The 71,162-nt window shown below is 51.9% G+C and overlaps 2 protein-coding genes across 2 annotated transcripts; one reads left to right on the plus strand and one right to left on the minus strand.

Moving 5' to 3' along the window:
- Positions 1-13,054: 13,054 nt before the first annotated feature.
- On the plus strand, positions 13,055-13,856 carry LOC114828369 (stress response protein nst1-like). The gene is made up of 3 exons (XM_029112220.1): positions 13,055-13,250; positions 13,375-13,607; positions 13,680-13,856. The coding sequence occupies exons 1-3, from the start codon at positions 13,055-13,057 to the stop codon at positions 13,854-13,856; spliced, it is 606 nt and encodes a 201-aa protein (XP_028968053.1).
- A 19,048-nt stretch (positions 13,857-32,904) lies between these two features.
- Ephrin (ephrin) lies at positions 32,905-56,169 on the minus strand. The gene is made up of 4 exons (XM_003745944.2): positions 56,131-56,169; positions 48,867-48,958; positions 33,642-34,039; positions 32,905-33,389 (listed from the first exon to the last, which is right to left on the minus strand). Exons 1-4 carry the CDS (start codon positions 56,167-56,169, stop codon positions 32,905-32,907), a joined length of 1,014 nt encoding a protein of 337 aa, XP_003745992.2.
- Between the last annotated feature and the right edge of the window lie 14,993 nt (positions 56,170-71,162).

Raw genomic sequence — 71,162 nt, forward strand, 5'->3', positions numbered from 1 at the left:
CTTCGCGCTCAGGGTGTCGGAGTCTTGTCTGGGATGAAACGAAAAAAAACCGAGAGAGAGAGATTTGAGACCGAGGGTGCGGGGAACCCCGAGCCGAGGGTTAGGCAAAAGGCACCGGGTGGGTAAGTTCGACCGGGCTTGGGTTCGGGGAGCTTCAGTGACGGATGTGGAGACCCGGGAAATGCGTCGACGAGTGCTTCACATGGTTTCAGTTCCTTTCCTTTCATCCGTAACGTTTGCACCTCGGCGAAGTTTCTTTTCACTCGTGACCCCATCCCCTTCGTCTAGTTTCTCGACACACGGAGCTCTCTCTCGGAGCTTCCAGGCTGTTCCAGTCAGCCGGTAATTTCCGCGCGAATAAGTCGAGATTTGTTGCTCATTTGCTGTTCCGATCTATTCTGGTTGTGGTTAAATAACCGTGTCGCAAACGCCTTCCGCGGGTGGCCCCGGACGATTCGTTGATCGTTGACAGTTTTTGACAGTCGATTCGACGATGGTGGGTCGCCTGAATGATCGATAATCTTTGAAATTTCTACGCGCACCCGATAACAATCTGCGATTTTTCTTCTCGGTCCATCTTCCTCTTTTATTCTGGTTGTCTCGATATTGCTAAAGATCGTTCGCTCATTGCTCGCGTTGTATCAGTGATGTAATCTCCTACGGCAGAGCACAATGTACCGGGCTCAGAAGACTGTATAAGAAGCTATGAAAATTTTTCAAATTTATTATTATCATCATCATCGTCGTCGTCATCATCACTGTCCGTCGTGATCACGTAACGCTGTGCAGTTCGGTCTTTATCGTCCGGCCACCCTGAAGAAGAGAAAAGACTGCTGCGACAGCGTCCGCAGAAAACGAGGAGAAATCGAGGAAAAGGAGCGAGAAGGGAATATGATTACAGAAATTCCCTGACGGATGACGCGAGCGACTTTTGACGCGCCCGTCTACAGCCACCGACACCAAGAGCCACCGGTACAGCTTGCCGATACTTATCGAGCCTGTGAGATTCTCAGACGGAACGCCGAACCATTAGTCCGACACGTGAGCTCTCGGTGTCCAAATCGCTCTGCCTTGCACGCCATGTGCACCGGAAAAACTCTCAGCTTTTGAAGTTGTGATGTATTGAGATCTATCGAATGTAATAATAATATAATAATCCCCATCAGAACCCTCTGAGCGAGTCCTTCAAGGCTATTCCAAGTCCGTATCGATCCGTTTGACGACGACATTTGATTCTATTCTTAAACTGTATGATGATTCCTGAGTATCCCCTACGAAGATCGCTTCCCATTCCTTTAATCTACGTCGAAGGAGATGTTCCCGGAGCTCGTCCCCATATTCGTCCGCGGGCTTGTGTAGAGCGCGGCGAAAACTCGGTCCGATTGCAGTCAGATAGTAGCGTCCCGACGGCTACTATCTATCCGTAGCGCGAAGAAGCGTCAGAGCGGGGTATGGATCGGAATGAATTAGGTAGGCTAGCTCCCGAGAGAGACCGGCTACCGTCTGGCTGCGAGACGGTCCCCTAAATTGTTCTCGCCGTCTCTCCTACTTCGCCTCCTGAACCCCCGTTTCATGCCCTTTTCACTGTGTCGTTATCAGTCGAGGGATGAGGTGGGGTGGGGTGTGGTGGATAAATGAGACGAGAGATAAGCTCAGAGACACAATCAATATTTGCCTGCCAGGCTGGCTAACTGCCAGACTCCCCACTAGTCGATTTCTCGGTCGACCGCTGCGGTTACAGCCACCGAAGTCACTCCGAAGATTGACTAGTTCGATAGGTCATAAAGCGGATTGTAGGTCCGCCGACTCGAGTCGAGCTGGATATGAAAGATGGAGAATGTGACTCCGATATCCCCGCAAGTTTTCGTCTCGCAGATCCCCTAACAGGTCGCGACGGTGTTCATAACCGAGGGAGTCTCGCCTTGGTCTGGAAAGAAAATTCAGCCCGACAGCTCTTCCCCTCGCTGCTCGTTCGCGGCACATATTCGGAATCCGGGATGACCAAAGGACTAATGGACTCGATCGCTGCCACTAAGCATCCTTCGACGTTTCCCCAGTCGGCGTCAATTGCATGCATCCTCGTGACGACACGAGTACCGAGCCGGGTCCCGAGCCGTGATGGGAAAGTCATGATTCCCGAGTTTATTCTGGGTTGATTTTTTCATGATGATAAGACTGATATTGGTATCCGGGGTAGTGGTGATCGTTCAGTCGCACTGAGACCGGTGAGGGGAAATCAGTGTGGCGTGTTTAGACGATTTTATTCATATTGAATGGCTATCTGTGTCTCCCGCAGGTCGTTCGGGGTTTGTTTCGGAGGAATCATTGATGGCTGCTGCTGCTGCGGCGGCTGTCGAACAGAGTCGTTGGTCCGGTGTGGTCCGGTCGTCCGCAATCGTCCGTCTGTCAATGTCGTCTAGACAGGTCGCGTGTCGACGAAGCATTTTTTGGACGAAGAGGATAACGACTTCGACCTGAACATCGATATGCTTTCGCGGAGAGCTGTTCCGATGCGGATCTTGAGAGAGTTCCAGGTTGGGTAATCTCTGTTCGATAGAGATTGCTCGATCTCTGCAAATAGCTTTCGCGGTCTACTGCCTAATTGGAGCCCATTCCCGCGATTTCCTCGAGGGAGGCGGGGCTCGTCAGAACTTTCGGAAACGTCGATGTTCTTGCTCACAAGGAGATGGTCGCTAATTTTTCTTCTTAATTCATCGAAGTGAGCCGACGAACGGAGGAGCTCCGAAAGCGGGAATGTTTCTCCTTCCCGCTTTATTCTCGAGCCCGAGCTCGAAGTGTTCGCGTTATCTCAGGAAAAGTTTTTGAAAAATATCGAATCTCCCCGAACGTCGTCCTCGAGAAAGTGTTATAGAGGGAAAAACGAGATATATGGAAAAAGTCAGTGGGTGAGCGCGACACCCAGCGAACGAGGTAGAGCGTAAGCGAGCAACGCATGCGGGAGCGAGAGCTCGAATCTGCTGCTTTTGAGTCAGGGCTGTTGTTATCTTTTATGGGAAGTGTCTCCAGTCTTTAATGAGGTCCCGGAGAGTTCTGAGCGCGAGGCAATCTGTATATTGGAGAGGCAGCCAGAGCTCGGTTCCGTCGGTGCCGGAGTCGATCGAGAGCGGCCCAGGGCAAGCTTTGTTACCGCTGTAGCGTCTCGCGGGGTTCAACGTGGTGTTTCCGGGGAAAATCGTTCAAAGAACACTTAATTTCTCTATTTAGTCGTTTCATGGAGCCTGCCGTCGGATACTTCGCCTCGAGTGATTCTGGGCGGCAGTGTCCGCATACAACAAGGATCCTGGTCGACTGAGATAACGGCGAGAAACTCTGAGGACATTGGCTGAGATTTAAGCACAGAACGCGTTTGCTGCTGCCGCCAGGTTGGTCTTTGTATTCGCAAAAATGTACTCGCTCGGTGAACAATCTCTCTCCTTGAAAGTTTTTCCGGCGGGATGAGAATCTAGAATCCGAGGACTGAACCCTCGGAAGTCAGCCGAGCGAGCTGTTCGTAGGGAAGCTTGATCGAAGGAGACTACTCCATCGAACGTATACTGCGCTGACTCGAACTCCTGGAGACACCGTCACCCCTCGGCAGAAAGATCCTCACTTCAAGATATCACCTCTCATGGGTATGCGATACTGTTCTGGATACAACTCGCTCTGTCATAAGGGATGGATTCGCTTTTATTCCGCCCGGAGCCAATCATGGAGGTCATGATGGAGTCCCCGATGCCTGAACTTTAGATTCTTCATCATTCTCATCGGGGCTTTCGCGGTCATCGTCGATAGATCTGATGAGAAATGCGTCACTTCAAACGAATTCCGGTGGAATTCTACGACCGACGCGACGTTCTAATCTGTTTTCGGAGAGGTGACAGATGGGAACGCCGCGCCGTCACCCCTATCGTCGGAAACGATGGCACTTTTTGTTTTCCCGGTTTCCCCGTGGAACAGCTCTTTACGGGTCCGCGCCGAACGGTCGTCCCGAAGTGTCGTACCTAATGATGTACCTCGGTCTGTTCCAGTATCCACGATGTCGCCTTGCCGACTGCACCTGCTCGGTTTGTTGCCTGCCTGCCTGCCTCGGATTATTAATGATGTATTAAGAATTAAGAGAGATTGCTTTTTCTTCGTAGCTTTGAACTCCCGTCTCATTCTGTGTATGTATGTTTCGGAAAGTCACACCGTGCGCCCTGCAACGAACCATGAAGCCAGTCAGAGGGCCATCCGAGGGGCAATGCGGCGGGAACGAGAGAAACGCCAACCGACCGCGAGCCCATTTAACACAACATGCTTTGCCGATTTGAGTTCGGCGCGGGAAAAACCGATACGACACGCGAGCTCTGAGTGGCTCCACGAATATTCTCGCTCTGGACTTGTACAAAAAAGACCCCGCAATGGCTTCCGCTCCCGTTCACTCATCCCTTCATCTCCCGGTCGCAATAGCGGATCTTGTTCTCCTACTCAGGCCATATGCGCATTTCGATCCGCTGCCGCCGCCTTCGAATACGTTCTGGGTATGAATCTGGGAACCCGCGAGCTGGGGGGAAGTGATTCGTTTTTTCGTTGAAAAGCAGATTCCAGTCAGAGCGAAATCTCTCGGATATTCGAGGGGTCACGTCGCGATCTGGGAAACTTTTTCTCCCGGCTCGGAGACGGTGAGAGTTGCGTGTCGCTAACGAGAGCGAAGTACATCGCAAGCGAATTCCGATTCCTGAAACTAGATATCCGACCCCAAAAACTAATCGAAGTGCGCTATAATTATTCCACTATATGAGAAGGAAATATTTCTGACCGCTCTTCTCACTCTCTGAGGTATCGCTCCTCTATCTTCTGTCGGGGAGGTGCGAACTGCGTCCGATGTCCACGGGGTCGGCGATTCACTCAAAATTGAGTTTTCATAAATGATGATTTTTTTTCTCAAAGCGCCGATCCTTTCACACTGATCCGATTGTGTTTGCTCGCCCGCGAAGCGCTCGGTGATGAAGATGGAAGCGGGCGACAATCGCCTCGGACACCGACATTGAAAGCGGTTTGACCAAACAATAAAGTCAACACTTCGGTACCTCACGGCATCGTCTTCACGGTTTTTGCGCCAGGCACTTGAATTCGGCGACGAGTCCTTTCCTCGGTCTTCCCTTGGTTGGGTGGTTTTTCGTTTTTCTTTCTCCTTCTCTTTTTCATCTCTTTGACTCTTCAATCGTACGCGACCGCGAGCAGTCTGTTATTTCGTGGCGTTTTACCGCCCCAGCGAAGACGCTCCGAGCGGCGCGGAAGTAGTCGAGGTGTCACGGGAAGCGATTTTCGTTCAATTCGCTCCTCGAAACGGCGCGGCCGCTACGGCTGCCGGTGTTGGCGACATTGAAGAACCACTAAGGGAACTGGAGGAGAAATTGAAGGGGGAGGAGACGAGAGGCCACCGTCGCCAGTCGGTACAACAACAAGAGCCGCGGCAACAGCAACAACGAGAACTACAAGAACCTCCAGGGGAGCGAACGAAGCGATGAAAGAAAATGAAGGCGAGAGAAAAAATACTTCGAAGTATCTCTTGAAAAGACTTTCGACGTTCGTGCGCTGAACGATTTTAATTGCGGCCGCCCAGATGTTGCCGCCTCTCGCCTCAAATACCTCTGGGTGCTCGGGGATATTCCTGCTTGACACCTCGATTCTCAAGGTACATAGTTCGTAGCGAGCTTAAGCTCCCTGGAAGTGTTGACAGATGAACTGAAGATGAATTACGCGCAAGATATTCATGGACAGGACGGAAAGAATAGCGGAGAAAGTTCCCGCACAAAGGGGTGCTGTCGCAAAGATGAAGCAATGTCAGAGGCCGCGATGGATGAGCGTGAAATATCCGTCGCTTCAGCCGGAGCTCGCTGAAAAACTCGCTGTGGGGCGGGCGATCGATCGCCTGATCGTAGATCTCTAGCAGGACGGAATTGAAAGCGATAAGTCTGATTGCGAGCTACTCACAAGAGTTGACTGCTGATGAGCTTATCGATCGTGAGTACGGGGGAGTCTCGAGCGACGAAGTCCTTACATTCCGACCTCACCTGGATTCTCATACGCGGTCTCTGTTGATCTTGGCCCAGATTAGAGCAAAAATCGATCTCGAATGGAGTAACTGTTCGTTGCCGTATACGATGAGCGCTCTTTGTGATATCGAGTCGACGGAAATCTCCAATCGACCGAGTTTTATTCGAACACTCAATTCGAATGACAAATATTGGAAGTACCTGAGGAAATTATAGCTGAACGTTCCGCATGTATCAAAACCGAGGCTTATAATGATCGTTCGGAGCTAATCCACTCATGGCTAGGCGTGAAAGGTACGAGCTCTCTCATTCTGGGCGATCACTTGTTGATTCTCCACTCAATAGGTCTACGTGATGTAGTGCGGGACGACATTTACGTGAATGAAATTGACGATTTATGACGATTTAAGTGCTGTTCCTGCCGCCACAATCACCCACGGGATGCGAAGAGGCGGTATTGCTTTTTTTTTGCATTGGGACCTAGTCGGAATACCAATCAAACGACAGAGCAACTAAACAGGCTGAGCGCTCCGTACGGACTGGGCGGCGGTGGACTGCTCCGTCCTCCCGCCTTTGACCCCCGGAGCCGCGAGCGTCTCCATTCCTACCGCAATTACGTTTCCCCCATCGGAGCCGTCATGATCATGAGCTGCATAAACTCTGCTGCCATCAGAGCAGCAGAACGACTGCGCCAGTTCACTGTTATTGCTGTCGAGGATTGTGTACTACGGAGGCTCGTTGCCTTTTTTCGACTCTCTGAACGAACGGCGGAAACGGGGACAGCATGCCGTGATGCGTTCGTGGTACCTGCGTGGTACCTGGGGTCGCCCACCATGGTCCTGGGATTCGGTTTCGTCCCTCGGCGAACCCGGGACTAGAACACGATGTTTAATAGGATGACAATTATAACTGCTATCACCAACAGCAGCGGCGGTAGCGGTACAGCGGAGCTGAAGATTTTATGACGGTGTTTTGCTTGCGCCTAGCCAACCTTGGCATCGTCACTCACTCTCGCGGAGTGCGCGGCTGATGGCCAGCTCGGAGGGACCGGATGGATGGCTGACCAAGTCGTACGACCGACGACTAAAAGCGCTCTCCATTGTACGAAATGCGTACGCTTTAATTAAGGCCGTACCGGCCGTAAAATATTTGCCTTTACGCCGCCGCCACCACCGCCGTTTAATCATTCGCTATCACCCTCAATAATGCTCTGCATGACGCGGCCTAGAAGACCAGAACCCTTTCGTACACCGATCACGGAAAACTGAAAGACAGAGCTCGCGCTCTGCCCGCCGTCTCTGCTGCGACCCATTTCATTCGATGATGCAGACCCGATCGATGCCACCTCGCTTCGGAGTGCCCTACAATCGGCCTGAGCATCTCGCATAGCGTCCGAAATCGAGACTAGATTGTGAGCCACGAGAGCCCTGCGCATCGAAAGGTGGCTTTCGAAGAACTAGGGCTTCAGATTTTCTCGCTCGGAGTTTCGATCGCTTCAGGAAAAAATCCGCTCGAAGCCGTACGATATTTCGATGGAGTAGAAGAGAATCCCGGCTGCCGTGCTCGAGTTTCCAATGTTCGGCACCATATTGCGATGCGATCAAAGTTCAAACTCCGCATAACCATTAGTCGAAAAAGTTCAACAATGACCTCCAGAGAGCCTTGATCTCGGAATCCGAAGCGGTTTGATTATTCATGCATCTGGAACATCAAGCTCGTCATAAATCATTAATCTCACGTGAGAATAAGATATCGTAGGTCGATCCTGGATAACCAGCATCATGGATTCATATCGCTCAATTTTTTAATTGTCCCTACACTATCATATAGATGCTGGGTGGGGAAAACGAAAAATTCAGCAAAAACTAGAATGGGACATTGCGACGGTTTCAGCGAGGTAACACTAGCGCTCGGCGCTAAGTTGGCGGCAGCCTTTCCATGATTGGTGAACTACGTGTCCTCGATGTCGATTCGGGCCTGTACGCCTCTCCTTCTCTATGCAGATGCGCTAATTCCTCGCAAAGCTCATGGTTTCATCAAAATGCAATTCACTTCAAACCCCTCTCTCGTGAGTACGTTAGGCTGACCGAGGCCTGTTCGAGGTGGAGTCGAGGCTTGTTCTTTGCATGCCACGCACGGGTAAGCCACTAAAGGTGTCCATTGAGACAGTTGATGATCAGCAATGGCCACCCGAGCATGCTTCAAATGGACTGTACACAGCTCAGCTGCTGTTTCTGCTCGCACTCCATCCGAAGCTAAGCGGGTCGCCATGTAGCGAATTCCTCCTCCGACGGGCGAGTCGACGCGAGTTTCTGTCCTTCTGATTCTCGTCGCGAATCCAAGAATAGAAAATATCACGGCGAAAATAATTCGGAAGTCTCGTTGGATGACGAAACCACGATGCCTATCCCGTGGCGAGCCGATCGCTCCGTCAGCTGCTCCTCGACTCCACCGCAGACCGCCCTGCGAAGAAGATGGGGGCATAGGAGAAAAACCAGTCGTGTGAAAGCGTGAAATTGCAGCAATTATATACCTGAAATTACCCCCGGCTCACAACGGCTCTAAATTTGAACTTGACAGGGGGCCGTGCTCGGAAGTTCATCCGAAGAAAGGGTTTCACTTTAGTTTCGGTCAGAGATTTATGCTACGCGGCACCGCCACCGTCCACTCTCGGGGAGTAAGTTAATTGATATATTTACCACATTAGCATCCACCGAAGCACTGCCGGGGTTCGCCGCCGTCGTTGTAGCCGTCGGTCGCTCCCGTCACTGCGCCACCGCACCCACCATTTGTTAGCGGAGGAGAACGAGATGGTACCACGTCCACGGTCATCTCTTATTCTCAGTCAGATAGGAAACTTTCACAGCTGAATAGAACGAAGTCGACATCTACTATTATCCGACTCGACCGAATTACGCCGCCAGCCGAGTGCAACAACTACAATATGCCGACGCCGCACCGCGTCGATGGAGTCCATCACCGACACTCCTGCGTGGCCAGTCAATACCGACACAGATCCACCACCACCGCTGCTACACGAGATGGTATGAGTCTTCCCGACGCGTGCGATTTATCATCAAACTCCCCTGCAAATCCCTCCACAGGTACCTACATGCATGCGATGGTCTTCAACATCAGGTTCAATCCCTGTCATTTCGGCAATCGAGCTGGGGAATAAAAGAAGGGCTGGATCAGCAGCTGAGGGCGATGAAATAACAGCTGATAAAGAGCCGAGGACAGAAACCTCTAATAATCGAATAAGGCCAAATCCGTGTACGGGACAGCAAATTCGTGCGCTCATTTTTTCCCCAAAAAAATGCGAGAGGAAAAATATCACCGAGCCGAAACGGGGAAACCAGCCATAAGATTAGGTGGGAAATCATCGCCACCGCCCCAAATTCATGAAACATGGAGTCCAAGATTCCGCGCGGGCTGACATGTCGCTCGACCGAGACCCACCCCGGGAAACGGGAGAGACGTTGTCGAGTCGGCTGGGGACCGACAAGTGGACCAGTGGAATTAGCGAGATTAACTCATCGTGGTTCAGCCGACATACGGGGACATGCACCCGGCGTCACCCGGCATGATGAATTCGCTACGTGCTAGTTAACCTTTCTACTATGGACATTTCGGTGGGGTGGGTTCTGCGCACAGGCCCGCAGGCAGCAGAGCCCTGATGAGGGAAAAAAAATTCCCTGTCTACGTCGGTTTCAGGCTCATGCAGGAGACAATGCGGCTCGCTAGATATAAATGACTACCGGGAGGACTATCCGAGCCCTTAATTGTCACGGCCTGAGCGGGGAGAAGATCCGTTCGACACGTATCGGCTCTTGTACATAAGTGAAGGCTCACTGACCAGTCCGCTCCGACAGTGAGTACTGTTGCTCTGCCTGACCACGGTAGCGCGTCGCGATTCGGGGGACGTGAGTAGACGTCGGGTATCTCGGTTTTAATCAGAGCGATGATTTGATATGCCTTCAATTATGATTCTGAAATGTACGAACGACCTCAATGCGACCCACAGGTCAATCCACTGCTTGACTGATCTCCTTGTTCCCCAACAGCTGTTCATGATCCGTCAGGGCTCACGAGGTCGAGAAGTTTCCACATGAGTGAGCTGCAAGTTCCCGAAAACTATGTGAGCTCGCAGTGCGGCACCTAATTTGTATTTGACTTTTGACTCAGTCAGATGCGAGTCGTGATGCATGCGTTCATGAGTTTCGAGCCGAGCTTTTAGGGCAACTCACTCAGAGCGGAATTCAGAGAGAACTCAAACACAAAAAAGAGGGGAGGTAGTAGTGGGGAACAAAGTGCTAGAGCGACAGAGGTTACAAAAAGTAAGCGAGGAACGAGTTCCTTTCGGCTACATCTTGCTCTTCGGAGGGGGGCTCTCACGGCCTGACATACCTACATTCGGGCCTAGGGGCAAGCTGAGCTTTGAATCCCCCTCTGATCCCCGGGCTGCTCCATTTGAAATGTAGAGGTGGGGAGGGGGCCGAAACCGGGCTCGAAAGCAACCGTATCGCTGGGATCAAATGGCTGCGCTGTCGTGAGGGAAGAAAATGTGGGAAGATAGCGGGAATTCTCCAGGACTACAACTCCACAGGACGGCGAGATATATCAAGAGACAGTTGTTGCCACGACGGAGCCGTGTGAGGAGAATTCTTCAAAATACGCCCGGGTTCTGCTCGATCCCTCAAGGTGGACTCCTGTGCAGTCTGTTTTCACAATGCGCGGTCGAGGGGTAAGATAGGTATTTCCTTTTGTGCCCGGAACACATATAAACGAAGATGACGCTCGCTCGCCCGCCCGCACGCTCGGTCGTTAGCGAACAGTGGGCACAGGCCATCGGAGGGCTTCAAACGCACGCTTCGAATGCACGGTGCGTGTCTCTTTCTGAATTGCGTGGTCTCTCATGCATACTACCTCTCGTGGAGTCCTTATTCTCCTCCTCATATACACTCCTTCCCGTTCTATAGACCCTCCCCTCGTGCTTCGGAAAGGTATCATTGCCCACCTCCGGAAGCTGGGGGTCAAATTGCATCAAAAGGAGACTGATGGGGTTGCCGGTCGTTCGGTCTGTCTGCCTGCCAAGAGGATCAGTCTGCTCGCTTTCCTGCGGACCAGCAGGAAGTAGGAAGACCTGCCTCTCAAAATTGCTTCAGAGACGACTCGGCCGAAGATAATGGACAGACTTAGGCCGAAATTCTCTCTCGCTCCTTTTCTAAGATGCACTTCCGGTCACTTTGTAGTCAAAATACACCTCAGCGTTGCTCTGGTTCCCCTTTTTGGGAAGCCTTTCGACGCACGAGTATTTTTCGATCACTTAAAAACCGAGAGTTCATCGATGAAGTGGTAGGTTCTCACTCTGTTTACCGATGGTGTCTGGGGCGGGCAGTTCCGTGCCCGTGGAGCACTTTCGATACTCCAAGCTCACTTGAATCAATGAGGACAGTCTTCGAGGAAGAACTCATCCCAATGATGTGCCCTCCTGATGATATACGTACTGAGGAACGGTGGTCTGAATCTCTAAATAGATGAAAGATGACCTTTGCGACCTTTCGCGTATTTTCGTCTCTCTGGTAGGTGTTTCCTCGAGCCGATATTGTCGGGGGTCTCGTTCCGTTCGGAGAGTTCATTCAGCTTCGCCTGAGACCTGCGCGGATCGCTTCCTCCCTCCTTTTCCAATCAGACTCCGCTTCCTGAAGGGCTTCGCCGGCCCACAGCGCGAATCTCCTTAGGCACCCTCGCTGGGAAACCTTCGAAACCTGTAGTCGAACTGCGTGTTCCAGACACCGAAGATGAATTGGATCGTCGATCGGGCAGATGAATGGAAGAATGAATACAGTTTTCTTCTGTCTGAGTGAGATGAGAAGCGATCGTCAAAGCGATCTCGTTTTCTCTGACGAAACCCCAGGGAGTCTTCATCAAGATCTCTCTTGCGAAAGGGTGGCAGCTAGTATTGGATCATCCCAATTCCGTTACTTTGTCGGCCGATATCGGAGCACGAATCCTTCCCCGCCGCAATTTTTCGTTTCCATCCGCTCAGATTGGGATCTGCAGTAGGTTCAAGGAATCACGAGGAACGCAGCGTGGCTTCCAGCATTTCCCTGATTCCTCGAGACTTCGCAAAAAAAAGAAACACGACTACGAATCAGGCAAGCGTAATCAGAAAACTCGGAGAGCAGCGCGGATCTCTTGCAAAAGCGAGTTTTGTCGAAATGATGTCTCGACTCTTTGCGGGTCTGAACAGCTTTCTTTCCGGAGTAGGTACAAATGAGATCGCGAGCCGGAGTTATTTAGGTACGAATGCTCCTTCGTTCCCCCGCTCCAATCCCTCCCTTCTGTATCGTTCTCGGTGCTCAATTCCTCGCTTCGGGAACGTCTCGAGGGAGTTCCATACGATCGGTGGCTTCGAGAGGCCCGAGAAGGTTGGGATCGCTGCGGAAAACACGAAAAATTCTTTCGTTCACTCTCTACCGCCTGTCTCGGGGCGAGACGAGTGAAAACTGTTCCACAAAATACCGCTTCCCCTTCGCTACAAATCGGAGTAGGACCATTTGTCTAAATCGAAGCGGAATGCCCCACGCTCAGTCCGTTCTGCTTAAGGAAATATTCACGTGTGCAATAGCGAGACGGTCGACCTCGACGTAACGTGGGGCAGGAATCTTCGCGGTGCTCTTCTATATTCCCACACGCTTGCTTCGTCCTTCCGTGAAATCACGTATATTCTGAGGTCTACTCGTCGCGGTCGCCCAATCGAATCTTCAGCATCATTTGCTTCTGTTTGGAGGAACGACTGCGTTTGATTCTCGAAAGAATTCCTCCGATCGCACAAATCGATTCCGTAAAAACAGACCGCTTGGTGTCATCCTCCATGCTCATGAATATAAGAAGGCGGCATAGGTATTTTTCTCGCAGGAAGTGACTTTATTCGAGCGCGACAACGAAGGTTCTCCCTCGGCGAGTCTCGTGATTCGTGATTTCGAGTAGTCTTCATTTTCCGGACATCAATCATGGCAAGTGTTAGAGCCAAGGAAGTTAAATCCGAGGGTGATCGACTAGCGGAAGAGCTTGAGAGCCTTACGCTGGAGGACGATGAGGGCATTCAACAAACGAAGGATGGCGTGTCGATGAAAAACATGCATTTCACAAACGGAGACTGGTTTCCGAAAGAAAAGCCGAAGCCCGCGAAAATTCCTGAGGGAGCAGGTAAGTATTCTCGTTGAGATGCTACCGTTTGACTGTGAGAGCATAGATCCTCGGGATTACTCTCAGCCTTTTGAATCAGATCTCAGATCCTGTATCATTCCACCTTTGAGCCTATGAATTTCAGCAGATGTGGCTTCGGGAGCCGATGGCGAAGTCCAAGGGAAGGGCGCTCCGGACGGATGCGGAGTCGATTTCGGAAGCGACACCGAAGAAAGCCAGAAAGAGGACGAAGAGGATGCCGATGAGGATGATCTCCTCAAGTACAAGGACGAGGAGACCGGGGAAGTACCTCAGTCTTTCTTCGACGTTCTTTGCAGGGAATGCAGCAAGATCCCGTACACTCCCGAGGAAAACCAGGTTCGAAACATCGGTCGCTTTTTTCTTGGAGTTCGTTCTTCCTTCAGCACGGTCATTGATATCCCTTCGCAGGAGCGACGAAATAAAGGTCATAAGGAACGCAACCAGATGCTGCTCGACGGCATAAAAACGAATCACCGCGAGTGGTTCTATCAAATCGAGGAGAAATTAGCCCTCGAGATGATGAATCAGAAGAGGAAGGCTCTCAAGAAGGCACGGAAAGAGGAACAGACACTCAACGCTGCCTAGCCGATCGCTCAAACGTGTGTCGATCCCTCGCAGCGGGTGCATCGGCAACAGGATCGAACTCGTTTAGGAAATTGAGAATTCCGCGATGGAGGACGAGTTGAAACGGATCAAACGCTTCCCGATGGGGAAACCTTAATTTGAAATAAACCGCTTACCGAATTTCGACGACTTGATGTAGTCTACGTGATCCCAACAGTCCCGAGAGGTGTCCGTGTACCGCAGCTCGACTCTCCGCTCAGATTTTTTATCTCCCCACCGATATTCCCGAATCGTGTGACGCAGCCAGCTCAGTTCGCCTTTAAATGGTCTATAAATAGATCGGCGTCCCGTGGTGCGGTCGTCTGGTATGGATTTTCTCTCGTGAATCCCTCGCGCCCGTTCCGCGCCCGCCCCACGACCCCCTTGCTGAGTCTCCGAGGAAGGAAAATTATCAAATGCAAATAGTGAATTCTCGGTTTCCCTTCCAGCGGATCCTGTCTGAATCCATCGTATTTCACTAACGGAGCTTCCCCCATCGAGGCCTATACGAGTTCCCCCAAATTATTTCCTCACTCCGTAGTGAGCTGTGAGCTCAACGGGTGCGACCTGCTATAGGTGTATAGATAGATAAATATGGGCTCGGCGAACGTTCGTGACGTAATGAAGTTTGTTTGTATCCGAGAAGGATTCGGAAATGAAGCCGAACGCGCGAGTGTTCATGACAGACTATGCGTGTACGACTGAGCGATCTACCTTGCTCCCCGGAGAGCGAGGTAGATGCGACCAGCAGCGGCTCAAGCCTCCGGCATAAGGAAAGTATGAGTAATCAACAGATGTGCAGTTCTCATTGCCTCACCGCGACCACGACACAAGAACGGGTTCTGAAATCCTCGGACGATTTTCACCGTGAAGGGTTGGACCAGCGGACCATGAAAATGTGTTGCCGTGGCGCGGACCATCATGATATGAATGCATCACCAAGGTACATATATCCTCTGCTGCGGGAGATTCGAAAAAATTGCGCCACGGTGTTCCCGCATTCCGAGCGTTATTCCTGGAGCTGAGAGTTCATCTGTTTTCGTAGTTTCCTCGATAACCAATGTGTCCGCACGTAGTTCCCGTTCTATGAGCTCGGTGCTCGGCTGTGTTCCGTCTTCATTCCCTCTCTCTGAAGCCGTCAGATGTTCACGAGCCGCTTGCTTGCCACTCAGAGTCAGAGTGGCTTTTTGTGTAGGGTGGCGAAGGACTGACTGCAGTGAATGCTCTCAGTTTAGTCGGTCGCTCGGTCTGTCTGTCTTTCGACCCTCCGTCCGCCCGTTGGTTGGAGGCTTGCTTCGGCCCGCTACCCACTCTTCTTGCTTTCCCGAATGTTTTCCCAAAGTCCCCTCTCTCCAAGCGACCGAAGCTCTCGAGCACTCGAGGTCGTTTAATACCCCGGAACGCATGCACGGCACGCCACGGCGACGTTCTATCCGGCACGCTTTGAGGTTTTAAGCCTCCTCGGCTCACTCACATACACAGGGGGAAGAGTGAATTTGCCAAAAATAAATATTTGAGCACATCAGGAATACGTGAACGCGCCGCGCGGTTCCGAGAGCAAACAAATGATCCCAGGCTGCCGGAAAGTCACTCTTTCGGAAGTGCATGAAAATCGGAATCGAATACAGGGAGAGAGCAAGAGAGCGGGAGAGATTAAATCGCCGGTTTCCAAGCGGATTCCTCGCCGATTCAGGAGATAAGAGAAACATTTTTTTCTTACTGCCGCCGGAAATCGTTCCGACCTCGAGCGTGTCTCCTCTCGGACGGGATTGAACCGTGAGCCCGACACTGTGTCTCGCGCGAGAATACCCTATTCCTCCGAGCAGGATCAGAGCGTGAGGTTGGAGACCTCTCGTTCTTCCCTCCTTCATCGATGAACAAGAGAATATCGCCGGCTAACGGAGCGTGAATAGATTGAAAGACGTCCGGCGCCGCCAGCGCTGTTCCTCCTTCGGAACTACCCGCATCGAGAACGATCGAGTCAACTAAAATGATCTCTTTGACGGAACGATGTGTTTCATCCTGCCTAAACTACTAGATCTCGAGCTTCCCCCGGGAGCTCCTCCGGACTTCGTGAGAAAACTTGAATTTCGATCCTCCGTCGTCGAGGTTCGGAGCTCCGAGAATATACCTCGGGCAGGCTGATCACGCCGACTCTCTAGAGTCCAGAGTGAGGGAAAGAGACCCCGTCGAGCCCGAACACCGAATGAGGTAGTCTCCAAGACGTCTCGATGTCATCCCGAACTTCGTGGCAATCTCAACCCCCTCTCGATGTCGGATCTGACTTACATGAGGTGTTCGAAGGTCACGTCGGGATCTTTTCGATTACGATCCGGAAAGTCTTCCAGCTGCCGCTGGATTCCCGGAGACGAAAGCCGAAGGTAACGCTGCGCTTCGGTTCCCGAGATCGGTGATGAAGGATTTCTAGAAGCCTCCTCGGAGGTTTACGGAACGAGCGCAAACTTCCGAATACCTACGTGCATCTATGTAATCTAGAGGTCGGTGCCTTTCCCATCCCCTCCACGCTCGAAATGATCGAAGGCGGCATATCGGGAGCGTTTCCGACTGACTGGTGGTGAGTGAGAGCGGTACCGTTCCTCATCTGCTCGAAAGGGAGATGTTCCGAGCTCACCTACAAAGGAAACGAGACGGAAATCCATCGGAACTGCGGGACTAGTCTCCGAGGTGTCGTGGATTTGGCGACCGGGCTACACAAGCCCGAACACACACACAGGAACGTACGACCGACGGACCTGGGTTTGACGAGCGGAAGGTCCCTGTTTCCTTCTTGTTCGTCCGTACCTTACCCTACTCCTCCTTCGCTCTTTTTTTCTCAGCTGTCAAACCAATCTACAACCGCTCCGGTATTAGAGCCGAGACTCCTCCGTCGCAGTTCCAAGCTCGTCGCTTCGCGCTACGCATTGGAAAACTCTACAAGGGCGTCTGAAACTTGTCGGAATCTTCATCATTTGTTAATTAGAACAGATAGCTCGTCGAGGAAACGCGTTAGAGTCCCGCCGAGTGGGACCCACATCCTGGCGGAGGAATCGAAAAAAGGAGAGGAGTGAGATGGAACTAACAGATGAGAATTAAGGAGGGAAGTGGAAAGAAACGAGGGAGCCTTACGCCTGGCTCCTCCGGATGAATTCAAGTAGGAATGCATAAATGAACGTACGCGTGAAGAACGAACGAATGAATGGAATAATTAATGAGTAGATGATGAATGAAGGCGGATTTGGCTCCGTGGGAGATTCACCATCTGACAGCGCTGGAGGCGCTCATTGTTTGTTGTCGGCCCGTTAAGCGTCCCTGCACTGGGATCCATGCACTCCCCGCCTTCTGGCAACGACTCGCAGGATAGACGCCATAAGAGGGAGAGTTTTATGCCCCTCTATCCAGGAAGAGAAAACATTTCCGAGAGAGAGTGGATCCATCCGTACGAGGATGTGATTCGCTCTGGGAGATTCTAGATTCGATCTTCGGAGGGGATCCATGCGCTTCGGGATCGGAAATGCAAATATGCAAATGCCCGAAATGCTTTCTTCCATCGCATCTTCCCCTCGTTTGAGAAATTTCGAGCCCATCGTCAAGTTCCAATGCCTCTCGCGAGTAGGTCCTTCGTCCTTCCCCTCTCCCGAAGATTGGTGTTCCCCGTCGGGGAATTTCCCCGTGGCGATACATCCACGTAGAGTCGATGATCGCAGCGCCGATGCTCAAATATTCCCCGAGTATAACTCTCGCTGCGTTAGCGGTGGATGATTCCGTCATCGAGGGAATTTCGAGTCAACTAGGCGCCGGTTGCAAGTTGAAGCAATTGTGACATCAGAACTCCCGTGGGAGCGTGGTAGGTTGCGGGCAGGATTCAACATCATTTGTTTACCGAATATTTCAGGCTCCGAATGGGATAGGCCCCGACCTATCATCGTTGTAGCCAGGGGCGACTATGATATCCACAATATAGGTATGCACTCCACCTCCTCCTCTATATCTCACTGGCGGCCGAGAACGACGATGTTATTTTTCGAACAGCTTGACGCGACGCAGAGGACTACGCGCTGGGCTCATTCGAAACCCATCATTAATTCTCAGAGGTCATCTGCACGACCCTGTCCCCGAATCGAAGTCGTGTTCCCCGGTCATGTTGTCCCCCGAGCTTCGAGCTTGAGTACATCAAGTAATTGCAGCTACAAGTAATCCGTGTCGAAGTCGGCGTATCTAACCTAATCAACTCTAATTCACAGTCTAACACATCGGCTTTGTACTCTTGCTCGCCTTCTTTCCTGTTCGTAGTAGTCGTCGGCAGCGGCGTCGAACACAGACTGATACGCTCTGGTGATCCGAGCGAAGAGAATGACTCCCACACATACACAGTCGATACCGACTCTCCCGCACGCTCCCAGCCATATTCACGCGTTCCGCGACTCTTTGTATGTGTCGATACATGTATTAAACATGAACCCGAGCCGGAGAAGTAGAAAGCGATCGCACGAGGACCTGGGCTATCGTCGCGATTTTTTTTTTTTCCGTAGTATAATTCGAATCTCGATACCGACTCTAGACGTACGACTCCCAAATGTGCGCGTTTCGGAACGCGATCCGAACCGCATCCGTCGAAGGATGACGAGCCGACGGACTCGCCGGCTGTCCGCTCATTTATCCGCGCGTATCATGGTCGGATTCGCTCGTCCAGAAAGCGGGGAGAGATGTTAGTCGGAATGGAACATGGATCAGAGATAAAGCCAGGGAAAATGAAAGATAGCGTAGTCCCATGTGGAAGCGAACTCGCATACGAAGAGTTTTGCGGTCAGCATTGGAGGCCACCAACAATATGGAGCCAGTCGGCGAGCGACCAAGCAAAATTAGCAAACAATGATTCCTTTTGAGTCCAGCTCGACCGAGAATAGCTAGAGAGAGAGACGCGAAGAGATCGGGAACTGGCCGCCATGTGGACGACATCGGATCGGCTGACGAATGAGTGACCGAAAGGACGACCGACCGGCCGACTTCTACTGATGTCTGTCGGTACTTCTTCGGCGCGCGCGCACTGTGGTCTATGTCTCTACGGTCTACCGACTAGTTGGCGGGTCATCGCTCACTTAAGTTAGAAGAAACTGCACCAGGTCCGGGATATACTTCGGCTGAAGGGAAGCGACCCTTCCTTCGATTCTGAATTATTTTTGAAAAACTCAACCATTCCTTTCTTCCCCTCATTTTCGAGGAGCGGATCCAAGCGCGGTGTTTCGAGCAAAGCTCACGGAATAAATTCCTTCGAGCGTGAGGACCTTGAAAACACCGATTTTGCTGGAAACTGGCGTATGGATGCGTAATACTCACCGCTCAACGGAATCCTGATGTCGGAGCTAAATATGGTCGAGTTCGACACGCGGTTCCGCGCGGGCTCTACTGGTCGCGACTTCCTCCGAGTGGGAGAAAAAAATATAGGACATCCTTGCTGGACTCGGGGCATGCGTTCGCAGCGCGTCCGACTTGCTATATGGGCCGCACTTCCGGAAGTGCTCCATCGTGCTTTCTCTTTCGGACTTTTGCTCGGAGTCGGTATCGTCCGCTGACATTGAAACTACGATACATAGATCCTGCGGGCTACTTCGTCGGCGAGCATACATGCCGGCACGCACGCACGCGCATTCATCTTCTCGCAGACTCGCACCGAAATAAGTCGATTAGCGTGAGTCATAGCGGTTTGCGGAGAATTCCGATTCGTTCCACCGAGATCCATCGCAAACACTGGAATGACCGGAGACGCATATTCTATCGCGATCGACTCGCCGTAATGAATACACCAGTATACGCTGGATTTACGGTCTCAGACTACACCGCTGGTTTTCCTCTCCTGTGAGCAATTACGCTCAATCATCTTTTCTCCGAGGAACTCGAGAGGGCGCAGACCGAATCTTCAGAGCAGGGACTACGTTCCGCGAGACAAGGATGAAACTACGAGTTCGGAGCAGCGAGTCGAGTTGCGAGATCAAAGACGGAAATTTTTAATGAGAATTTGTATACCGCGACTAAAGATGAATGTGAACAAGTCTCGTCGTTATCTAATCGGATCCACGTGCTCCTCCCTCCCCTCCCCGACGAGTCTCATTAGAGAGCCGAGTCATTCCTCAAACACAATGGAGCCTTCCCAACACTCGAAGTCGTCGCCCTCGACCAGCAGCCAGCGCCAACAGCAGGATCTCGCATTCTTCTCGGAGACGGCAATGGCGACACGGACGGAAGCGCGAAATTCAGTAGCAGCAGCGAACTTGGCGAGAGAGTGTCTCTAACGAGCATCTTCATCGAGAGGAAAAGATATAGAAAAGCACGGAAATTCAGAGCTTATTATGATTACAGCCCGCACGCACAGCTGACTGGCTGAGCACAACTTGGACCCGCATAGTCAAAACTTAGGCCTCCCGCTGACCGAAATTTCATGATCGAGACGATAAAGCACACTCTGCAGACTTTGAAGTACGTAGCCGTCGCATGGTCATCTGACTCGAGACCCTCTCCTCCTTTTTCCCCGCTATCGTATTCTCTCTCTCACATTTCTCTCGGTCCCTCTCTCTCCCTCATCTCTCTCGGTCTATGACTCTCCCCCTCTCTCTTTCTCGATTCGCGCTCTCGTCCTCAACTCCCTTGTCTTGCTCACGGTCCCCGCAGCAGTCGGACCGAATGGGAAGTTCGCCTGCCAGATAGAACTCAAAGAAGCAAATTATAGATCTCGTCCGCTGCGCAAGAAATAGAGGACGACGACAGACAGCTTGAAACCCTACACCAAATTGGGGATATCGACCCTGATCTCGAAGGTTGATGAGTCAAAACTACCAGTCTCCGTCCCCCCTTCTCACCCCGCGCGTATCTGCCTCTTGCTTTGGCGCTCTCCCTTCTCCGATAGTCCCTTTTATCCTTGAGATTCCCCATCCCCCGTTTCTCGTATTTCTATTATTTCTCTGGGTCAGATCGAAGGATCAAATTCACGATGTCTTCGAGGTTCTCGGGTCCGACTCGGTGATGATGACGAGCGCTGCCGGTCATCGCGGTTCAATTTGTGAGCGAATATTTGATCACTGTTCTCTATGTCGGAATTCCAGCCCTGGACCTGAGGCAAACAGCCGGGGTCGAGCTGAATTCGCTCTCGAAAGCGATCACCAATTCGTTCCAGTTGTACTGAATATCGTACGAGTCGTCTCCCAAGTCCCGTACAGGCTCCATCTTATTTTCAATCCGGTCTGGAACCCTGCACGTCGACTCTCGCCCCCACTGCTCCGAACGGCCGATGGTTTTCCGCTTTCGCGGGTTTCGTCCCGAAGTCATTCTTATCGTAGAACCGGCCTCTGATCATAGGCAAGATCATGAAAAGGACCTTCAGCCTCCGTACAGCGGTATATTATTAGGATTTCTCCTCCGAAAGACCGCAAGCCGAGCCGGCCGAGCTGAGCTCTTCGGCTGCTCGGCGCAACGACGGGAATCGATAGAAAAATGGCCTGTTGTTGAAGTGTTCATACTCGAGCGTCTCATTGCGTGATGTCAGAGCTTTAGAAACAACTTCGCTCAGTGTTAACTTTCGGAATTTAGAACGAGAACAGTGGTGGACTGGAGAGTTTTTAATAGAACTATGATTACAGTGCCAAAAGTGCGCCATGTGGTACTCGACGACCAAATTGAAGGTTACAGCCAGATAGGCCTCTGAGGTGTCGCGGGTCGATGGCGGCGGCCCGGCGAACGCTTTCCTCCGAGAGCGACTTCTCAATCGATTCCGTCGTTCGCCGCTGGGGTATAAGGCCGGGAGGGAGAGGGATTTGAGCGAAGGAGAGGCGAGAGCGGCCGACGAGAAAAAAATGGAATGGAACCGAAAAATATCGCTTGATCGAACGAGAATGCTCTGAGAAGACTGATTTGTACTTCGGGCTGGCCGCGACGACGAATGGTGACTCGGAAGTTTTCACTCGAGCGACTTTTCACTTTTCTCGCCGAGAGAGGAACGATATCCGCTGACCGTCCTATCCAGACGTTGGTCCTCTCCCAGGAGTTCTCGTCCGGTGAGAGCGCGCCGTCAAAAATCGTTGCGAAGCTCGTCCACCGGATACTTTCGCGCTCAAAATATCACCCGTAGTTTCCCGGACTTTCAAGAGTCGTTCAAAAAGGACACGGTGAGGAGCATAGGTTCGAGCGGAAATTTTCTCGCGATTCGAATCGCCGGTAGAAAGTTCCGCGCGAGCCAAGTCTAGCATCGCCGACTGTGGGTCATTACCACCAGAGGGGTTCACGGTCGCATACCAACTTGGGACAATTTCGGAACGTCGAGCCTAGCCTGGAAACCGAGCCCATGAGTGAGGTCAGAGAAGATTCGTCTGGCAACGAAATAAGATCTGCTGGGATGAATTCAGGCCCTTGGGCATCTTCGGTGCGGGGCCGTCCCTGGACCGACCGATTGGAGGTGGCAGGCTCTCTCGGCTCTCTACCGACGGGCGGGAACCGGCTATGTATATGGATTCCAGATTGGCTCCGAATCAAACTCGCCCTTCCGACGGGGTTTCTCCCGGGAATCCCAAGCGAAGCTTCCCCCGGAGGCTCGAGGAAACTCTCAGAAGCTCAATCTTCCCTGATTTTCCATGCTCCCGCGATCCGGAGCGGTCATTTCCTCGCTCCGCTTTGTAATATACAGAGTTGATTGAGCTCACTCGAGTGGTTTCGAGACGAGACCCTCTCCTCGCGTTTCTCGAATTCCAACTCCTGCTTTCAGCCCGGCTCCAGGGGTGACGCGCTCTCGAATACGAAGGGATTAGATTCGGAGGAGCATCGCACTGTCGCCACAGCCGTCGCGTCGTTGCAATCGTCGCTCTTGTCTTTATTTCCCCGTCTGGATCGTCTTATTACACTCGGAGCTCATTCCCGCCGGTAGCTTCTCCTCTCGAAGGAGCGAGTCTGGGCTGCCTACGAAAAAAGATACGTGAGAACAATTCTCGATTCGTGGAACTTGGAGATTTCTCCCCGGATTAAGAAGTCGCAATCATCATCTCATCCCGTACCCAACGCCTTAACCCGCTCACTCAGTCGCACCCACTTCCTTAGCGCTAAGTCTTCGGAGAGTACGTGAACGCGGTGCTGCGGAATGCTTTACGCCGAGCCTCGGAGGCGAGAACTTTTCGTTTCTCGCCGATGAGCGACTCGATGTGTTGTCCCGAGTCCCGAGCACTCCCGAATGCACTGCGGACCGCTCCCAGGCTGAGTGATTGACTGACTGACTGTCTAGTCGTAAACCAATCGAGGATTCTGACGCCAAGAGCGACCAGGAGTCTTTCAACGGCTCGTGTCCAACCGTCACCGCCTTTCTTCAACACAGAGCTCGTGCGTCTCTCCGAGAATTCATTTATTGGAGAGGAGGAGAAGATTACTGTGGCGTGGAGCCCGGGTTCGAGACAACAGAAAGTACCAATAGGTTTTCATCGAGCAGGGATTCCGGCTTATTGATTCGCGGCAACGGAGCCACCAGGAGATCTCCTCCCGATCCTGAGCGTATTCATGTTTCATGAAAATCCGATTAAGCGGAGAGATGATCCCGATCGAGGGTGCTGCTGTCGATGCGACTGAGATCGCAGATCTTATCGCGCAATGTTTTCCATTAGTGAGCGGCTGGTGGCTCACCGCACTCCGGTACGATTTAGGTCAGACCGATGGTGAACATGGTCGCTGCGAATTACTCTCGGTTTTCCGTCGGTCCATGCGTTCGTTCATAGCGTCGAGTGAAGAGGGGGGAGAGGTCGCCCCACCGCCCGCCCTCGGTCGGCTGCTAAGGGTTTCCATCTTGTTGAAGATTTCATCTGCGCTCTTGCACTGCTCGCAATCAGATTAAGGACAATTTCGTTGACTGCCCGGTCGTTCTCTCGACGTCCAGTCAGTTCGTTCGCTGGACCGCTGATTCGAGAGAAGAAGCGTCTGTGATCGAAGCTCGTTCATCGAGAGGGGAGTCGGAAGTGACAGTAGCCCTAATCAATTGTCAGCCTAAGAGTCTGTCCTGCGAAAGCCCGTGCGATCCTTGATGTTCCCTTTCCGCACCTTCCTCGGAGCACCGGACAACCCCTCGCGTGTCACAGAGCTCTGCTGTTCCCCAGTCGTTGGAACCCCGAAGCTTCGTATCCCTCGGTTTCCGCGTGTTACGTTCAAGGGCCATCGTCAGGTGGGGTGGGTCCTTCAGGACAATTTGTGACGTCATCTCTTCTCTTCGCGGTAATCCCTCGTTCGATGAGTTAAAGATGGCATCGGGCTGCCACCCAGCCCAGCCAACGTAGTGGAGATCGAGTGTTCGAGCCGAAGAATCCACTTCCTCCCGCCACGATAGACGATGCGACGCGGAAAAAAAGATCTAGCAGCGGACGAACCGGCGGCGGGCTCCTCGAGTCACCATGGTCGAGAATAATTTTTGGGAGCTTCCCGTTCCCGCACGGAAGGTCCCGAAGGATCCACTAGCCCTCGGTAGGGACATTCAGTTCCGCGGAGCCGCGGTTTCATCTGCGCGCCGAATGAATTTCAAGAGCGCCTTACAAGCTCAATGTGAGAAACGTCGCGACGTGGCATTTCCTCATTGTTCGGCAGATATTCTCCTCTCGGGTACGAGACATGCGCTCCAGGGATAATTTTCAAGCTCTGGTCCCTTGATCGAAACTCGAGGGAGAGATGTGCACTTCCGACTCGAATCAGAGAGCTTGAGCTCGCGACTAATCTCTCGGAACTCGTGGAATCACTTTATTTTCGCTCAAGCTCTCTGAAAGAGCGCAAGAAAAAACAGACCGCGCGTCGCGACTGCGATCCGGGCCCGCACAACGCAGGAATCTGCGAGAAGCAATTAGACGTCGGATGGTTTGTGCAATGAATCGTGGCGAGATTAGAGAGATTACGTCTTGCATACGTCTGTGAGGAGCTTATCTCTGGAAGACTGTATGCATGTGTGTTCTACGTGCACTTGTACCGAGCGCATTGAACATCGGTGTAAGCCTCCTTTTCATCTCGCGCTGCAATGATGGCAGCTGAATGATTCCAGAAAAGTTTTCGACGTTCGTTTCGGCGGCCACGGCGCCAGAGTTCACGGGGTGCTTTCGCTCTATTTCAAAACTCTCCGACATGCACAGGCCCTCGGTGGCACCACCCAGGCCCATTGTTCTGCTTCGGCCCACCTGAAGGATGACACGCTCAACTCCCCATTGTATTCTCAGTCAGAGGACGTCGAGCTATCGATCTTGGCCTACTCAAAAATTGAGACGAACTTCAAATTATATTGAAGCTGACTGTAGCTTTCTTCGGGGAGACGAGCAGGAGTTTTTCCCCGGCGCCACGCGGTGATGGAAAAGGCCTACTCATCTGTTAGCTAGATTGGACGTGTGCATAGCAGACGATGCAGGAACAAAGGCTTTCGATGCCGCGTAACCGAAAAAGATTCAGATATTCGCAGAATTCCGCCAAAAAGACATAAATGTATTTGGAGTGAAGTACGGCTATCGCTTATTTCGGCACAAGGCGGTGGACTCCACCGGCACACACTGGGGAGAAGGAGAAGGGGAGCTGCTATAAACGGATCCCAGTGAGCAAAAGGCTGAGTTGAGGCCAGATGGGGTTGGATTGAATTCAAACGAGCGGGCACGCGGACGGTAGGGCGGGTCTTCTCCCGTATATTTTTCAAAAGCTCAAATTGGCTTACAGATGAAAGAGCCGTTTGAATAACACGATGCGGCCACGCACAAATGGAGCGGTCACAATGAGATGGGCTCGGAATTCTTTTAAAGATTTCCCTCCCACCTGAGCCGAAAGTGCGTGGTGATTCGTCTTATCTGCCAATTCGCGAGGAAGACACGCGCGCGCTCAGTCAGAGTAGAACGATTTCCCTCCGACCGGCTCTCGGTCTCGTTCCTCTTCCCCGCCTGGAGCACGGTAGTAGCGCACAGTCGACCACCGACTTGGCTGTTACTCAAGTTATTGAATTATAACCGAAAAGACAGAGCTCGGAGAAGAGAAATCGTTCTTCGGAAACCAATGCGGAACATTCCGGAATCCTCAAGGAAATTGCGGTACGAGACAACGATAACTCACAAAGGAGAACTCGGAGGTCAATGTGTCCCAGGAGCTGGAAGGGATCGACTCGTGATAGAGCTCGCCTTGTTCGGCTTCATTCCCGGCGAGATCGATGGAATCGGAGGCTATAGGGACTGTCGGCTAGCAATACGCCTTTGATCAAAACGGACCCGGGGGCCCGATCGGGGATGGGGCTTTCGGAAGGTCGGCCTGGCGTCATCAGAACGTTTCCTTCTGTGGTAATGGAAGGCCAGTGATTGCAGGAACGATGACGGCGGTGGCGGCGGCAACGTAGAGCTGCGGGTCATAAAGCGCGATCCTTCCCCAAGGGCTTCTATAGCGGTCGACCAGCTATCCGGCGGCTCCAATCTGCAGCTGGTCGGGTATTCGACAACATTTCTGTCGTTCCGATCTCCGTTCATGCAGAGCTCCAACTGATGAACTCGGTCGGTGCAGTCCGGCTGAGGGATCAGAGTCTCCGTCCGTCCGTCCGTCCGTCGTCGTGACTATCGGACATGAGGTCCCACTCGTCATCATCGGAGCGTCCGCCGTCATGTCGCCAGGGCGCAAGTCAGCGACCGAGAAAGTAGCGGAAGAAGCATCGAGGTGAACTGCAAATGCTACAATGGAAGCGGAGCGCAATTAGTCACGTCCTTCAGAGACTCCCCGGCGGAAGGACAGCCAGAGCTCCAGCCAAAACGACAATAGCGTCGGATGGATGAGCAGGAGAACATAGAAAGCCACTCCGGCGTGCGGCAGTCCTTCTTGCAATGTTCCAAATCATAGTCCACTTCCGGTTTCTGCCGATCGCGTAGAACTGCCACGGCCATTTATCAACCGAGACCCCATTCAAAAACCGGAATCGCAAACAACCCGTCATTGTGGAAGGCCCGAGTCCGGGTCAGCATGTTGCTCGGGACATCATTGTGAGTTCAGCGTGACGCTTTCTCGTCGAGAGGAAATCAGCTCGGTGCTTTCAACGGGATTGAAACGTTATCATCCGAGGGGAATTCGTTGAAAAGCTCGTCTCCGCAGTACCTCTCTCTGGAAGCAGTCACGGGGATGAACGGGGGCGGGAAGGTATTGCACCGGGGGAAAATTCAGCGAACGTCCCAGGAGATGCGTAGTGTCATTGTATGGCTCGGAAGAGAGGCAGCAGCTTGAATAGCTCACCCCCTCTCCCCTGGGTCGTTCTGCGTCTACTCCTGAATTTCGCCGCATCGTCTACGAGGGAGCAGGTTAATGGAGTTTGTCGGGGCGCGACTCTTCCATTTTCCACGCGAGCGTCTTCCGAGAACGCTTGCTCCCTGCTCTCTCTCTCTCGAAAGCGCTCCTCCCCAGCCCGGGGTCGGCCAGTAACGGACTATTCCTCGTCCGCTTTCCCGAGGATGCTGCGAGGTTTGTACGATTCCCTTGATCACTCTTCTTTACCGCATTCTGCGCTCAACCGTACTATGTTCCTACTCCAGACCAGAGGCGTATACAGGGGGTGGGGGAAGGGGGCCATGGCCCCCCCTAAAAATTTTCTTTCGTAATGCATGACTACAGGGTGCCATTTTGAACCCCTGGCCGCCCGAAAACCTGGTCTGCCCCCCTCCCCCCCCAAAAAGTCCTGCAAACGCTACTGCTTCAGACCGCATTCTTCGGTATCGGGCTGAGATTCTCGAGGAAAGTTTCCGCCGACGCGTCACGAGTCACGGCGGCGGCGGCGGCGTCGACCCGATCCTCTCAACGTTGAGGGAACGCGAAGCGTATAAATTCCCCTCTGACTCCCGAATGACGCTACGTGTGAGATTTCCAGGGGATGGAACGAAATCTGAGTTATGGAATGACACTTGCCTCGGAATCGTCGGCAGGCGACGAATGTCGGGCTTGTACGCACTTTTGACCCAGCGCAAAAAACGTCCCGTCAAAGTAATTTTGTTTCGATTCCTCATCCCATATCCCATGGCTGCGTAGTCGTATGCTCTCCGCGCACCGTGCGCCGGTCCTTGCTCTGCTCGTTGGCTGCCTCTGTTGCGAAGTCGCTAGGCATGGCGCAGACTCACGTCTCCATTCAGTGGGATCCGAAACTTCCTCTAATAAAGATATATCCACCTAGGCTCCCCGTTCGGCTCTCTGCGGCGGCATCGGAGGATATGGTAGCGGCGGAGGCGCTCCGTTCAAGAATTACGCGGCCTTCGGGGACCTCTCCCCAAAAACAAGTGGTGGCAGCGGTGGCCACGGGAGCAGCAGGAACACGAACACTGCACAAGCGGTTTCGGAGTGGGCCTTACGGAGCAGACAAGGGAGCGGGAGGCGGGAAAGCGCCTCCAGGAAAGCAACAACTGCTGTTTGCTTCCGTCTTCGTCGCTCGCTCGGTCGAACGGTCTGTCCGTCGGTCGCTCATTCCGAGGTCCAGCTGGCCCTTCAACAAACAAATTGTGGAATGACTCTAGATGGATTTTTTGACTTCTCCCGAACTTTTTCCGTGCCGTTCTTCCGGCGGTAGCAATCGCTACGTCTACTCCTTCCTCCCGGTCAGGACATTGAGCGTTCAGCTGGAGTTCCTTGGAAATCAAAATCACGCCCGCTCCGAGCATTCACGCCGGTAACTTGAGGTTCCATATCAAGGTCGATTCTATCTGCTTGCCGCTGGAGGCAAGTTTCCGCCTGAGCTTCGCCTCTACGTCAATGAATTTGACAAGACACCCAATTAATTTGACAGTCACGCAAAAACTATTTCGTGGGCAAAATACCCTCCAAAATAAATTATCTCGGGATGCTCCATGCTCTCGTCAGGGGAGTCTCAACCATTTAAAAGCACCACTATGGCGGTCGCAATGGTGTCGAACGATATCGAACGTGCTTCGAACGGACAGGAGAACATTCTTCAGAGAGAAATTTCGGTGCCGAGTCCTTGGAGAAACGGAGAGTAATTCAAAGCCACATGGAGCATTGCTCCCGGATTCCCGAAGGACCAAGCGAAGACTCAGAACATGTATCGATTTGGAAGAATCCCATATCTTGTTGGAAACGGCGCAAGCAGGCTGCTCATGCTCAACTTCTGCTTATATCTCCTTTTCCTTCTATCCCCACCTCAAGGCAGCACAGAGCAGAATATCCCCTGGAAGGATAGATGTTTTGCGAGAGTGTTCAAGGAAATGGCTGCGGAAGATTGGGGGTATAGAGATGATACGCTTAGAGGCGGGACCGAAAGTTCAGCCTGTATCATTAATCAGCTTCTTAGGCGGACCCTGGGAAGTGCCATCGTCTCGAATTGCTGTTTTCTTGGCTCCGGACCGCCGTAAGACAATCCGAGGGCTTATAGGCCAGATCAACACCTTTCCGGCCATGTCCTCTATTTCAGCAGCTTATAACTCCACTGCCGCTTCACTCTCTTCATTCTCGCCTCCGTCTCGGTTCCCTCTCTCTTCACCCTTCTTCCGAATGTTTTATTCTGGTCATTGCTGGCCGATTCAGAGATATTCCAAGGACGAAGGTCAAGGGATGGAGGAAAGCCCCCGAGGAGTTTATCGAGCCCTGATTGACAAGGAATACACAGCGTACAGTGCTTCCTCCACTCCTCATAGTCGGTGCGAACCTTAGGTCCTTTCCTTTTGATGCTAAATCAATTGGTGATAAATTATTTCTCGGGACTGTTCTCTCACAGATAGCGAAAAGTCTTCGGATTGCGGCTAGCGACGTGATCGGAAAGCCACCGAGTCGCGGTCGGTCAAGTCACCGGGCATCGCGCTCACCGACCAACCGGACAGTCTCTCAGTCGGTCGGTCGGCCTGCCTACTGGTGAGCTCGAGTCGTCTCGGATGTAGCAGTGGCAAATTAGAAGCAGGACGCTTCTCCGGAGCTCTCAGAAGGAAACTGTCAACTTACCGAGTCTTTGCCGGTCGAGTAAGTGAATCAGACGTCCACCTCTCTTTTTTCATTCGATTCCCTATGACGCCGAAATTTGCAGGTCGTTTCGAAGGTCATGCTCCCACGCGGGGATGGATGTTGACTTGAGCAGATTGAGGCTCGACGCAGGCAGATAAGCTCTATGCGAAGCCGATATTCGATTCGTCGACCAGTGGAGGAATAGCCGATGCTTTCCGGTCTTTTTTTCACCGCAATGATCGGGGATCGGAGTATGAATTTGGGGGCGAGCCTCCGATCCGAAAAGGAATCATGATGGAGTGAATTCGCGTGCATCGGGGGAAAATGAGCATCGAACGAGCTCGGGATCTACATGTCTCTCTGGTTTCTCTGCATGAGATTCGAGAAATACTATAAGATTCGATTTTGGGTCTTGACATTCTGATGAATAAGAAGGCGTTCCAGCGCCCTCGCTTCCCAGACCCGTTGAACTATGAGGCTATTTAATTTCGTTCCACTGCAGTTTGAGGAAAAATTGCCTCTGAATTTGTCGGCAGGTCGAGAGCTGGAGTAGACGCGTGACGCCTGTTGGGCGTTTCCCTAGGAAGCTTCAGAGTGACGAGGTGTCCGACCGAGTGAGCTTCGTCGCCTGCCTATCCCCGGCTGGGTCACGAGCTGACTGGGAGACTGGTTGACTGGCGGCGACGGCGGCATCCGATCGAAGAAGGTGTCAGATTCGCTCCGCCTTAATAAGAGAAATTAAAGCAAAGGTGTGGCATCGTCCGGAACTGTGGGGAAAAGAACTATGTATTCAAAGTCCCTAAGAGCAAAGTTGTGAGGTCTACAGACACCTCCCACAATGAAATTTTGTCGTCAGATCCCAGCGCGGCTCAAGCCTCGAGTGCCCCGGAGCATCGACAGTTTCTCGAAACCCGTAAAGTCGTGAATTCTTCCCACAGATGGAGAGGTCCCCCATGCTCGTCCAGCATCCCGCAATGAAAATTACTGTGTTTTGGGTCACGATAAATGCCATTTGATTTATTTGTTTTTTTTCTGTATTCTTATATCATCATCATCATTGTGTTCATCTCAATAATAAATATTTAAATATAATACAAATCAAGGAACAACTAATCCTATATGTACATACGGTCACTATCCAGAGCTCGGCGGACGACGAAAGAATATCTCAATCAATTCATACATCGGATCGAATCCATCGCTACAAGTGGAAAATTCTCCCTGGATCAAAATGAGGATCTGAGACAGATCAACTGAGAAGGAGCCGCTAAAATCCACCGCTCGGCAAGATAATTCCTCTTCACACAACACACTTCGCTTATGTACATGATTTCCGACCGTATCGAGATAGTCTAGAGAAGTCTGCCGCCATCAACGTGGTCAGTGAGATGAATCAAAACCACGACACCGAATGTTTCGAACAGAATCCTAACTCGAACTTAACGGAATGGAGCCCTCGGCTAAACAAAGGAGAATGACCACGGCCGAAATACTTCGACTGGAGACCCAGATCGAGTTTGAAAATCTGGCTGGCGGAAATCACCCGACGCTCATTGAGGCCTCGCGAGCCGCTCATCGTCATTCAAAGACAGAAGTCAAGTATCATATAACGACAAGACTGACCTCGAGTTTAACATCTTTGTAATGATTCCAACATCGATAAGGATATCCTGTATAAGTGTCGCTGCAGTCTCTTTTCCGGGCTGCCGAGGCGCAATCGCGGTTGGGAGCAGGGGTGGATCGAGGTGGAATTTGCGGGGAAATTCGGAAGAAGCTGTGCAATCCCCGTCTAATGGGAGAGTTCCTCAGGATTCAGATCGATGGGCTGTGGTGGTTCGTTGGGGAGGATTTCGACCGTCGGATGGTGGGATCTCGTGTGGACGTAGAGGGAACACAAGGACGACGAAAGCGAAACCGCTGACGATTGCTTACTAGTGACAAATACTCTCTCACACTGAGACACACACAGACTGGAGTCGATACAACGCGGTCAAGGTCTGTATACGCTAAGTAGATAGACGCGGTTCGCTTGGGGACGCACATGAAAATACACAAATATATGATTTCTGCATCTTTTCTTCGAAATATGAATCCCCCTGAATCTGTGAACGTTTTTCCCCTCTGTTCTTAGGGAACAAATCCCGCCTGTAGATTCTCGTAATCGTCATCAATCGATCACCATGTTAGAAAATACTGAAAGAGTCCTGCCGCAATCCGTATTCTTGGCGAGCTGCCTCCGATTGTGACCGGAAGTGGAGAACACTATTTCGGTAATTACGACCTCGGGCGAGCCTTCCCGCGGATCACTGGCGGCTCGATTGTGTTTCGGAATAAGCTCGATTGTTATATACGGTCGAGCGTACCCCTATGAATTGGGCCCGATTGTTATACGACCTTCGTACGATTTTTTCACACCAGAACACGGAAGCTCGGATCCGCGTCGATCATTTCATGGTCCTATTGAGGTACGAACGAGGCTCAGAGGCGTGGTATCTCTCGATTCTCCGTCGGTTACGGCACGAACGGGGTTCGATTGTGGTACGAGCACGACAGGAGCAGCCGTCAAGCTGCAGAGTCAACGAGGAAAATTCCACTCATTCATTGATCCACCGATAGCTCCTGGTCGTCCTACTCCCGGTCGTTTCCTTCCTCAGCTCCGGGTTCTCCGTCAAGGTTTTCATCTTTTTACAAACACCAAAATACACAGGCAGTTTCACGTGTTTCTGCTCTATATCCTCCTCTTCATCAAAGTTATCATCTTCATATCACAGCAGTGCGGGCTCGAACCGTAGTGTAGCCCGTGTTTCCTGTCTTCTTTGTTACTTTCTTCCTGTTCTACGGATTCTGCGCCCATGACGCCATTTAGCTCTCCGAAATGCTTTCTGACTTGTGGTCCACCTCAGGACGTTCCTATCGTCCGTCCAGGATTGTATGTACAGGATATGGCCTAGCGACGACGTTCCCAACATGTCTCCGTGGCTTTGTATCTGTCCGCAGTACAATAATTCGAGATCAGGAGGAAGAGAGGGGGAGACATGGGGTGAAGGCCCCACCGGTGCAGTGGAAGAGTTGAACACTCTTCGGGATGACCTTACCGGAGCAAGGAATGGAGGATCACAACGGCCAGAATTATGAACGAGCTAGGTCTGATACTGCAATCCGAGTGGTTCGTGAGACCTTCTTTTTTACCAGCACGCTCCCAGAAACGCTTCCGTTCAATACTGTTGACCTTCTTGAATACGGACGTGTCGTCGGACACTGGTCGCTCGGGAACTTTGTGCTGCTGGGTTCGCTTGTGGTGGGGCCAGTCATGTTTTCGGTGAGGTGCCACCGAACTCGAGGGGGCCGCAGCCGCCGAGGGCACGATCGGATATTGGGGCCAGTAGTCGACCGTACTTCCTTCCGAACTCGCGGGATGGTGGCGGTTGTGATGAATGCGTCGGATAGGCTTCTGGGTCGGCGGAACCGGATAGAACGGGTAGATGACGCTATTCTCGTCAGGGTTCGGAGTCGGTGTCGTCGTCGTCGTCGTACTACTCGAGCTGGGGTTCGCTCGGTGGATCTGCTGATCACCCTCTGCAAGAAAGAGAATTCGATTCGGTTAGTTCCGATTTTCGGATCGCGTCGCCGACTTGACGCGCTCGTCCGCGAAACCTCTACGAGAGCTACTTGAGTCCCATTTCAGTTTAGACAGGAGGACGAATCCCCGAATGGGAACCCCAGATGGGAGAGAGAGAAAAAATAAATGAAAATAATAATAAAAATATCAATAATCTATGTATAATAATCATCAGCTTTGAATCAAAAGTCGAATTGAATTATGCGTACCTTTCTTGCAGCAAACTTTGAACTGGACCTTCATGTTCTTCGTCAGGCAGTGGTTTTCGCCTTCGCGAATATCTTCGGGAGCCGCAATGAAATAATAATCATTGCCCGGCTTGAACTCCAAGCCTCCTGGCTGAGGAGTGAATGAGCGGAATGTGATTGTGAAGTACATGCTCTGATGCGGTTTGTTGCACTTGGCGATGATTTTCGCCCGCGAAAGATCTCGGATGGAACACGTCTCGTATTCTTCTTTCGAGACGTTGTAGATGATGTATTTCTCAGTTTCGTCTTCGGGCACGTCCTTGTCGTGTTTCGGGCACACGATGTTGACCTGGTCGTATTCGAATACCGTGTTGCCACGGTTGACATCGATGATGTGATCCGTGTTGTCGATACGGAATCTGGAAACGAGAAGAGGAACCCGTTAGCGTCATAGCTCTGTCTGCGAACAGCTTCCTGACGCAGGGATCATCTGGATCTCCTCTTAGCGGAAGAGCCCCCAAACTTCGTTAAGCCCAACGCTCCGGGTCTCGGGTTCGCTTGAACAAGAGAGGTAACATGCAGTTCGCCGCTTTTGTCGGCTGTCACTCGCGTTCGTGGTCGTCGTTGTTCAATTCGAGGTGTTTCCTCTTTTCGCGCGGATAGTTACGAGATTTATTACTTATGTTGCTTAAAACGAAAAAGCCGCCCCGACTGAGACAGCGGGAGTTGACCCTGGAGGTGTTTCGACGTGCGTATGTACGCGACTTCGTGTGCGTAAAGGACTTCACGCGACGGGGGGGAGAGAAGGAGGAGAAGGAAGCTAGCTGGTATGCCACTTCTCCGCGCGCGTCCAGATTAAACCGCTTGTGTTGTTTGCTGGTCTGGAGCGGAGGGACAAGCCGGCCAACAATCACTTCGTTATGCCTTCCCCGCAACCACTGCCGCTGTACTACACGGCATTGAAAACAACGACGACATACCGAGCGTCGCGTGAGTACCCGACTGAGCCTGTGGGTCCTCTCTTTCTTCTTTTCGAAAACTAAAATGTCCGATTCGCTGTGGGTTTCGGTGCGCCAGTGGAACAAATTTTAAATTTCTCGCCCCGTCTGATATTCGTCGATCTGACTGTGAGTGGGGGAATAGACTCTCGCTGTCGGCGGACAGGACGACGACCGCAGCAACTCTCGTAGGCATCGTGAATCCGCCGTACGACCAATCCACGGAGTCGGTAACATTGTAAACAACTTTGAGTTGTCAATTGAAAGAAGAGAAGCGACTCAAAGTCGAATGCCTTCGTTGAGAGCTTCGACGATAGGGTGGAAGGGTGAATTGGTGGGTGTCTCACCGACCAGCCTGCAAGGCGGGGAGTTTGAACGCTAGCCGGGAGAGGAGTCGGGGGTAGGTTGAAGATGCTTCACTGAATCCTAATCTCCTTTTTGTATTTTGCCGGTAGCAGCGAGCGGGAGACTGGGTTCGCAAATGTTAGTTTAATCCCCAGCCCTGGCTCGAAACTCCTACCTCAAAGAGAATGGTGCATTTTAGATTATAGAGTGGGAAGTCAGGACGTCTCAACCACCAGAAAGGCTCACCGGTCTCAGGCTGTGAGTTGAGAGACGTGAGCCTCCCCCGGCGCAATTGCGCATTCCCTCGCTGAGTTTCCTTGACAGAAAACTCGAGCGACTTCTCATCTGTTCCCATCTGGCAATCGATCCGATTGCGATTCCCGGTACCGACTTCGTCGGAGACCCTCGCAAGAGCCCGGGGAGTACATGTGAACGTTCTCGGTTCGCCGTCCTGTATTCGTCGACCTGACAGAAGACATAAGGGAACAGCGTTCACCGGGTTGTAACAAGGAGAAGAGCGAACGGGCTCCTCGAGCGAAGAAATTCGAACAAAGCGGCTCAGTCCCGAACAACTCTTCGCCTGCAAATCATCCATTCCAGGAAAGTAATGATGAAAAATTACGCTCCCAAATCCGCTCGTCGTGGAGGCTTAAGCGTTCCTCGTAGAAGAGAACACGATTCCGTCGAGTCTCTAACGTCGCCCCGACTCCTTCGTTTCTATCTATCTATTTATCCATAGTCGCTGGCTCCGGGTCCTTTCTCTTTTGCTGGGATGAGCTTCTTCACAAATGGACGTCCGCCCTCGTCTGAGTCACCCGGAGCGGCGACGACGACGACGACCACTTCAAAAACACTCCCAGATCTCCTTACACTTCGAGCAACATAGCGGCGGCAGTGTCTGGTCGGCCGTTTCGCTTCGGTCGATCATGCCTCCTTTTTCCTCCCCCTCTCCGGCCCCATTATTCCTGAGCGTACCCCTCGTGTGCACCCCATGAGCCATTTGACATGCTTGCATTTGTTGTTGTCGTTGTTGGTGGTGGTGTCCATCTCACAATAGAATAACGCAGCAAGTTGGATATTGAATAAGGGAGGCGGAATACGGAGGCGGACAAAGCCAAAAGCGGCTTCGAGCGACTGAGGGAAAAACTGAGGAAGCTACGGCCCGAGCCCCGACACGAGCTCTACCGCCGCCTCCACCGCCATTGCCGCCCGTGGTTTTACCAAGAGTCCCTACGCTGCTGGTGCTGGCAATGCCCACAGCTCAAAACGACTCGGATGTGGGGCGTGGGCAACGCTTGCCAAATGGACGTGATTTACGCCCCTTTGGGGTCAGAGATCCGATTTGAACCCCGGGCAACGTTGATTTCTCATTCGGTCTGCTAGTCCCGCGAGCTCGGTCGCTCGGTCTTTCTCTCTATGTGTGTGCGTTCGTTCGGTAGTCCGTTCCCGAGCGCGTCCGTCCGTCAGTTGGTCCTTCCGTCCAACTCTCTGACCGGGTGTGTGACCCGTGATATAGAGCACTTCCCAGAATACTTGTCATAGTTTGCCAACGAGAATGCATTCACAACAAATACGGGAGTTCATCTCGGCGGCGAACTTGACAACAACAACGAGCTGTTTCTGTTTCCTACTGGGCCTCAGCAAAGGGTTCTCAGGCGGTGTTCCAGCCTCTATGCTCGCTCTCGTGGCTTGTGGAGCTCTCCTTGTCCTCTTCGTCAAAACATCAGAATCAAAACATCATATGCCGGTTGTGCTATCACTTCGAGAAAGGGATCCAGAGCCGGAATATGGACGCGCTCGATCCGAGATACTCGACCCGGCAGCGACCTAGTCAGTCACTTCCAGTCAGTCAGCCAGTCAGCCAGGTAGTCAGCCGAAGCCGAAGAAGCCGTTCGGTCTGAAGAGAGAGAAAAACGAGACAGATCCGAGCGGACGAGAAATGGAGAAGCCACAGCCCCATGAGAGGATCCCCGTGAGAATCCGGATCAAAGAAATTCTTCCTCCTCCGCACCAGGATCCGAGCCCTAAAAGTTCCTCGCTTAACGCTTAACTGCCGCCTCCGACACGAACACCGAGCGCAGCGAACGCGTCCTAAATCGCCCATTGGCGAGGGAAAAAATTTAGCGTTCCATACAACAATAATTAGAAGCGTGCGAGCTAATTGCCCGTGAAGTCTCCAGATCTCTCGAGCGAGAGAGCGAGCATGGTGAACTTGTTCACCTGGTGGAGTTTGTTGTTTGTCGTCGCCGCTCTTTCGGTCGTCTCCGCTGTTGGCGTTGGTGGAGCACCACATGAAGGACAGGAGCAGCATAGATTATCGAGCAACGCTTTGTATTCAAAACGACTCCTCTCGACACCGGTGGACAAAGCGGACTCGACGCCGAGATTCCAACCACGTCCTGACCATCTGGAGAAGAACGACGTCGACGACGACAGCAACAACAAAGTCGCGATCCGAACCCTCCCGTAGTCGACTCAGGCCATTGATAAGCGAGCGACTGGAAAGAGCGGGTTTCGGACCAAGAGTCGCCCGCCGGAATCCTGCCGATGCAAGCCGGGTCCTCCAGCCAAAAATACCTCTTTGGAGGAAAAGCGTTCTGTCAAACAAAACTCAAGCCTGCCGGTAGAAATGTCTCGCGGCCAGAAACCGCATCGCTGATCCATACATCAGCGAACCACGGGCTGGAACATGTTTCCTGCGCATGTCAAGGGGTGGTAACCGACAAGATGTATTCGGATAATTAGTTAACACTCACTCGGCTAGAAACACATGTTTGTAAGTGTCATATCGGATCTATGTGTCCGTGTGTCTCATAGGCGTTGAACGACCTGACGCCGAAGCGGTGGCACCAGACCCTGATGAACCGTCCGGGACTCCCACCCGTCTTCTTCTTCCACCCTCGGTTTCGGATTTCTCTCCAACAAGTCCACCTGAGTTCGATGATCACGTGGGTGATTCGTCGACGGGACACCCGAAGGGAAATCCGACGAGCCCGGCTAGCTCGCTAGAGCTTGCTGGAGTCTACCGAAGGGGTTGTTGAAACAACTGCAATCAACTTTTTTGACTGCGGCGCGGTGAAATAACACCGGCCCAACCTGGCAGGACAAAACTGTTCATTGTCTGTCTGGAGCTCTCGGTCCCTGCTGCTGCTGCTGCAATCCCCACAGGCTCTTTCTTCGTCGAGTCCATTCTTGTTTCGCTGTTTTCCGCGAGGCTCTATCTCGCCTTTCAAATCTTTCGGTGGTGGTGGTGGGGTGGTCTTTTAATTACGAAGTCCCGGCTCGGAACCTTTCGCTTCCGTGCGCTTCGCCCCGACCGTTCCTTTAAAGATCATACCCCGGCACTCGCCGCTGTCATTGTCTAATTCTTCTTCGACAATTCAATGCAAATCTCTGATTTTCGGAGCGACTCGGCCAACACCGAGGGAAATTGAAACGAGAATGTCGTGCTCCCTCAGGTCTGATTTGGTCTTGAGAATTATTATTTTCGCTATTTCTCGTTATTTTTTCTCTTTCGGCTTCGCTTTTCTATCGATTCCTTCGCTCATTAACTATCTGATCTCCGAGACAGATCGCCGAACGAACGAACGGACAGAGCTGGCAGAGCTATTCGGCTATCAATGGCAACATCACAAACGTCTTCGTCGTCATGGCTTTTTTTTTCTCGCTTCGTTCACCGCGCGATCTTCTGAACGTATCAGCAGAGAGCCGTGCCGATAGCTGCCACGCTCACTCAGTCAGACACGCGGGCTAGTTGGTCGAAAGGCGGTCGAGCACGCAGACCATGGAAACGATCCCGTCGTCGTTTGGGCGTAAGGCTTGCGTGATTCGCGTCTTGCGGAACGTGCGGCGTGACCCGCGAATAATTATTTCCTCGGAGACCAATCGCTCGTACCTGTCGTCATGACGTCGAACGAGCCGACGAGGCGGATTATCTCGTCTGCGAAGACAAGAGGAGGCTCTACCTCTGGAGGGAAAAATGCTTCTCGGAAGACGAGGGCTGCTTGAGTGCTGCACCGCGGCATCTCACCGATAGCTCCGTACGTTGGGGGTTCAAATTCAACATTCCGTTCAGGCCGTCATCAGAGAGGAGTCCCACCACCCAGTCGGACAAGGGAATGTAGAGTAGTTCAAACCCTCTCCGAGTCCGATAGGGCCGGCCTGATGGCGAGTGTGCTCACATGAATGGAATGCAAATATGAGACTGGAGCCACAGTGCCACCTGCATAGCGACGTTCCAGCTGGTCGTGTTTGCCGGACGTCTTAAAACAGAACGACGGCCAGAGCGACAAAAACGGCGACAACAACGACGACGACCACGAGCTCGGTAGAGCCTGCGACCGGATAGGGGCAGCAGGGTCTACGTAGTCGGCCGAACCACCCAAGCGACATGGCTGCTTCTTGGCTCGCAGTTCGATCTTTGTTTGTCAAATAGAAACGCCCGCCACCTGTGAAATCCGTGTCGTCATCGTCGGTTAGCTCGTTTGCTGGCTTACCGACACCACCAAGCCCGCTGTCTACTAAACCGGTACAGACGTGGAGATCGACAGAGAGCAACGACAGAAGAAGAAGAAGAGAAATAACTCAGACACCAGATCAGAGAGCTACGATTGGCGTCAGATTAGTTCGGAGGAGACAAACGCGAGCGAGACCCACGGATGACGAGGGCGGATTCTCGACGCGATCGGATTCCGAGAGACCTTCTGTGCTTGATTCAGGACAAGATGCAAGTAGGACTCGACGTATGTAGCTTGTGCCTAATGCCACACTGCCTGGGCTCCTCGAGCTCTCCGAACCTATTGTCTCCCTTGTTCCCGTCCTGCATTCCTGCATCTCGTGTAATGAGCCGTGAGGTCTCTTATATCAGCTGCAGCACGCTGTTGCCCATCGTCTGGAGGAAGGAGCATCGACGTCCACTCCGAATGCAGCTAATTACCCTGTGCTTCAGCTTCCCTACTCGGGCCGTCGCGTCGTCGTCGTCGGAAGCCAGGCCTCAAAACTATTCTGCCCCGACCGACGACGCATCGGCGAAGGAACGACATCCGAGACGAGGTGGACAAACAGACAGAATGAACTTGGATTCGAGAAACCGAAGCCATCGGACAGCCCGAGATGAGGGAGGAGATTTGATAGAATGCGCACAGATAATATAGATTGAATTCGCGCGGGATTCCGGCTCGATTGCCGTTCCTCTGAGCTGAGGCACTTTCTACAACGGAGGTATTCAAATTGTAGATAGACATCGAGGACGTGTCATATCAACGAGCGACGGAGACGAAGACGACTCGACGATCTCTTATCTTCCTACCTACCTGCCTGCCTATCCGCTCGCTTTCCTGACCTGGCTGGCAGGCAGGCAGGCGGGCAGGCTAACTGTCTGCTCCGTTGCCTGTCTACTGGCCGCCGACGGCTACTATCTGAGTGAGTCGGATCAGTCTGTGCGTCTGCAGTCAACCGCCCGCATTTTCTGCAGTCCTCACAGCACGAGACAGAGGGGACCATGATGATGACGATGATTAAGCAGCTTGTAGCCGACAAGTTTCAGGAACCAGTAGTGCTCAATCGTAGACTGCCCTAATCGCATTCCAAGACGTACGGAGACGGAGAAGGAAACTCCGTAGAGCTACGAGCGAGTAGCACGGAAGAGGCGGCCAGAACTTCTGGCTCAGACTGTCGTCTTCCGGGCACTTCTGTCGCGACAAGGTTTTAAGGAGAAGCATAAGGAGTGGTTTTCTGAATTTCGATACTTGGGCAGAACCGATTGCTCGTGAGCTTCACCCCCAGAATCTCACGGACCGATGACCATTGTCCTCTCGTGTCGTTATTGTTGTTGTTATTATTATTATCACTATCGTCGTTAATGCTGGGAAAACTACTCGGGGCTTTTTCTTTCCCTCTAACAGCTGCGAGAGCAGTTTTTTTTCCTTCTTTTTTTATAGGGACGCATCCTCCTCAGGAAGGTTCCCATGGATCGAAGGAAGCAGGCAGGCAGCAGTTGCCTTGTTTCGTCGTCATCGTCGACTCCATCGTCTTCTGAAGTCAGTTCATTTCGCGCGTCGAGTCAGAATGACTTCAGAAAGCGTTCATCGAATGACGACTTCGTCACGACTGCCGGCCAGGAGTGTGAGAAGAAGATCTTCGGTGTCGCGGACAACAACAACAGCCGCAACGACGCCGATGACGCGGCCGCCACCGAACTGACGATGACCAACCATGAACGAGAGCAGCCCAATGGAAGCCAGTAATAAAAATCAATGCTTCCATCTATTCATCCATCTATCGTTTTAGCCGAAAGCACCAACGAACGTCAGTCACCCATCGGGCTGCGAATGACATGCGTACGGGCAACGGTCTCAATGTTATCTCCTGACGGCTGTCTTCTCCTGTGGCAGCAGTGACGACGACGACGACCGGCTTGGTGCTGCCATTGGTGCCATTCGTGGTGGTGGCGACGGCAACGGTGGTGACAAGCGAGGAGATGGAGTATTCTCCTTTTCGGAGCCTGTTTCACATCACTGGGTCGACTGAATCAAACTGGCCGCCGACCTTATCGTAAAAGGTTGGGACAGGAGACGCTTCGACGAGGAATGCATTGAACTCGAGGGGACTGGCGGCTTTAATTACAAAAGACCCGTCGGCTGAAACGATAAGCGGCGTGTAAGGATCGCCCGCGGCCTATCTTGACAAATCCTCCTCCTGGGAGTTCCTGAGTGAGGCGGGCACGCAGGCGTCGGCGGCGGAAATAACATCAATGCAGCAGCCCGGAGTGACCGAGGAACGCGGGACACGATAACCGCGAGCCAAGAAACGGCCACGGATGCGGAAGAACGTAAAACAACGGCGTGTTCGAAGATTTGGAGGATCAGTTTCGGAAGTCCATCCGTTTTTCTGTTCCAATCCTCAGAATTCTTCGCGGTTCCCTCCGCTCCGCCTCTCCCATCGTCGGTCTTCCGTTTCTTAGGAGCCTCCACGATGTCACCGCTGGGACCGGGTGTTCTTCTTCCGTCCGAGGGCGTCATCGGTCAAAGCGACGCATCGGAAGCGAAATCACTCAAACGAAGGGCGCAGCGAAATGATAATCGACAAATGCAGCCCATGAGAGATTAGGCCTGTAATCTCGCAGAGGTGGTCCATCATTCGAGATAGGAGTCACAGCGTTACTACTCCGATCAGTCAACCACGGAAGAAAAGCATCGGAAGTAAGTTCCCGATACAGCTTTCGAGGGAGCATTCCGTCGGAATATACAGAATCGAGAATACGTGAGAATACCCGGAGTCAATAAGAAACAACTCCGGTCCATCGTATTGAATTCAAATCGGAATTCGTCGCTCTAGCTCGTCGAACTCCGAAAGGCAAATTCAACACGACACATCAATCATGCCGGCAGCTTGAGGTGACCTCATGAATCTCGAGGTCCTCGCCGTCGTAGCCGACGTCCTATCGGATCCGGTCGACTTTTTTCTCCTTTGAGGAAACTCTCCGGGTCTTATTCCCAATCGTCTTCCTCGGGAAAGTGTGTTCAAAACCGCGTCAGGACGGAATCTCCCTCGCGCTCCATACCGTTCTCGGTCTTCGTGTTTTCGCCGGAGATGATGCGCGGAGTCAGCGGAGAAGGGAAATCTTTGCGATTCGGATCTTATTGGGAGAAAGCCCCGATCGAGCGCATCGAAAGTGCGTGTGGCACGAGCAATGCGAGCGAAAGCCACATCGTTCTAGCGGTTCGCATACGAAGAAATGCATACGCATATGGACCAGGTATGACCCCCTTTTCTCTCTTTCGAGTTTAGTAGACTCGGTCCAACCCACTTCGTAATCTGCATTTGAGCGAGCAATGAGTAGTAGTAGTAGTCGTCGTCGTCGTCATCGTAGTAGCAGAGGCAGTACCTGCTGCTACCATCTGGGCATCGGCTTAGGGGGTCACCGGGGGACCTGGGGGTCAGGTGGGAAGGGACCGGCATGGGGATGGGTACTAGAGCTTGTGTTTTAAGGTTTTTGCATCGGAGCCTTCCCCCCTCCCACCTTCCCACTTATTCTTTCATGTCCGACCGCGTATGCAGGTGCGACCGGACACGCCACCCTTCCCCCTCCCCCTCCCCCTTCGTGTTCCCCTCTTCTTCTCCATCCAGCTGGATGTTGTTAGCTCTGAACTTCTCATGGATTTACTTCGTTCCGTTCCTCGCTCGGTTTCTTTTCCGCTCGTCAGACAGCGGGCTAACCAGGATCTACCCCGAGACCCCCCGGTTTTGGAGATGCAATCGCCATCGGTAGGAGGATATGAGTGACAGGAGCGAAAATAATAAACGGATCAAGATCGCTATCGGGACCTTCTCTTGGCGTCGGTGATATTTCCTCGCCTCGCTCACCAATAGGCTACCGAGCATCAGAGGCTAGGAATTCAGGCTCTACGGCCGATAGAGAGACATAAGGACCGAGAGACAAAACAGAAGGTGTTTGTGCATTGATCGAATGAATGAGAGAGCGGCGATGCCAACCACGACAGACTCAATTGAGGGCCTCGACAGAATTGTCCGCACCAGAGCCTGAAAGCCAACCAGAGAATCCAACCAAAAACTTTTTCGGGCTGATCCACACAGCCAAGGTTTAACGTCCCGGGTACTGTTATTCACATTGCTTCCGAGGACGGATCCATAGAGCAAATGTACCCAGGAGGATCAAGGCCGAGTACCTGCATATTTTTCCGGCGGCAGGGATCGAACCCACACCGCCTCCCGCGCGAGCGGCGTCGTTGCGGCTATGCACGTTTGCACGAGAAGTGACAAACGCGCTAACCACTCGACCACCCGTCGGTCAGAGAATCCAACCAGCTCGCCGGCTACCGGACTGACGAGTGAGGGAGAGAGTGAGTCGAGCAAGCGCTCTCGAGAAGAGGCATCTCGAAGCGTAATTTATGGTTTTATAGCGGCAGCAGCAGCATCGGTGTTCGAACGATGGAGAGCAAGAAGCCAAAAGGAGAAACAAGAACTCGGTCGGTCAGTCAGACTTCGAGTGCAGCTCGGATCCATCTGGCACTAACAAACTTTTGCTTCTGTCGCGTCGACAATATCGAGCATGTCGTCCTCAACAACAACGAAAAGGAAGAAAGAACGAAACACTCAATGTACGCATCGCCGGACTCGGCATGAATGCGTCCTCTGTCGTCGGGGGGAATTCCCCCGCTCCGAGTACGCCAACAACGGGAGCGATCATGTGTGGGAGGAAATAATGGAAGGATAAAAAGAAAGCCTTGAAGGATCATTCTGCTAGTCACTCAGCCAGTCAGTCGGTCAATCACTCAATCGAATCGATATGGAATGTGTCCAAAAAGCCTCTCTGTACCGAGAGAGGCTCCGGTGGTTTCCAGGAGCTGATCGCGTCGTCGTCTTGGATGATCATCATGGAAACGACGACTAAAGCCGCGTCGAGCACAACGACTCCGGTCCGGCGAATGACGAAAACGACGACGGGAGCAACCGATAGGAATACAGAACAGTGACAGGCCTTTGTGACGAGAGGCAAACGTTCACATTAACGCCTTATCCTTGTCCTACGAACAACTCCTACACGTGCTCTCGATTGACCGAACGACCGACGGATCAGCCGACCGAGCGACTGGATCGCTCAATAGTGTTCCACTCTATTGGACGCTGACGACGGATGGACGGCAGGCGCCGCATTACCCAGCAAGCCTCAAGAAGAGGCGGTACCGATGAAGAAGCGGCGGCGGCCGATCTTACAAGAAAGAATGCTTTATGTGCATCTTCTGGCGAAAATCGCGCCACCAGTCCTTTAAAAACAGCACCGCCTCTTGCTCGTTCGGTAGATCCTGCGTCAGTGCGTCCGGACCAGCGAGCGAGCGACGGGTCGGTCGGTCGGCCAGCGTCGGTGAATCTTCGACATTTTCCTTCTGGTTCCCCTGCGCGTCATCGTCGCTTCGACCGAGACTTCGTGCTCGTTCCTTCCTTCTTTTCTTTCTCCTTCTTCTTTCCCTTGGTAGAGAACATCTACTCCTGTTGACCCGACGACACCGGAGGCACTGCAGATGCCATTTCAAGCGAAGATATCAGCAAGGTGTACCACCTCGGTCCAGGACCCTGATCCGGCTGAATGGAGAAGATTATGATTCGCGGTGCGCCTAACGGATGTCCGCCGACGGCTCCACCGGAGTTAATCCCTGATACTTCGTGAAGATACATCGATAATAAGTGGAGTGGAAGATACCGGATACTTGATCTGATCCTTTAATTGTGAACGCAGTTCGGCTCGTTGCCGATCCAATAGAGACCTTCTCCCGGGGATCGATACGCTAATTGTCCGCCCGTACCGCGTGGAGTCCACGAACGGATTGCGGTTGTCTGAGCTCAACGCACTCGCACACGCGGAAGACATGGGGGATCAGACAGGCAGGCAGAGAGAACGAACGAGCCAGTGAGCGGGCCACAGGAGCGCTGCGAGGTTCCGTTTTGACACAGAAAACTTCGGCAAGATGACAGAAGTACAAGCAAATGTCAAGCGACATGAATGTCAACGACGAACGTCGTCGCTCAGTTCAGCAGCTGTCCAAATACATTTGTCAAACAAGTCAACTTTGTCACTCAGCCATGCAGTCGGTCGAGTGGGCTGCCTGTCCGGACGGTCCCTGACTTGCAGGCAAGCATCGAGGCAAGAGACGGACGCTAGGATTTGTCCTTTCGTTATTAAGTCGACAGCGACCTAGCTCGCCTTCTCCTCATCGACGTCTGCTTCTCATCTGGCCGCTCACTTCTGCTGAAAGGCTGACTGAAGTTTTCGTCGGCGAACCTCGTACTTGCCAGAAGCAGCAGCAGCAGAAGAAGAACCAACAACGACGAAAAGTAGAAAACCCGCGAACACCCAGCTTCTCCTCGATGAGTGAAAAAACCATTTTTCATATCCTCATCAAGTCATGTGTCGTCGCATGGTGACACCGTCGTCGCGGTCGTCGTCGTTCCCGCCGCCGCTGCTGTCGACCAGGCCTTGCGTGGCGGACTTTACCGACCCGCGCAGTATTCGTTAGTCGACGTCGATTTTCCAATGCGACACAACCGAGGCTGAGCCCGCATCCTGATCCGAGACGTCGACGGAACGAAAACTGTGGAACGCAATTAAACTCGCGCGAATCATTGTTGTTGTTCGCGCTGAATGTCACCGCGCTCGTGGGGAGAAATCATAGGACTGTGTCCGTCCCAAAGGCCCAACGCTCGTTGGGCTTTAAAAGGTCCACTTTTCTTGGACTAATTTCTCAAAAGGGGCCCACAATTGATGCTGTTCTTGTTGCTGCTGCTGTTGTTCCTGCTGTTGTTAGTGGTGGTGGCAATGGCGATCCTGATGGTGGTGGTGGTGGTGTCAGAAAAGGGAGGTACCTCAGTCAGTAACAGCCGGTCAGCGATGCTTCTAACGCTTTCTATTTTTTTTGAAGCTTCTTCCTTTCGTTCCTCTGTCTCCTTTCTCGTCTCCCCCCTGCCCTCCCCCCAGATGACACGCACGTTTTTAATGGCATTCGATTTGCATATCGACGCCAGCAGCTCGTTGACACCGAGACCCTCGCAATCGTACTACGGACGAAGCTCTTTCGGTCGAAGGTTCACGACACTCCCGATAGCTCTCTGTCGCGGGAAAACCTGCGAGTCGACCCCGCGTCCTGACCTCCATGCAATTGTGGGACTTTCAGGAACGCCAGGTCCCATGAAAACCTCACCGGAAATTAGCATTGACAGTGACAGGCAACTCGTCGGTGTCCGACAGAATTTGACGGATCCGGTCTGGGCATTCCGGACGAATTCTTCGCCCAATTCTTCTCCGAGTTTAATCGAGCGTTCGCTCTGCATTCGCCGGCTCGCTCTTTTAAGGCTTTTGGTTTTCTGCGCTCCTGCTATCGCTTCAGATTTTTTGCGGTGTCTACGTCGGCTCCGTACACTTGCCTCAGTTTGTAGATAGATCCGTAGAGAACCGCCGCTACCATAAGAATTCCCGTAGGCGTGAAGAACGCCGCTCCGCCGAAGTCGTCGTCGGCAACTTTTTTGAAGAAGCCATGGCGGTGGTGGCGGCGGCGGCGGCCCCATGAGGACTTGCTCGCTTTCTCACTAACGTTTCTCTTCTATATCACACATACGAGAGTTTTCTGTTCCTTCTTGGGGTGCCGTTGGCGTACAGACGAGCATCATCGCCGACGACGACGTCGTGAAGGAGAGCACGCTTCCAAGAAGAATCACTACCCGTCAAACCGGTGAATTCGTTAAAAGATTTGTCCCACCGAGAGCAGGAGAAAAGAAGAAATGCTTCAGAATAAGTGCATGTGAGCGGCCTCGACAACTTCACAACGAAGAAGCGAGCATACCGAATGGTCAAGTGGAGTGTTCTCGAAGAAAGTTTAAAAGACCGCGCCGAATACAAATTCCGAATGCGAATGAGGTGGAACCGCGGAAAAATGCACACGTCGAAAGGAAGTGTGGATGTGATGGCAACTCGAATCGAGAGACAAAAAGAGCAGGGTTTCGGGGTAATGGAGGTGAATGTCGTAAGCGTTGTAGATGTACGAATTCGGTACGAAGAAAACTGAGGGCAGAAGAAGTACAACACACTTCGAGAATCATGATATGATGCTGCTGCAGGCATGTCTCAGTTGTAAATTTCTACCGTGTAACTTATATGCCCGATGGATGCGACCGCTCACGTGAAGCCTAATTGTCGTCTGGCACGCTTTCGCCGGCCTCTGCCACACCGACCGCTTGCCTACATGCCAACCAGCTCGCCCGCTTCCTCACTCGCTCGCTCGGTTGGTTTGTTGACAACGCTTTCGAGGACCCTCAGCTCCTTCACCGAGCCTATTCGACACGGAAATGTCCAGAGGATCGCTTCGGAACCTTTCCTCGTGCCCGGAATTCTCCGAAAAACTGTCGAGGCGACAGATTAAAACAACAGAATTCCTCTTGGTCTGCTTGTTTCGTAAGGAACATATTAACACGCAGAGCTGTCACTGAGCGAGCGAGCGAAGGAACGAAAACAGCCAACGAGCGAAAAAGCGAGTGAGAGTTCGATGCTGGGGTGCCGCCGTGAGAGCGTGATGCACACCCAGGTGTGCGTCAGGCGCGAACCGAAAATTACCTAATTTCGGCTCGAACACACATCAAAAACGATCGGGAACTTTGTGTCTGAGGCCTTCTGTTCTATCGTTCGTAGCTTCGTCCGACGGAACGGCCGACCGGTCCGCCGGCCGCTCGTTTGCTTCGAATGCTCGAAAAGTGACGCGTATGCCGGGGTACGAGTAGAAAACAAGTGTGTGATATAAAACATTCACCAGCGAGGGCTCGAATAGTTTTCCAAACAAATGAGATGTCACGAGCTCACGCAAAGACAATCTTCCAGGGAATTCCGATGGAACGAAATGAGCTTCGGTTCAATTTCGCGGAAATCTCGATTCTGAGCCGAACACTTCTCCAATACGGTCGAGGATAAGAACTCAATGTTTTGATTCTCAGTCTCCGCGCTCCAGAGACGAAATCGAGACGCGGGTTCTTTCATATTCCTTGCTTGGATCCACATATTTGAACGCGATGAATACGAGACTTTCGGATGCAACCGAAAGGCGATGTCTCGTCGCCCTTTTGTTTTCGCTTCTCGACACTAGTACGATTCCAGCAGGCGATAAAATACGACACCGGAAAAGTCAACAAGTGTCTCGGGTTCGTCTCTGTTTCTGATCGTGTGCGGTGGCGGTAACCCACCAAGCCATCGAGACCGCGCTCAGAAGACGAGAGAACGATTCCGTCGAGGACGGGAATTGTGTCATCAGAGAGTAGAAAAGTGTGTTCCCGATTTTCCAAAGGCGAGAGAGACGAGCGAGATCGCTCCTGAAATGGGGAGAATCGAGGATTCCGAGATACTTACATTGGGTTGGTCATGTTCCAGTAGATGTCAGGAAGTTTAGCAGCGCGAACCGTCAGAGTCAGTGCTTGCACGATCACAGCACTCATCCATAGCTTTGCACCGACCATCATTTTGGTTTTCGGTGTTTTCGGCGGGAACTCACAAGAAGTTCTAGTTGGATTCGAAGCGAAACGAACAAATCGCCGCTTTTAAACTTCAGAAGCCGTCGTCCTGGATCGAGAATTTCTCGATCGATCGGTCATTAATGAAGTTCTCAACTCATAAGGGAGCGGCGCCGCTCAAAATGTAGCCAATCAAAAGTAGCGAAAACGGTTCCAATGAAGCGACTACGAGACGGCAGTGAGGAGCACTGTTGGCATCGAGGACGTCTGTCAATCCTCACGCCGACTGATGTCTAACGAAGAAGTTGAGCTCCTCAGAAGTTTCCGCTTCTGCTCTCAACGGTGTCTAACACTTTCTGCGGGCGGGAAGCAGCAACGGCGACAAAAACAGAGGCGGCGTCGGCGATAACATCAACTACAAATAATCCATTCCTTCGAGTATCGAAGGCCAGAGTAGAACTTCGTCTGCGGAGACGATGCGAAACTGCTCTCCAGGACAAGTTCCTCAATTCGTTCCAAGGTGAACTGTCGATCGGTTTCCCGGTATGCAATGCACGAACACTCATCCACTTTTCCCTGTGTCAGAGGGACTCAACGTAGCAACAACTCCGAGTAAGTTAAATCCTAGGAGTCAGAAAGTGCGCATGACCCTTCACTAACACGGTCTCTGTCGAACTGATCCTCGGAGGCAGAATCCGGTCGGTGGTGGTGGTGCTCTCTCGTGCTCAAAAGAGTTTCCCTCTCCCAAATGTCGCCTCGACGGCGGAGGGACTTCGATGGCTCTTTCCTCTTTTCTCCAAGAACCCGGTTTGATGGCCGGCCAGCCAGCTCGCTGTCCATACAGACAGGCTCCAACTTCTGTGTACAACAACAACGACGAGAGAAAGGGTAGAAACTTACTCGCCTCACCCTCGCCCCAATAGCTCTTCTTCTCATCGAAAGCAAGGCAGGCAGGCCGGCAAGCAAGCAGGCGGGCCGGCCAAGCCTTGGATTCCGTCCGCCAGGGACGCTGCGGACGTGTTTCCCCCCCAGCGCTTTCCCCAGCGCGACTCAAGCGGCCCCATCGGACATCAAAGCAAGCGGCGGTTTTAGCGCGGGCACTTCGTAATTTATTTGCTGTTTAACAGCGACAGCAGCAAGAAACGCGTTTGCCCTCGCTTCGTGTTGATTCGAAGTGACAACCAGTAGATTGGTCGGTGGGATAGTTAGTTAGGAAGTTTTGAATGTAGTCAATCGACGAGCAGAGCGCTCAGGAAGCGGCCTGGAATCATGGTGGCTGAAGCAAAAGGGATATGGAAGCTCGGAGTTGCCTTCGATCAAGTTCCTGACTGTCCGAGTGAAGCTCGCGATCGATTATCAGTCGGCGAGAGACAACTAGACCGATATAGCCTCGCTCGGCCAGGACTCCTCTCCGGGGGCCCGTGCCAGGATGAACCGATCGATGTTTGGAATGAATTTAGTGACGGGAACTGCGAACGGCACTGGGCAGATACAGGACGAATTCGAGGCAACGCTAGCTCTCTGTCCCTTCGCCCTGAAACAAATCCAGATCCTGGCCTCCGAATTCCTCTGGCTGCCCCAGAACCCGGTTCGGATGGAGCAGTATCAAAGAATTCAAGCGCTCACCCTGTCCGGAAAAGACGGAAGGTGCCCCGAATTCAAATTTCAAAGTGCTAGTCCATTGCCGATCGACCGAAAAATGGTAACAGACCTCGTGTCAGTCAGTCATTGATCCGCTCGTGTTCATTCGTCCAATTCCAATTCCAATTCCACCGCAATCTGAGATACATATATCTTCAATGGATTGATTAGTCATGACATGACAGCGCGACGAGCGGCTGTGAGCGACGAAATCAAGGCAGGGACACTTAGGACCGTAGAAAGAGTACAGCTGGTAGAAGAAAAGCGAGAAAACACGCTCAAGCTAACGGCGACATACCGAGTCCCCAGAGGGTTCGAAAATGTCAGCAATGATGTCGCATCAAAGAGTCCGGCACACGCGCCCATAAGCGTAACTATTACCACGACTACATGCGAGCGCTACGCCACGGCCGCCTCAGCTATTAAGCAATGAGAACGAGAGAGCCTGAAGCGGACATCAATGTCAAGAATCGAAATGAATGTTTCCCACTTGGGTCTTCCCTTCTTGTTCTCTCGGTTGCTCGTCGGTGTGAGTGTGTCGAATGTGCCACCTTCCCACGGACTCTCTGCGGCGTCATCTTCTAAACATCCGTCTATCTGACACTCTACCGGAGTCGGTCAATCAAACGGAACGGATGAACTCGTCTATTTTAGTCATTCAATAAATCAATCTCACGAAGTGACTGCGTAATTAGCATCGATTTTTGTGAAAAATCTTCGTCGACGAGAGGAAAGGGCCTTGTTGACGGAGATTCGAGTTCCATGCGATGGAGATTTCACGCTCGATTCCGATCTGAAATCATACCGAGAATCCAACCCATGGAGCGATGATACCGATGAATATCGCTGCGGTCGCATACCGTTCATTGATTCGGATGTCGACGGTATGAGTGCACCCACGCTCAAGATGTGTCTTCGAAATGCTTCATCGATCCGCGTCGCCCCGAAGTTCACTGAAGCCTGCCGCTGTTTGAGCCTTTCTAATTGGAAGCCCTTTTACAACTAGATCAGCGAATGAGCGGACTCTGGAGAGAGGAAAAAAACTTGCTTCTGAGAGACTCGAAACGCCAGCCACCGGATCAAGAAACAATGCTGGACTTCCCGCAGAGAGCATGCGGCTGAATGAGCGACTGAGTGACTTCTCTCGTTCTCGGTGAAACCTTCCTCCCCGTGCTCAGGTGCCTCAGAGGATGAACCAACCGACCAATTAGGAATCGACTGATAAGCAAGCGGGACGGTGTCGCGACGTCCAGTCTTCGGGAGGCTTGTTTTCTCTCTTATTCCGCGGGTCCTGTCGCTCCTAATTTCTCTTTTTCTCTTGCTCCCCTGTGACCGGCAGCCGGCAAGGCTAATCCGGAGATAGGCAACGCTATCAGTTCGACCAGAAGTGCGTGTAGCAACAACAAGCGCCGGTAAATGATAACGATTGATAAATTCTAACTCGATTCTGTCGGACTACAGCCGGCAACGAGGGAGAAACTTGAAAATACGAGGGGAATAAAAAATGAAGTACGAAGCTCGAGAGGTTATAGCCGGGCACTGTGTGCCCGTTTCTCACAAGACGAGCGTACTGGAGGGGCCGATGATCCGCACGGAACAGAAAAACTCGCGAAGAGCGGAGAACAATGATTACGTCTCAGGACAGAGTTCTCAAGCAACCATCGAGCTCGCAGCGAGAGCTGAAGGCATCCTTCAATGGATGTCGGCTACGAGCAACTTCACTCGAGGCCCACAAGAAGCCGAGAGTCGAGGTCGCCGTTCGAGGAAACAAATTATTGCAGCCGATGAATTGAAGGTGCGATTCTCCCGAAGCGAACGCAACAAGAGAAAGAAACGCATACACGACGCCTGCCCCGGCCGCCCAACATCCTCCGAGTCGGCGACGGTGGTCTCTGGTGGCCGCGGCACGATACTCAGCGACCCTAATTGCGGTGTTTGCATCCCTTGCTTCGATTCTCGAAATTTCCTGGGTCGTCGACGTCGTCATCATCGTGGCTGTGTGTATTTGTCGTCAGCTTCATCTCGACGATGGTCTCATCTCACCCACTATTCGGTTCTCCGGTCGCGCCTCCGGTCGCGCTGCCCCCCTGGCATGGGCCAAGCGGCGATTCTGTCCGTCAATTTCCAGAGACACCTCAGCTTCCCCTTTGGGGTTCGGCCTCTCACAGCGCGAAGTTTCACGCGATCGGTTTCCGTTGAATTCGTACTACGAGCCCTTCGGTTCTCGTCGTATAGGAAGGCAGGTTCTAGGTCCCGAACTTCGGTTACACGCTGCTCTCCTGTATGACGAAGAATTCGACTCTCGCACTCCGATAGATCCCCAGGCAAAAAAAAGGGAACTTCGAGAAGGTTCATATCCTAATCCGGGGCCTGTGATCCGACCAGATGACTGCCGAACTACCCATTACCGACCCGAGAGAGCGGTTGTATCAGAGTGTAAACACAAGCTGGATACGTTCGAAGAAGGTCAGGGTTCAAGAATCCAACTGTCTCGTTGAGCAGTTGGTCATACGCCTGTGCATACAACGCGTAGCTGCATAGACCGATCGGCGCGCTGAGTGGGTGCCTGACTCAATGATATCGGCGCGTCGCTGATTGCCACATGGCGCCGTACCATATTTTACCAGGTCCGCGTCAGATGCGATACCTTATCTCTCGGAAGTATTTTCGGACAAGTTTGTTTCAAACATGACGCTGTCTCCGGCGAATAAGCCTGCCCGCAGCATTCGTTCGGAGTCGAAACCTTACTTAGTGAAAGCCCTGAACGAGATAGGTTTCCCAATGAGCTAGGCCCAGAGCTCCTAAAACTTTGTCAACCCAAGTCTGTGAAAATATTGACTGATCCGAAAGACCCTCCACGACACAGACGCGAAAAAGACTAGAAGGGGGCAATCGCTAAATTGCTGTCCCGAGACCTCCGAAAGATCCGACCACAAAAGGATTTCAGCGCGGGAGCTAGACTCGACCACACCAAGAACTCTATCGCTTCCAACTGATTGTACATGCAAATGCCCGAAGATCTTTATCGGGCTCGAAATATGCCCGGTATTCAAATCTTCATCGTCGTCTCCGATCCCAAGATCCCCAATTAGGCGGGACATATGAGCGTGAAGGAAGCTTGAAGTTCGAGAAATCTAAATCATCGTCATCTCATCTTTGGAGGTGAAGTCGGGCCTTCCTCTGAAGTTCGATCCTAGAGCTGAAGAACTAAAAAATAAAAGAGTAATAAACGTTCAAAGCGAGACGAGATTGAGGAATTATCTTTGTTTCTCCCGCTCGCTGGCTGGCTGTTCTCATGTCGAAATTCTTCGTCCGCTTAAGTTTATGGCTTGCGGTCGGAGAGGTCTCTTCAAGCTAGCGTCAAATATCGGTCAGACCTCTCGTATCTGCAGAATCACTCTTTTGCCCTCCGCCTTCGGTTACTTCCGATATCATCGGCACAGGGCGATACTAATTTTCTAGGTGCAGTCTCTTTCCTAGCCTTCGGCGGCACAAGGAACATCCGATTCCGGCGTCTCGCGTCGCTTCCAATTACCTCTCGTGAGTTGTGTTTACTTGAGAGCTCTCGAGTTTTTCTAGTTTGTGGTGTGTCGCTCTCTGCTCGGATATCACCGCTTAATCCATCAATACCTACTGGTCCGCTCTCGGACGGGTATCAAACGCGACTCGCTCCCGATGACAATCGTCGACTAGAATTTCACCCTTTCCTCCCCGGGACCGATATCGATCCTATTCGATTTGATTTAGAGACCGAGATTTCGAACCCCGACTACCTGAGCGGATCTAAACACTTTCTCGACCCCGGTGTCACCGGGTACCGTAGTTAAATAGGTCCTCTTTCCTCTCAACGGACCGCATCTATATTCATTCGATCACCTTTGTTTATGCATGCACGGTTCCATTGAGGATACCACTCTCAGTCGATCGCTGACTCGTGCCCTGAAAGAAGAGTCAATCCTTATACGAGTCTGTCCGAGTATCGTCGGACATCCATGCGCTTGTAGTTCTTGTTCAGAGAAGCGTGTGTGCTTTCAGGTCTATTGTCAGAGAGCGGACATTTTCCCACAAGCGCCATAACCAGCTCTCACACGGCCTCTCTCGCTCTCTATAACTCATTTTCGCTCTCACTGAACGAGTGAGTTTAGAACTCACTTCACAGCTTGCGTTCAGACACGCTCTGAAAATGACGCTACTTCACACCCACAGGCAGATGTTGCGCATGCGAGACCGGCGAACTTGTTCCACAGCTCCCTGGGATGTTCCTGAGGTTCGCATTTTCATTTCCTTCCACCGTAGAAGCTGAAACAAAAACTCGTTGTTCGGGGATAATCAGAAACTCTTGCCTGCGTCGAGTCGGAGATGCGAGTGCACATACTCAGACTCTACGTACCTGTTCGGGGGACGATTCGAAGCGAAAATAATCTCCCAAAAGAAGGAATATTCGTCGATCAGGAGGATTATGAACTTTGGGGAGGATGAGTAGTCAATGTTTTTTGCCCTTTGGATTTCATACATTCGAAATGCCTTTCCTAACTCCGAGCTCGCTATTCAGTTTCCCTCCAGAGGCTTAGGTATCCGTCGAAACTTTTCAAAAGCAAAGTGTCCGACGCTCTGAAACTTTCAAACTCCATGTCAAACACCGCTCGTTCGTCCATACTGTCTGAAAGATGCGCTGGATTAGGACCCCGCAAAGTAGAGTCCACCGCGAATGTTTATCGGCCATTGAAAGGTTTTTTCTCCCGCTCGAGGGGACCGCATTCAGTGTCCGTATGTTTTTTTTCCTACTTACTAGACCCTGCTTGAAAGACGAGTCCGCCCGTGGCTGTTTCCGCTCGCTTCCGTGATTCCCAACTGACGGGATTATAGAGCTTCAATACAGAAGGAGACGACAGCAACCGAGTGGGGGAACGAGGGAAGATGGGAAAAGTGGATATAAAAAAGAGATTTCAACCCCACCGAGTAGACAGGCGGAATACATACAATGGACACTGAAGGCTTAGCCAGGTATCGTTCGTATACATAATCGGCCACTACGTAGGCTCGAGTGGGTGGGGAGCACCGTGAAGCAGGGCGCAATAGAACGTGGTGGGGTTCCGCTTGAGCCGACGTTTCGCAGACGACAGAGAGTCCGTGGAAGAAGTGGAGCAGAGCCCTGTGCATACGCCGAGCTCTCGAGAGAGCGCAAATCCCGAACTTGCCGCGTTGGACCCCGAGACCCTGAGCAAACGAGATGAACTCCGAGAAGCTCAGTGTTTTTTTTTGACGACTGCGAAATATCAACGCTTCGTCTGAGACTGATTCCGTGCTGTCGTTGTGATGACGCAGGAGAGGACAACAAGCACAGGAAACGGAATCGCTCCAGAGGGAGAACGCAATGGTTTCCTCTCGCAAGTCCCGAGGCGCGGACATGAATAACGTTTCTGGGTCGATGCAAAGCAAACAATTTATGGGGTCGATCGCGGAAACCGGCGAATTACTTCATTCAAGGAAGCCAAAATCGCTCCTCAATAATTTACGCGAACAACAGCGGCATAATCAAGGAATGAAGGACGGGCCTCCATGCCCGGGATAGAAGAATGGCCGCTCGAAAAATAGAACAACGACTCGATCGATCGCATTATTGGCCATAAAACTATGAATAGCCGCCTCGGGAGATGAGCAGAAGAAAAGGAGACAAAAACGTATATAGACGAACGAGACAAGGATTCTAGTGCGGAGACGATGGACGCGAGCCATCATCGGCTTCGCTTTGTAATAATTTCACGCTGCGAACATTCCTCCCAAACAGATGGATCTTCCAGAATATGACGTCGAATTCAGCGTAAGAATCTCCTCCTTCTAGGGGCCTGACCTGGACCGATTAGAATTAATCGAGATCAAGACGAATTATCTCCTATCTCAGCCTCTTCCCCTGAGCATGACCAGGCTTCGTTGTGATGCGTATCGGCTCTCCGAAATCGTCCTCATCCGAGTTGTGACGAGCCGAAACCATTACCGGCGGTATTACCGAGTTCTGGTAGTGCTGTGAAATGCATACGGTAGCAACACGGCGCAGTACTCAAATCTATCAAAGTCACACCGGTCACATCACGGCGGAAGAGCTGCGAGTAATTATCGGCTAATAACATGTCATCAACGACTTCATCGAGCGGAGAATCCACACTGTTGAGAAGCAGCCCAGAAGATTGAGCGGTTGAGAGACTCGCTGTCTCGCGACGAAGAGAATTCTGTATCGCACACGATTCGGCGACAATTTTTGCGTCGTCGCGAGCTGCTTGACGCGTCCGAAGCATAAAAACGCGGTCAAGCCGACCGATGGTAAAATACGTAGTTGCCTTCCTTTGAGCCGTTACCCGACCATCGACTAAGAAAACGTCCGAAACGCGACTGTTCGGACGATATACCTAATTTCTGAGGAGTTTTTGCCCACTCCAACCGGTATTGGCGAAAAAGTGACAGAATATTGACGCGAAATCCAATCTGTGTCGAATTGAGACCTCAAAGGTCCAAATTTTCTTAGTCGATCTACTCTGGATATCGAAGCCTGGTATCTCTACCAGATCTGCGGCCGTGGGGCGAGCGGAGGTCCTCCAGGTTCATCGGAGGGAATTCCCCGCCCATTTTCCCTCGTACCGCTCCCTCTGCGGTCCGCGACCCCCTTAGTTTTGTCTCGCTCGTCCCTCATCTTGAGTCCTCTTTACTCCTCTGCTTGCATGCTCTATCGAGCTCTTGTCTCGGCTTCCCTTCCCCCGTTCATTCTCGTCATAGCACCCCTGGCCCTCATATCCCCGCTCCGCCTCCTCTTGGTCCCCTAATGCTCGCAAACTCTTTTCAAGGTTCCAGGTGGTCGTGATTATGTTCATGTTGACAGACCCGCATCGTACACGAGCCCAAATCGCACAGGGGAGAAGAAACCCTTTGCTTGTCGCAGATTGTCCCGGGCCGACTCCGAGGCTACAACGATTTGCAACGCATTTCCACATCATATGCAATCGCTCACAATCACTCACTGTCCCGCCGGTGGCTTCATTGCAGGACTCACCTGTGAAGACTCCGCAGTAGGTACACCCTCTTTTTAAAATTTTATTATTTTCCCCGCTCAGCAATCGAATATGGGAACCTGCTCGTGCCGATGGCAGCGTCCGTGCTCGAGAAAGATGGCTGAAGGTCGCAATACACAGGTGGTCTCGTCCCATCGATCGGAAGAAGAAATTATCGAAGTTTTGCCACCGGTGGGTGAGGACTTTCTTACTCACGAGCTCTAATTTGTGTGGCGATTCCAAGAAACTGTCCCAGTGCTTTCGAGAGAAGACTCGCTCATGATCGGGAGCAAACACTCTGCGTAGAGCAGAATTTGACCGAAAAGAGAGTGCGGAAATCAGCGGAGCCTTCAACGAAAGGACTGGGTCGTAAAACGCTGCGAGCTCGGAACTTTGAAGAGGAATACGCCGCGAATCGCAAGTACTCAAAAGCTCGGCAAGCGATTCAGTAGCAAAACTCCAGGGTCGCAAACCTCGCGGTTAGCACTCTGACCCGTCCGTGGATGCGCGGCCTGGGTGAGCCTGGTCTCCGCTCGAAAACACTGAGGTCTGTGAATAACTGATGATGCGGTCCGATCCGAAGAGGGGAGCCGGGGGAATCCGGAGGGAGGTTCGGGGAGTTTAGGGGATCAGTACGGGAGCAACCGAGGGAATCTTGGGTGGGTGCATACTTAGAGAGCGGTCTATCGGTCGGGAGACTTCGTTGCTTGTTTGAGTTTTGACAGGAGGTGGTTTGGAGCATGTGGTGATTAATTGGAGTCTCTCGCTAAATTTTCAATTCAGCCTCAAGCTCTGTCATGCGCATTCCGCCAGTGTTGCTTATATTCTGAAGAGCTTGTTTATCACATCCAAACTGAGTCTTGAGTTGCGGAAAAAAATTTCGTTACTCGTCCCTGTCGTCTTCTGACCACGAAACGGGGAAGAATCCTCTCTTCCGGAGCGTCTCGATCCAAGGAGATCCAATTGAGCTCTCCGTCCGAGTTCTTCATCGGGGCGTGGGTCTCAGGCTTGATCAAAACTCGGATAACGTGGCGCCATGAGCTCAATAGCAGGGAATTCGATCGAAAGAGAGACCCGAGTCTCTGGATCCTTATCGGGTTGCGTCACTCCCGAAGTTGGCTGCTCTTGAGCCAACGCATTAGTATTCTGCAGTGCATATGTTCCACTGTTGAGAAAGAAGCGAATTATTCCTAATCCACTAAAGTATTCAAAAGCATTCGTAACTCGTATCGACTAGCTGGAGTGTGAATGAGGCTGAGAAATCGAAAACCGACCAGGTTTGAGTCTCCCGTCGAATTCATGCATCATTGTGTGGCGTTGTACCGAAGCAGCAATATTTTGGTTTCGTCGGGGTGTTGTTGGTGGTGGTGATTATTGTTATCCATGATGGCGGTGAGCTCTCTGGCTTCGTGGTGGTGGTTCCTCTCGCTAAGCCAGAATAGATTTCGCAAACCCGGGTCCGCCTAATTCTTTCGGCACTTCTCTCATGAGCCTGCTCGGATTCGGTTATCCGCGAGTGCGAGCGGCGGACAGACGAACAGACATTCAGACGAACGAACGAACGCCATCGTTGCAGGTTCGCCCATATTTATAATTCAAATCCATCCGAAATCTATCGCATTGTCGGCACGGATGAGTTTTGTTGTGGTAGACGCACCGAGCTCATCGAACTCACTCGAATCCGGGACGGTGGTGGTGGCGAAACAGACTCCCAGTGAAGTAGAATGCAGGAAGTTCCGATGTTCGATTGTTGTCAATCTTTTCTTCGCTCACGTTTACCTACGCAGCTGCTCTCACTGGGAACCGTGGTGACTGCTGCGTCATCGCGGAGCCGCGGCCAGGGTCGGTCTGGAGGGCCTTTGGCGGAGCTCTGACGGACGAACGAACAAACGAGCGAGCGGGCGAACTGTTGTTCCTGTGTGAGCCCCGGGTCGTTCGTACGAATTTTGAAAATGCATTACTCTGCCGGCTGCACGATTTGCATATTTATCGGAGTGTTCTGAAATCAACGAAGGCAACAACATGCCTGCACGTCAACGATAGAGCGCACGAGACCGCACGCTGTTTATGGCGCTCCTGCGAAGTATGCGGACATCGAATAGCGGGCGAACGAGTAAAAGCGTAAAATCGTGGGGGCTAGCTGGGAATAGAGAAGGCAAGCATCGGAGACGGGGGAAGGATGGAGGGTCGATGGGGATGCTGGTCATTTGGTGAGTGAGCCCACGCGGTTCGTTGTTATTGACAAGCATGATTCTTAGCGACTTTCCTGCCTCGTATATCTGGGCGTTACCAAGCCGAGCAAAGTCGCAGGATAGGCGATCGAGAGCTCAGCTGGCAATTTACAACGTGAACTTGAGTTCGAGATGCATCTTCCTAATTCAAACCCCGGGTAGACGAGAGGATAGAGGGCTCTGGAGCGATCTCTCGAAAGAGAATCCAGTGTTTTCGCAGAAATTTATGTCTAGTCTCGCAGTACAGCTGAACCACTGATACGATAGGATGCCCGATAAGACTTACGACTGTGTATCGCACGGAGCACGATCATGAAGAACCTCCATTGTTGGAGTTCGCTTGAGGCTCGAGAAGGCTTTTTCCTGTAGATTACTCTGCGGATACAGTAGAGTCAAGTGTGTTTCGTGTTTTCGTTATTTTATTTCGAGCCTACGGATTCGCATGCTGCCGGCAAGCGAATCGCCATGGATTGCTCGACAACGTCGCGAACTCCATGCGGGGATTTGCTGTCGTTCGACAGCTCCTCGCCTTGAGGACCTGTACGTGCCCAGGGTTCACATTTCGCGAGTCTCCTAATGAGTCGCCAGATTCACGGAGAAGTTATTCGAAACCCTTACCGCGTCGAGATGCTCGGACTGATGAACTCACACACAGGCTTGAGACACACTTGAGCTGAGTTTGACGAGCTTCAAAAAGAGTGAAGTGCGCCATAGATCGATCAACTAGTGGATGAGCTGTGAATATGTGCCTCCTTGAATGGTCGAATGAGCGTTAGGAGCGTGAAAATCCACTCAATGATTTTTTTCTTCGAAGGCTGTGGATAATCTTTTCACCCATCATCACGTCCGGGAGCATCGTTACCTCAAGATGAAAATTATTCGAATCACCATAATGGGCCAGAGTACTCGATCGCCTCCTTGAGATAGAGGATGTTGTTGGAGCGACGATGTGGGCCCTCAATTGAGGGAGGTCCGAGATCATTGGTGGGGAAAACTCAGGGAGCAGTACGATGCTGTCTACCGAGGGTATCTGGGGCGGGGAAGAATCCATGGAGCTCGAATGAATGGGATCATCGCTCGTCGGAGACCACATTCGGAACGAGAGCATCGGGGACCAATCGCCTTCGCGGGGCTTGCTTCTGGCGGCTCGAGAGAAAATCATCGACTCTAACAGATGCTAAGCGGACGGCAGACAGAGCTCGAAGCAGTTAGGACGGCGACAAAGAGAGGTGGAGCTGGAGGATCGTTGAAGAGGATTCAGCGTAGCATGAATGCTAGGGATAGCTTCCACCTGAGTTAACGCATTCTGACTCTCTCGATTTCAACTTTAAACAGAGTTTGGAGTCCTCTTGGATGACCGCTCGTCCGTTAGTTCGTTCGTCTCTCTGCTTGTTCAACAATCGCCCCCTTAACGAGCAAATATTTTCGAGCTCAAGTATCCTGCGAGAGAACATGTTGCTTGACTCGGCTCTTCGAGCACCAAACGAAGGATACAACACCAGAGAATGTTCTTCATTATATTTCGAGAGGGAACTTCACGAAAATCCTGACTTATGATAAACCTCAATTCAAATCTCGACCCCTTGGAAGAGCGACGCGGCTTCCGGCCGATCTCCCAGCTCACACGAGAATCTTCTCCAGAGCGAATCGGAGCGGATATCGTCTAAGGTAATTTATCGTCGAACGAATTTCGAAGCATTCATTATCATAACTCCGGATCGATCCGATATCATCTGCATACATACATCTCTTTCGAATTTTTCGACAGACACGAACATTGAGACTCTGCTACGACAACGACTTCTCGAGTGTCCACCTGGTCTTCACTCTTCGTAATCGGACCGATGGCTCTCATGACGGCTATATAGCCTCGGATCTTCGCCCACGGGAACGAGTTTTGTGATTTTCGAGGTCGAGGCTCAAGAAATCGAGGAATCCGCCAGCCCCCGCCAATCGGATCGATGATGAGGTGCGTTTACTTTCCGGGATTGCCTCCGAGATAGAACTCGAATTTCCACTCGACTTCTGATGATACGATCTTCGACAGGCCAGATTATCATCACTCATCATTTCGATCATGAGGAGAGCTGACGCGTATTTCAATGGTCCTATTGTTGGAGACCCGTGGGTTTCCTTGAGCTGCCGTTGTCGAGTACGGTCACGGCTTCATTTCCGGAGCCGGCAGATGACGAGAGGAAATTCAATATCAAACTTCAGAACACTGGGAACGCCGAAAAAAATAGGAACCGTCTCAGACGGATACTCTGACTTATCGTTGTTGTCGCATCCGATCTGTTGTATTCGAGGGAAGAGTCAAGAGCCGCCGCTTCTCATCTGAATGAACGATCGGAATGGAAAAACGGAATGAAGCGAGTGTAGGTAGTTCGGAGTACATTTACACAAAACGACGATTTAGAAAATATTTCAGTTTGCTGCTGTCACAACAGTGCATCTTTGGGGCTCGCCATCGGTGGCGCGGCGGAACCGTCCTGCTATGTGACTCAATCCCAAACAAGAAAGCACAGATCTTGTCTCGTGTGAATAGTTCGCAGGGGAGCTGATGGCAACGTTCCATTGGAAATCGACTCTTCACAAGACTCGATCTATATGAGCGGTTCTCCATTGAATTCTGAAAATGACTTCATACAGTCACGAGAACTCTAAATTCTGAACTTTCGGAAAGCGCTCCCCGACGGCTCCAAATCGTAGGTCAGCGTGCATTCGGCGGGCTCCGACAACTATCTCTGATTTGCAGAATTCGAACTGAGTGGGGAATCGTCCGCTGCGGAGGGTCTTGACCGTGGAGGCATTAACTGTGCATCGAATGTGGAAGGATAAGTCTCATTGACGGCCTTCTAATAGGACAGATTAGATGCAAAATCGATGTCGTGTCTGTGGTATTGTTTTCTTTTTTCCAATCAGCTGAGACTCGTATGAACGACCGCGGTAGATCCAGAAAATAGATTCGGTCTGCGTTCGTCGCGCCTGCGGGCTACGGGATCCCTGATCTACCGAAAGCTAAAGATGTTGTAGTTCTGCTCGTCTCTGTCGCCGCCAATGCTGGTGCCGCAGTTATTGTCGTGATCTTCTGACGTTTCAGCGGTGGCCGGAGCCGAAGCGTTCATCGGCCTGTCTTATCCGATTTTCTCACCGTTGCATAACAGCATTTTCACCCAGACACGCATTGTCTTTTATCTATCGCTTCATTAATCCGGATTATCGTTGCGTTCCTCTTTTTCCAACGTTTTAGCTGCGTGTTTTTCGCTGCGGTGGACCGTCACAGCATAAATAATGTCGTTCTACCGAATCCGCTCTTGTGCGAACGTCTTCTGCCGAAGATCACTAGCTCTCACTTTCACGTTGGATGGAGTTTGCCACTCGCGCCATGACTCGACGAATCGGATGATTTCGCTACGACTCGAATCAAATGTAAAGACCGAGAATTCCCCCTTTGAATCCGAAGCGATTTTGGATGATATCATCCTGTCTCAATATTACCGTATTCCATAGGAGCTGATCTCCCGAAGACGTCGACACAGACGACAGCCCTGGGAACACTAACCGGTATCTCCGCAATCCTGAGGATCCTCTGATGATTCATTCCCCTTCGGTACCGGGATTCGGCGAGCAAGACTTCTACCAGATCGGAAGTCGGCTTCTCGTGATCAAACCTCTACGACATGTGGGGAGAACGCGGTGAGCGGGATTTCCATCTTGCCTGGCTGAGCGAGCGGGTCTCGTGTGACACCACAAAGGACGTCTCTACGATATTTCACTTCCACGATCTTGGAACCGCGGAGGGCGCGGCGTCGAGCTTTGCTAAGAACTCGATCGGAAACGACGTGCGCGGGGAGGTCGCGTCGTGTTAGAAACATGATATAACCGCGTTCATTGTTCCTTTGTCGGCTAGACCGGCTCAAAATTTCAATTAGGAACTTTTCTCATCCTCCTTTCGTCTAAGGAAAAAAATATATCCGGACGCAGTGCTCTCAGCCGCGCGATGATCGTCTTTGACGGTGCTCTCGACTTGATTTTTTAAGTGTGCTCGCCACGTTCGAATCTCCAGAAGCGGCTTCGCGGCCGGGCTCAAGTTTAGGAAAAAAGGCGGCGCGCACCCTCTGAATCATTCATTCTCAGACAGTCGATAGATTTACCTCGGAGAGCACTCTGTTTTTGTAATATCCCGAGATCCTGGAAATGCCGAACAAAAGCCCAATTGTAATGGCGGCGCCTTTCATACGATTCGTATTTCGAGTGTCCGTACGCTTCGAGAACGCTCATCGGTCTTCCCATTCTTGTACATATCCTGACGGTCGGGTACTTGTCGCAGTACTCAAAAGCTAGTTCGAACAATATTTCCTCTCTTTGGTACGTTTCTCGTGCGGTGGATTGTCGTCGGAGCTCGGAAACGCCCTTCATACACAGCCAGAATGCATGCGTGAATGCGTGCGTGAGTAGCCTGTGGCTTGTCCTTTCAGCGAAAATCTCCCGCCGCGTTCAAGTACTCGACCTCTAAGTCATACAATGAGCGCGCAGTTGAGAAGAACTCGCTCCGACCGACCGACGAATCGATCGAGCAGAACTGGAGTCAAGCGTTGCATTCTTCTGTTTGACCAGCAGCGGTAGCCAACAAGAACTCCGTGAGAGTCGCACGGGAGCACACCGCCCGGGTTCCGACTCGAAATACGACGAGAAATAGATAAACTCACGGGAAGGTTTGTGATTCGATTCGCCGCCGTTGCTGACTGGCGAGACTTTCGTGGTCGTCATTATAATCAAGATGAATGTTTATTGTTCGGCCGTAGCTACGCGGTCTCGACTCTGAACTCGACGTCGATGCCCCGCCGTCACCCGTCTCCACGCCCGAACGGAGATGGACCCTTCGTCGGCTCTTTTCGTTAAGTCGCAGGGCGGCAGCGGTTTTGACCCGAGAATCGGAAAGACAAGATCCTCATCATCAGGAACAACGTATTTAATGGACGTAACATGACGTTCCGTTCGGCGCTGAGCGTGCACTTCGGCCCGCGAGTCGCTTTCTCGATTCCGGTCTCTGGACTGAATTCCCAGGAAGACGAGTTCGGAGCCGCTGTCGTGAACGATTCGCGGAAGCGAACCGTTTAGAGTTCGCTCGTCGGACTCGAACCGCGCTCCGAAGCCGGTCAGTCGCCGCACAGAACTGCGGGTAAGATCAGAAATGAGCGTCGGTCATGATTCTCTGGTTCCGTCACGACGAGGTGGCGAAGAAAGCGATCCGTAGATGAAAAAAACATCAGGTAGTTTTGCGGGCTCTCAAAGAGCTTCATAATCGCGGATCACGGATTTTCCCGCGTGTTATTCCGATTTCATAAGAGCTCGCTTTAATCGCCGACCAACTGGGCTTTGGGAGCCGCGTCAGATAGTGTAATAGGAGGTGCGATATCGAGGGACGCAACAAGCCGAAAGGCTAGAGAAAACCTGGAGCCAGAGAAAAGCTTTTGTTGACAACCAGATCTCGGAGCTTCGATAGGTGAAGACCTGCCATATGCGAGAGCGATTGAGAACCGATAAGGTAGACGAGGTGTCGGTGTTTGACGGATTCCTGTCAGGTTCACGAAATCCGATATGGGTGTATTCTTCGCCGCGGGAGGAAAACGTCTCGCCCGACAACTTCATACCCCGGTTGCGACCGATGTCGTCCGATGCGTCCGAGCCGTCGGACCCGGTTGGTGATACCTACTCCAGATTTTTAGATCAGGAGATATCGCTCATTCGATGCAAACTATCTGCTCTCCTCAGCGAACATATTGCGGATCACTCCCAGTGAACGTATGAGTATTCCTCTCGAGATCCGTTATGGATGTTTGATGTCTCGTGTAAATACTAAATCCATCCTAAATGTCCGGAGACCCACGGAGCGCTGAGATCCATCGCCGCCTCGGCGGCACAAGATAATCGACCTTTGAATGAATCCCCGAACGACACCACGTACTCATCATCGAGCCGGTGGCTCTGTCCGATGACTACGTCTATTGAGTTCTATCGAATGTCTGGATGATGTATTTTTTTAGAGGTAGGGTTGTCATGTAGAGGTTGCTACTAGGTTGATAGAGCTAATGGTCTTCATTCGGGAGGTCGATTGGGCGATTTGGTACAGAACATACAACCACGTTGTAAATGCTTCAATGCAGTCACCGTGAATGACGCTTGTCCGCTGGGCAAGATCAAAAATTCCGAGCAAAATCAGCGAGCGTAGCCAAAGCTGGATCGGTTGTAATCCCGTATCCGCGATACAACGAATACGCATCTCGATTATGTATCTTGATGGAAAACAAATAGATGCGCCCGAGCCGACTTAGTACCGTGAGTTGCTTTCCTTGTTCGAAGATAATCGACTCAGGCTGCCGTAATAGGCCTTCTGGACGCACAACAGCGACTTAAACCCCCTGTCTGAGCGAGAGAAATAATGCGCCTTCACTTACGACGTCAATCAGCTGGTGGCTCGCTCTGTTATCAATTTACGTGTATGTATGTGTGTGTGAGTATGTATGTGTGTGTATCTATCTATCTATCTACCCATGTATCGAAGTAACTTGTGTGCTCGGCGCGGTCTGGGAGAAAGAGATGCATGCCACGCATTCCCCACACCTTGAGACGCAGAGCAATAGGCAGACGGCTGGGCATTGATGCCGGCGCGCTGGGTCTTCTAACACCCATCGGATAAACGATCCCTTTGTGGGGTCGTCGTGTCGGAATCGTGCGTGGGTCTGAGGCGTGCCATCGAAGCTCAGAAACGCTGTCGGCGATACTTCTATCGTCTATCCGACTTGACTGCGACGCATCGGAGCGGCTTTACCGGACTCGACGATCATCATCATCACGCTAGCTGATGTAAGAATGCTATTCATCTGCGACACCACTTGCCAACTTCCGTAATCAAATTGCCTCGCACATTCTCTTTTCTTCTACATATCAGGTTTCTGGACAGCGATTCCTTCTCTTTCTGAGTCGGGAAATCGACCGTGGCTGTGGTTTTTCGTACCGTGATCGATTGAAAGGCCCGACGACGACGATGACGTCGAGAGCGTGCAGAGGTGTCCGATTGTGACCAAAAATTCGGAGCGTTTTCCGATCTTTGGTTCAGACGCAGAATCTCAGAACGCTGTTCAATACGCCTCTACGGATCCTGGGAACAGCTTCGTAGTGGCGTAGATATGCGTAATGACGGAGCTCGATGTGGATACGATTCATTCGGGATTCTGCCCCGGCGGACCGCCGTCCGACTCTCTTTCTCGGTGTCCTCGAGTTCTTCTTCGTGTCACGAATCCGATGTGTTTACTCGATCGAGATTTCCTGTAATACAATCGGCGCGACATTCGGAGCGATAGTTCTTCTGGAACGCGGCGTTAAAAACCTCTGAGCGAGCTCAATAAAATGCACCATCCATTTGCGGCTTCCTGTTTTAAGGCTTATGTTTTTGTTTTATTCTGTGATGTTCGAGAGGCCTCAGGGATGCGATTTTTCCACGAGTCTCCCGTTTCGTGCCTATCGAGGCGTGCCGCATAACTCGACTTGTTTGGGAGCGGAATCGATGTGTTCCGACTCCAGAAGTCCAATCCCGTGCTGGGCTCGGAGCGACAGATCAGCCTCGGAACTTTCTTCGAGTTTCACGAACGTGCGATTCCCGAACAACCGTTCCTCATCCGGACGGACTCGTCACCAAAGAAAGTCCGATACGCCTGGTGAAAGCTCGAACGGAAAAATAGCCGAGCTGAACCTGAGGGCAGATGCGACTCGCACAGGCTTTTTCCGCACTTGAAAAAATGTTCGTCATCCGTCGACGGGTGAAGACTTCGTGTTCGTCAGTCGAGCCTCATATATTGAATTAAGGAGGGGTTTCAGACCATTTGCCGGGGCTGCAGAAGGCCTCTGAAGCGAGGTGTTGGGGTTCCGGCTTTCAGAGAGAAGACGCCGTCTAGGGTTCTCGCCTCGAACTATGAAGACGTCAATTTGGTTTCAGGTCTTCAGACTAACAGCTGAACTTCACAGAAGGCTTCTTCTCCAACGTTCTGTGCGGGGCCGGAGTCTGAGTCCCGGGAATACCTGCTTCGGAAGGTGATCAGGAGCATGATTTCTCTCGAAGTTCCGACAATGCGTGTTTATATGGAATGCAATGCCCGAGATTCCTTTGAATTCTCTCGCAACCGACGTCCCCGTGCGGGTCGACCCGGTCGCAGAACGTGAAGATCACACCTAACGGCCACACGTGACGGTGAGCTTCAGAGAAGCTTTGATTAGCTCTGATTATTATTAGGGAGCGGAAAAGCTGAAAGAGAAGAAAAAGAACAAGAGCGAAGCTACTCACAAGATTACTTCACGACACATTCACTGCCTAACGCCTACTAGTAAACGTTCGGCGATTCAGAAAGGTCTCGGCACCGAGAACCACTTACCGGGTGGCATTCCTAGGTTGAGATGGGTCATGGCTGGAATTCTACCGAAATCCTCATCGGTAGTCCGGCTTTGACGGAAATTACCTAAAAGCACCTCGGTCGAAAGGACTCCTCTACGTCTATCATCACGCGATCTTATTCCACAGCAAGGCAAATATCGAGCATGAAAAGCATAGACAGCAAGTCCAAGGTCGATCTTCGAGAGGCTCGATCTTCGAAACGATCGCACATCTTTCAAACACGTGACTTCCTTTTTCGACAGCGTACGTACAACGTGTGGAACTGCTCTCCGCTAGGCTCGATTGATACGAGAGCCTCTCGTTGATGAGTTTCCTCAATCAATTGTACAGTGTTCCACCGAGAGGACAAAGAGAAGACAGGACCGCGACAACGATCATCTATGTATAGCCTGTCGTCGATAGGAGGGAATTGTTTTTTGGTCTAATCGCTGACACTGACAACGTTACCGAGCGAGACCAGACCCTCTACTACATGGGTAGAATTATCCGAAGTGAACGACCGCGACGAGAAAATGAAGGGGACGAATCAGACATCCTCCGTCTCGCCTCCGAGGCAAGACCGAGAGTCGTTCAGGGAATGGATTGTTATACGGAATCGCTGCACAACCTGAAATCAAGCTCATTGGGAGCGTCGGTGTCCAGGAGTGCAAGATGGAATTCACGAATATTGAAGGGGCGTTCTCGCCGTCAATGATTTGATCCGACGATTGACCACTTTCTGAAGAAAAGGACCCGTCGCAGCAGCAGCATCGAGCGAACGCGAAAGCCCTTGGATCTCACGAATCTCGAGTACGATCGAAGTTCAGAGCGGGAATCGGCGAAAGGACAACGGTAGTAACAATGGTGGTACCAATAGCAACGATCTCAAAGCCCATGACCAAGAACGGTGATAATCAGTGAGGCGGTTCGAGTCATGATCTTTGGCCTCGGTCGCTATATGGAAGCTTTTCTTTTTCTTGTCGGAAGAATCGAAGAATGAAGAGCGGAAGGCATCGCGTAGAGGAAAGGGGATGAGATCGGGGTGGAGGAGCTCGGGAACCCGATCGTATCTTCATGCCAACGATGATCGAGGAATGGTTGGTAAAGCACTGGGAGTTGTAATTTCAAATATTTATAGATGGATTTCGGAACGCTCCGTGGGGTTTTCGAAGCCCGTGATGTGCCCTGATCGATTCCGGAGCCTTAGTCAGAGGGAGATCGCCGAGTTCGATCTCACGGATGCGTTCGAGAGCCGTGCTGGCATTATCTGCTGCTGAGTCTTCGATCGGTCTACCTCGTGATTATCGAACGTGCGATGAGTCATGCGGCTACGAACTCGGACGCAACTATCCAAACCCACTTGTTATGCTTTTGATCGTCGGGTCGTTCATTCAGAGAAGCGCGGATCAAATGCTGTCCGCCGCAGGAATAGTGCAGGGAGCGGGTCAGCTGATTGATTCCTCGGAAGCTCATCGGAGCAAAGAGGGTAAAGAGTATAGTCGGTGTACGAACCAAATGTTTCGGCGTCAAAACGGAGGGAATTCGTCTCGAATCTCACTCGAGATCGGTTTGAATTTCCCCTGTTGCGGCGAAGCTCACCGTGATCAAATGGAATCCTGCAGGTCCGATAGAAGTTCTCAAATAACATCACAACGCTAATAACCCCGGACGCGGTTCGCCCTCCGGCTCCCCTTCCTACCACCCAACGAGTTTTCCCCGAAGTCGAAACTGTCAAGGCGTTCCTCTTTCATTGTATTTTATCCGTTCAGTCTTCTATTCGCGGTGACTTCAAAACAAGAAGACGGAATCGGAGGCGTTCTTTACGTTGTTGTATTCTTGACCACCCGGCACGCGCCTCGTCAGATTGGGCTTCCCGCCACTAAACGGCCCCGTAGAGAGACCACCGCAGCTTTCAGTGCAGCTGATTCCTGCGCAGAAGACGCTCGACTGAGTGAGAGGAGGGGAACTCTCGGGGGCCCGACGAATTGATAACACACGTACACGTCGATCGATTCACACCGATCCCGTCGACTGACTCCCCTGTGACGTGACGGCTGTGATCTATTTCCGCTGCGCGGAGTTCTGATCTCGTCAAGGCCGACTCGAAGATCGATGATCCCGTCAATCCCGGTTCAGACCACGGGTTCTGCCTCTCCCGAAAGCGGATCTCTATCGCCCCCCTCGAAAAGGCGTCAACAGTGTCAACTTTCGGAGTTTGAAGGTCTGCACTTTTGTTTCCTCCCAGAAAGCCCGGTCAGGACTTCCCTCACGCAAGCCGAGGCAAACCAGCTGTTGCCTCTGACGCCCAAATTTCGAACTAAACGACTGGCAGCGATTTTTTTCTCTGTTTTCTCCCGTAGCGGCGGCGGAGTCGTCGGGCGGTGGCAATCGTTTCGAACGTCGCCTACCAGCCAGTGTTTCTACCACCAGCGGCGGCGGCGGCGGCGGCAGCAGCAGGAGTCGCTCCGGCGGATGATGATCATCTTCGAGGCGGACCCACGAGCAAGCAAACAAGCGAGCGAGCAAGCCAGCAGGCACTCTGGAGACGCCTCGCTGTCGTTCCACCACCGTACGAATAGTTTAGGGAAAGATGTCCCGAATAATTATCCCTACGAATTAATGGCAATCGAAGGCGCTCACTCAGAACATCGCAAATTATGAAATCGATTCAGTGACCGCATAAATAACCGGCCGGCGAGAGAAAGGCATCCTGGTAAAACGAGCGTCCGACGGACCGGTCGACCGTCGTAAGTTTGCTCGGTCGAACGGCAATAAATTAATCACAACCGTTTTCGGAAAGAAGACACAACCGATCGACAGGAGAGAAATTCGTCCAATGGCGTGTATCCATTGCA

Source organism: Galendromus occidentalis, unplaced genomic scaffold, assembly GCF_000255335.2.
Source record: "Galendromus occidentalis unplaced genomic scaffold, Mocc_1.1 scf7180000077486, whole genome shotgun sequence".
Classification (NCBI taxonomy): Eukaryota; Metazoa; Arthropoda; class Arachnida; order Mesostigmata; family Phytoseiidae; genus Galendromus; species Galendromus occidentalis.

What these genes read in the sequence shown, in the direction of transcription:
- Ephrin (XM_003745944.2), bottom strand. Translation starts at nt 56,169, where the DNA reads ATGGAGGCCCGTCCTTCATTCCTTGATTATGCCGCTGTT. An exon ending in TCCTTGATTATGCCGCTGTT is followed by an intron (nt 48,959 to 56,130) that starts GTTCGCGTAAAT and finishes GTCGGTGCAAAG; the next exon opens with CTATGGATGAGTGCTGTGAT. An exon ending in CAAAGTTTGCTGCAAGAAAG is followed by an intron (nt 33,390 to 33,641) that starts GTACGCATAATT and finishes TCTTTCTTGCAG; the next exon opens with AGGGTGATCAGCAGATCCAC.
- LOC114828369 (XM_029112220.1), top strand. Translation starts at nt 13,055, where the DNA reads ATGGCAAGTGTTAGAGCCAAGGAAGTTAAATCCGAGGGTGATCGACTA. An exon ending in GAAAATTCCTGAGGGAGCAG is followed by an intron (nt 13,251 to 13,374) that starts GTAAGTATTCTC and finishes TATGAATTTCAG; the next exon opens with CAGATGTGGCTTCGGGAGCC. An exon ending in ACACTCCCGAGGAAAACCAG is followed by an intron (nt 13,608 to 13,679) that starts GTTCGAAACATC and finishes ATCCCTTCGCAG; the next exon opens with GAGCGACGAAATAAAGGTCA.